Source organism: Eschrichtius robustus, chromosome 4, assembly GCF_028021215.1.
Source record: "Eschrichtius robustus isolate mEscRob2 chromosome 4, mEscRob2.pri, whole genome shotgun sequence".
Classification (NCBI taxonomy): domain Eukaryota; kingdom Metazoa; phylum Chordata; class Mammalia; order Artiodactyla; family Eschrichtiidae; genus Eschrichtius; species Eschrichtius robustus.
This window is the reverse complement of record NC_090827.1, coordinates 4,864,925-4,937,013: the sequence shown is the minus strand read 5'-3', so window position 1 is coordinate 4,937,013 and position 72,089 is coordinate 4,864,925. Positions and strand designations below refer to the sequence as shown.

Here is a 72,089-nt window from a genome sequence, read left to right as displayed (position 1 = left end):
CAGAAAAATGCCATCACTCCAGAAATGAACAGGAATCTCTTCTCTTGAGAGAAAGCCAGGTGAAAAGAATACTCAAGAAGATTGGGGATGTAGAACTACTTGCTGTTAATGGACAGTTGAATTCCAAAAGGATACAGTGAAAGATTTTATGTGGTAGGACATGGTGAGGAAAGAGAAGTAAGGTGTAGGTACACAAATCAGAAAAACAATGAAAATACCTTATAATACTCTTTCTGGTGATAATGTAGAGCAATACATTTTCTTAAACACTGCCATTAGGAGTATAAATAGGTATAGCTACTCTGTAAAAGAGCTAGATTCTGTCTGGGGATCTGCTAAGTTGGCATATATAAATAACTCATGCAATAGCAATTCCATTCCTAGGAATATGTCCTAGAGAAATGCATGCAGGCGTGTGCCAAGAGACATGGAAAAAATATTCATAGCGCCATTGTTTATATTTGCCCCGAATGAGAAAATTGCCATGTGCGCATCAAGTAGAAGGAATTAAACATCGTGATTCTTATCATAATAGAATTACATACAGCAAGTAGGAAGTATACATGGGAGCTGCGAGCAAAAACATGTATGAAACTGGCAAACATACATAATAGTGAGTGAAAGAAGATAAACACGAAATAATATACTGCATATATCTATTTATGTGCTATTAAATCCTAGAAAAAAAAAACGATCTATGCTATTTAGGGATACATTGATACTTGGTAAAACTATGATGGAAACAAGAAAGTAATTGCAAAGAATGGTAGAATATTGGTTACTTGTGGGGAGCTGGTATTGTATATGTGATAGAACACATGAGTGGCTTCTAAAGTGCTGACAATATTCCATTTCTGTACTTATTTGATAATTCCAAAGATGTTTCTTTCATCATTACTCATTATATTGAACATTTTATGTGCATTTTCTATACGTGTAATATTTTATAATAAAATTAAAGGAATAAAATAGTATTGACATTGGAAGACCAGTGTTTTAATTTGGTAGTTATTTTTGAGTGTGCCCCTGGCAATCTTAATTAAAAGCTCTGCTCTGCATTTTCTCTTCTGAAATGAGTAGATTGGAATTTGAAATCTCTTATCATCTCATTGTCTCAGTCTCATCAACTTATTGTTTATAATTTATAATGTTACTATATTGTTTTACCCTCTTATTTATTCATTTGTTTATTCTATTCATTCAAGAAATACATATTAGATTCGTTTTATTGCAAGACATTATGTTAAGCACTGGATGCAACGCAATGTAAAAAATAAGAAAAAATAATATAAAATAAGTATAATCTGGGAATAGTAACATTTAAAAAATTTTTGCAATACATTTATGGCCTATATCTAGTTTGTCTTCATATTAAGTTGTGCTATCACACTCAAAATTTTTCATGCTTTAAAGTGTTTTTGGTAAGCTAACACTTAGATGAATTTTTTAAAGATTTATCCCTTTATTTTTTTCTAATTCTCAGTGGATACGAGAAGAAATTTTGAAACAATTGCAGTGTCTCAATTCTCTTATGTATACTGAGGCAAAAAGTCCTAACACAGGTGTCTGAATTACTCTTCTGAGTACAGATAAAAAATCTAATTGTCATTGAGTACATCTAAATGCAAAGCACTTTTCTTTAACCTGTGCAAAATAAAAAAAACAAACAAACAAAACAGTAAAGTAGATTTTATTTTTCACCACTCCCAATCTTGCTTCATAGATGATGGCCCTGGTGTTCATCCATAAGGTCACACAACGTAAGACTTGAGAGCTGAGTTCCAGGTTGACTCATGTTTTGTCTTGAAACACAGTAGCTGCCTCCTTGGCCAGGTGGCTCAAATAAGCAGAGTCCAGCTGCTGAGTACATATGTACCGCATGAACAGAGAGCCATGCTATGGCAGGTGACTACATCACCCAGGTTGTTTATTATTTATTCTCCTTGGAGTGGGGGGGTCAGGGGGATGGGACAAAACAAGTAACCCAAGTATTTATTTTCAAGTAATTTGAAACGTCTTCTCAAAGTAATTTTAAATTTTAAAGAATACAATAGATCACAGAAAATAACTGGGTAGATGTGAAATGGAATTAGAAATCATCAAGCTTCAGCCCCTTTTGCAAATGAGTAAACTAAGCCCCAGAAAAGTTGTGTAACTTTTTCAAATTTTAACAGGTATTTCTCAACAGTACCAGAGGGAAAAAACAGAATATTGAACTTGTTTAATCATTTTTAAACATTTTAGCAGGATTCATTTGCATACAAACAATGTGATAATTGCATGATTCATATTTATTTATTAGAGTAAGCCCAGGAGGAATTATAATAGGCAACATTTTGCCAACATAATTTCCAGGCTGACTTTAAAAAGCTTCTCCTTCAATTATTTAAATTAATGAGGTTTTACTCTATGTTTACAACTAAGCTTCAAAAGAAATGTATGAATTGCCTTGCTTTAAATATGGCTTTAAGTTTTTAATGTCCTTTATATAAAATTACACCTTGAAATCATTCAAAGATGAAAAACTAAATTATCTCCTTTATTTCACAGCAGGATACTAATATTCACTGATCCAGAATGCTGATTTCTGGAAAAGTAAATGTACTCAAGATTTACTGAAATTAAACTAAACTCATGCCATCTCCTTAGATACTTACATATGTTTTTCTTCCTTTTCCTGTCTTCCACAGTGGCTGTACCAGTCTACATTTCCCCCAGCAGTGAATGTGAATTCCTGTTGCTCCACATCCGCACCAGCATTTGGTGGTGTCAGTGTTCTAGATTTTGGCCATTCTAATAGTGTGTAGTGGCATCTCATTGCTGTCTTAATTTGTATTTTTCTTATGACATATGATAGGGAACATCTTTTCACATGCTTATTCCCATCTATGTATCTTCTTTTGTGAGGTGTCCCTGAAGGTCTTTGGTCCATTTTTTTGTTTGCTTTCTTATTGTTGAGTTTTAAGAGTATTTGTATATTTTGAATAGCAATCCTTTATCAGATGTGCCTTTTGCAAATATTGTCTCTCAGTCTGTGGCTTGTCTTCTCATTCTCTTGACCCTTTCTTTTGCAGAGCAGCTTTTCATTTTAATGAAGTCCAGCAAGATCACACATTTTTTTCAATAAAAATAATAGCAGCATTGGCATAGGTGACATTGTTTATCTTTATATATTTGGGGTCTTCTAGGATACAAAAGATTTAATAACCTTTATGGACAGCACTTATTTACTTAAGAAATACTGGTATTTTACTTATAGTACACCTATTGTTCCGAGTGCTTTATATAAAAGGCTAACTCATCTTCTCCTCATAAAAACACAGTGGGTGGGGGGAGAGAAGATGGCGGAAGAGTAAGACGCGGAGATCACCTTCCTTCCCACAGATACATTAGAAATACATCTACACGTGGAACTGCTCCCACAGAACACCCACTGAACGCTGGCAGAATACGTCAGACCTCCCAAAAGGCAAGAAACTCCCCACGTACTTGGGTAGGGCGAAAGAAAAAAGAAATAACAGAGACAAAAGAATAGGGACGGGATCTGCACCAGTCGGAGGGAGCCGTGAAGGAGGAAAGGTTTCCACGCACTAGGAGCCCCTTCGTGGGCGGAGACTGCGGGTGGCGGGGGGGGAAGCTTCGGAGCCACGGAGGAGAGCGAAGCCACAGGGGTGCGGAGGGCAAAGCGGAGAGATTCCCGCACGGAGGCTCGGCGCCGAGCAGCACTCACCAGCCCGAGAGGCTTGTCTGCTCCCCCGCCGGGGCGGGCGGGGCTGGGAGCTGAGGCTCGGGCTTCGGTCAGATCGCAGGGAGAGGACTGGGGTTGGCGGCGTGAACACAGCCTGAAGGGGTTAGTGCGCCACGGCTAGCCGGGAGGGAGTCCGGGAAAAGTTCTGCAGCTGCCGAAGAGGCAAGAGACTTTTTCTTACCTCTTTGTTTCCTGGTGCGCGAGGAGAGGGGATTCAGAGCACCGCCTAAACGAGCTCCAGAGATGGGCGCGAGCCGCGGCCATCAGCGCGGACCCCAGAGACGGGCGTGAGACGCTAAGGCTGCTGCTGCCGCCACCAAGAAGCCTGTGTGCGAGCACAGGTCACTCTCCACACCGCCCCTCCCGGGAGCCTGTGCAGCCCGCCACCGACAGGCTCCCGTGATCCGGGGACAACTTCCCCGGGAGAACGCATGACGCGCCTCGGGCTGCTGTAACGTCACGACGCCTCTGACGCCTCAGGCTCGCCCCGCCTCCTCCGTAACCCTCCCTCCCCCCGGCCTGAGTGACCCAGAGCCCCCGAAGCAGCTGCTCCTTTAACCCCGTCCTGTCTGGGCGGGGAACAGACGCCCTCAGGCGACCTACACGCAGAGGCGGGTCCAAATCCAAAGCTGAACCCCGGGAGCTGTGCGAACAAAGAAGAGAAAGGGAAATTTCTCCCAGTAGCCTCAGAAGCAGCGGATTAAAGCTCCACAAACAACTCGATGTGCCTGCATCTGTTGAATACCTGAATAGACAATGAATCATCCCCAATTCAGGAGGCGGACTTTGGGAGCAGGATATATTAATTTTTCCCCTTTTCCTTTTTTTGTGAGTGTATATGTATATGCTTCTGGGTGAGATTTTGTCTGTATAGCTTTGCTTTATAATAGCTTTATTTTACTTCACTATATTATATCCTCTTTCTTTCTTTCCTTCTATTTTTTCTCCCTTTTACTCTGAGCCGTGTGGATGAAAAGCTCTTGGTGCTCCAGCCAGGCATCAGGGCCGTGGCTCTGAGGTGCGAGAGCCAACATCAGGACACTGGTCTGCAAGACACCTCCCAGCTCCACGTAATACCAAACGCCAAAAATCTCTCAGAGATCTCCATCTCAACATCAAGACCCAGCTTCACTCAATGACCAGCAAGCTACAGTGCTGGACACCCTACGCCAAACAACTAGCAAGTCAGGAACACAGCCCCATCCCTTAGCTGAGAGGCTGCCTAAAATCATAATAAGGCCACAGACACCCCAAAATACACCACCAGACCTGGACGTGCCCACCAGAAAGACAAGATCCAGCCCCATCCACCAGAACACAGGCAATAGTTCCCTCCACCAGGAAGCCTACACAACCCACTGAACCAACCTTAGCCACTGGGGACAGATACGAAAAACAATGGGAACTACGAACCTGCAGCCTGTGAAAAGGAGACCCCAAACACAGTAAGATAAACAAAACGAGACGACAGAAAAACACACAGCAGAAGAAGGAGCAGGGTCAAAACACACCAGACCTAACAAATGAAGAGGAAATAGGTAGTCTACCTGAAAAAGAATTCAGAATAATGATAGTAAGGATGATCCAAAATCTTGGAAATAGAATAGACAAAATGCAAGAAACATTTAACAAGGACGTAGAAGAACTAAAGAGGAACCAAGCAACAATGAAAAACACAATAAATGAAATTAAAAATACTCTAGATGGGATCAATAGCAGAATAACTGAGGCAGAAGAACGGATAAGTGACCTAGAAGATAAAATGGTGGAAATAACTACTGCAGAGCAGGATAAAGAAAAAAGAATGAAAAGAACTGAGGACATTCTCACAGACCTCTGGGACAACATTAAACACTCTAACATTTGAATTATAGGGGTCTCAGAAGAAGAAGAGAAAGAGAAAGGGACAGAGAAAATATTTGAAGAGATTGTAGTTGAAAACTTCCCTAATATGGGAAAGGAAATAGTTAATCAAGTCCTGGAAGCACAGAGAGTCCCATACAGGATAAACCCAAGGAGAAACACGCCAAGACACATATTAATCAAACTGTCAAAAATTAAATATAAAGAAAACATATTAAAAGCAGCAAGGGAAAAGCAACAAATAACACACAAGGGAATCCCCATAAGGTTAACATCTGATCTTTCAGCAGAAACTCTGCAAGCCAGAAGGGAGTGGCAAGATATACTTAAAGTGATGAAGGAGAAAAACCTACAGCCAAGATTACTCTACCCAGCAAAGATCTTATTTAGATGTGAAGGAGAAATTAAAACCTTTACAGACAAGCAAAAGCTGAGAGAGTTCAGCATCACCAAACCAGCTTTACAACAAATGCTAAAGGAACTTCTCTAGGCAACAAACACAAGAGAAGGAAAACACCTACAATAACAAACCCAAAACATTTAAGAAAATGGGAATAGGAACATACATATCGATAATTACCTTGAATGTATATGGATTAAATCCTCCCACCAAAAGACACAGACTGGCTGAATGGATACAAAAACAAGACCATATATATGCTGTCTACAAGAGACCCACTTCAGACCTAGAGACACATACAGACTGAAAGTGAGGGGATGGAAAAAGATATTCCATGCAAATGGAAATCAAAAGAAAGCTGGAGTAGCAATTCTCATATCAGACAAAATAGACTTTAAAATAAAGAGTATTACAAGAGACAAAGAAGGACACTATATAATGATCAAGGGATCAATCCAAGTGGAAGGTATAACAATTGTAAATATGTATGCAACCAACATAGGAGCACCTCAATACATAAGGCAAATACTAACAGCCATAAAAGGGGAAATCGACAGCAACACAATCAGAGTAGGGGACTTTAACACCCCACTTTCACCAATGGACAGATCATCCAAAATGAAAATAAATAAGGAAACACAAGCTTTAAATGATACATTAAACAAGATGGACTTAATGGATATTTATAGGACATTCCACCCAAAAACAACAGAATACACATTTTTCTCAAGTGTTCATGGAACATTCTCCAAGATAGATCATATATTGGGTCACAAATCAAGCCTTGGTAAATTTAAGAAAATTGAAATCGTATCAAGTATCTTTTCCGACCACAACGCTATGAGACTAGATATCAATTACAGGAAAAGATCTGTAAAAAATAGAAACACATGGAGGCTACACAATACACTATTTAATAAGGAAGTGGTCACTGAAGAAATCAAAGGGGAAATCAAAAAATACCTAGAAACAAATGAAAATGGAGACACGATGACCCAAAACCTATGGGACACAGCAAAAGCAGTGCTAAGAGGGAAGTTTATAGCAATACAGGCCTACCTCAAGAAACAGGAAACATCTCGAATAAACAACCTAAACTTGCACCTAAAGCAATTAGAGAAAGAAGAACAAAAAAACCCCAAAGCTAGCAGAAGGAAAGAAACCATAAATATCAGGTCAGAAACAAATGAAAAAGAAATGAAGGAGACAATAGCAAAGAGCAATGAAACTAAAAGCTGGTTCTTTGAGAAGATAAACAAAATTGATAAACCATTAGCCAGACTCATCAAGAGAAAAAGGGAGAAGACTCAAATCAAAAGAATTAGAAATGAAAAAGGAGAAGTAACCACTGACACTGCAGAAATACAAAAGATCATGAGAGATTACTACAAGCAACTCTATGCCAATAAAATGGACAACCTGGAAGAAATGGACAGATTCTTAGAAATGCACAACCTGCCGAGACTGAACCAGGAAGAAATAGAAAATATGAACATACCAATCACAGGCACTGAAATTGAAACTGTGATTAAAAACCTTCCAACAAACAAAAGCCCAGGACCAGATGGCTTCACAGGTGAATTCTATCAAACATTTAGAGAAGAGCTAACACCTATCCTTCTCAAACTCTTCCAAAATATTGCAGAGGGAGGAACACTCCCAAACTCATTCTACAAGGCCACCATCACCCCGATAAAAAAAACCAGACAAAGATGTCACAAAGAAAGAAAACTATAGACCAATATCACTGATGAACATAGAGGCATAAATCCTCAACAAAATACTAGCAAATCCAACAGCACGTTAAAAGGATCATACACAATGATCAAGTGGGGTTTATCCCAGGAATGCAAGGATTCTTCAATATACGCAAATCAATCAATGTGATACACCATATTAACAAATTGAAGGAGAAAAACCATATGATCATTTCAATAGATGCAGAGAAAGCTTTTGACAAAATTCAACACCCATTTATGATAAAAGCCCTGCAGAAAGTAGCCATAGAGGGAACTTTCCTCAACATAATAAAGGCCATATATGACAAACCCACAGCCAACATTGTCCTCAATGGTGAAAAACTGAAACCATTTCCACTAAGATCAGGAATAAGACAAGGTTGCCCACTCTCACCACTATTATTCAACATAGTTTTGGAAGTGCTAGCCACAGCAATCAGAGAAGACAAAGAAATAAAAGGAATCCAAATCGGAAAAGAAGAAGTAAAGCTGTCACTGTTTGCAGATGACATGATACTATACATAGAGAATCCTAAAGATGCTACCAGAAAACTCCTAGAGCTAATCAATGAATTTGGTAAAGTAGCAGGATACAAAATTAATGCACAGAAATCTCTTGCATTTCTATACACTAATGACGAAAAATCTGACAGTGAAATTAAGAAAACACTCCCGTTTACCATTGCAACAAAAATAATAAAATATCTAGGAATAAACCTACCTAAGGAGACAAAAGACCTGTATGCAGAAAATTATAAGACACTGATGAAAGAATTTAGAGATGATACAAATAGATGGAGAGATATACCATGTTCTTGGATTGGAAGAATCAACATTGTGAAAATGACTCTACTACCCAAAGCAATCTACAGATTCAATGCAATCCCTATCAAACTACCACTGGCATTTTTCACAGAACTAGAACAGAAAATTTCACAATTTGTATGGAAACACAAAAGACCCCGAATAGCCAAAGCAATCTTGAGAACGAAAAATGGAGCTGGAGGAATCAGGCTCCCTGACCTCAGACTATATTACAAATCTACAGTAATCAAGACAGTTTGGTACTGGCACAAAAACAGAAATATAGATCAATGGAACAGGATAGAAAGCCCAGAGATAAACCCACGCACATATGGTCACCTTATCTTTGATAAAGGAGGCAAGCATATACAGTGGAGAAAAGACAGCCTCTTCAATAAGTGGTGCTGGGAAAATTGGACAGATGCATATAAAAGTATGAAATTAGAACACTCCCTGACACCCTGCACAAAAATAAACTCAAAATGGATTAAAGACCTAAGTGTAAGGCCAGAGACTATAAAACTCTTAGAGGAAAACATAGGCAGAACACTCTATGACATACATCACAGCAAGATTCTTTTTGACCCAGCTCCTAGAGAAATGGAAATAAGAACACAAATAAACAAATGGGACCTAATGAAACTTAAAAGCTTTGGCTCAGCAAAGGAAACCATAAACAAGACCAAAAGACAACCATCAGAATGGGAGAAAATATTTGCAAATGAAGCAACTGACAAAGGATTAATCTCCAAGATTTACAAGCAGCTCATGCAGCTCAATAACAAAAAAAACGAACCACCCAATCCACAAATGGGCAGAAGACCTAAATAGACATTTCTCCAAAGAAGATATACAGATTGCCAACAGACACATGAAAGAATGCTCAACATCATTAATCATTAGAGAAATGCAAATCAAAACTACAATGAGATATCATCTCACACTGGTCAGAATGGCCATCATTAAAAAATCTAGAAACAATAAATGCTGGAGAGGGTGTGGAGGAAAGGGAACACTCTTGCACTGTTGGTGGGAATGTAAATTGATACAGCCACTATGGAGAACAGTATGGAGGTTCCTTAAAATACTAAAAATAGAACTACCATACGACCCAGCAATCCCACTACTGGGCATATACCCTGAGAAAACCATAGTTCAAAAAGAGTCATGTACCAAAATGTTCATTGCAGCTCTATTTACAATAGCCAGGACATGGAAGCAACCTAAATGTCCATCGACAGATGAATGGATAAAGAAGATGTGGCACATATATACAATGGAATATTACTCAGCCATAAAAAGAAATGAAATGGAGGTATTTGTAATGAGGTGGATGGAGTTAGAGTCTGTCATACAGAGTGAAGTAAGTCAGAAAGAGAAAAACAAATACAGTATGCTACCACATATATATGGAATCTAAGGGGAAAAAAAAAAAAAAGGCCATGAAGAACCTGGTGGCAAGACGGGAATAAAGACACAGACCTACTAGAGAATGGACTTGAGGATATGGGGAGGGGGAGGGGTGAGATGTGACAGGGTGAGAGAGTGTCATGGACATATATACACTACCAAATGTAAAATAGATAGCTAGTTGGAAGCAGCCTCATAGCACAGGGAGATCAGCTCGGTGCTTTGTGACCACCTAGAGGGGTGGGATGGGGAGGGTGGGAGGGAGGGAGATGCAAGAGGGAAGAGATATGGGAACATATGTATATGTATAACTGATGCACTTTGTTATAAAGCAGAAACTAACACACCATTGTAAAGCAATTATACTTCAATAAAGATGTTAAAAAAAAAAAAAAAACACAGTGGGTGGCTACTATCATGATCCCACTTCATGGATGAGAATGCTGCATCATAGAAGGTACCTAAGCGACCTGACCAAGTAGATGCGGGGTTGGGATTACTGCCTCGGAAGACTGGCTGCAGTCTCTGTGTCCTCAACCACCGTATTACACTGCCTCTTCTATGCTACACATGATTTTTGGAAGCATTGCTTTCCAGCCATTGCCTGATAAACAGCTGGTGCATGTCTTCTCTCCCCAAGATTGGATTTATACTGAATGCCAGCTTCATAAGTGTGATACTCCATGTATAATCCCAAGTGATTCTTTACATTTAATCTTTAGTCCACTATGACTTGCCCAGAGAATAAAATATGTGGGGCCTTAGGAAAGCAAGTTTTAGTAAAAGAACCGAAAATGGAGGGAGGAAGCATATACCTGGCATTTCTTTCTCTGAGCAGCAGAATTGGAAATGCAATGCCATCATGATCCAGCTGGTTTATTTGCCAATTTATAACAATATTTTGAAGAACTATTTGACGTGTATAATTTTGGATATTATTACATGAATGAGGGTTGCTGATTGCTGATGGAGAAAACCACACAGCTACGTAGTTTTGCACAGTTATATAAAAATTGTGGTTTTCATTCCCAACGGAGCCATCAAGGTTGCTGACAGTCCTATACTCAGTCAGCTTATTTAGTTTATGGAAAAATATTTTCCATGAAGCGATTCCAAACTTACTTCATTCTTGTAAATCCATAAGAATGTTTTTTGTTTCTTTGCCCCATCACTTACTCTATACCTGAGGGAATGAGGGAATGCTCTAATCTACTGTGTGGGACAGGTGCTATTGCTTAAAAATTTTATTGTTACCGTGCCCAAGCTTGTGCTGTGTGCCACATGACAGGCCAATGAATTGAGAGATGAGGTATTTGGGCAAGAAATAGTGACTTCATTTGGAAAGACGCAAAGACCAAAAAGTTGTTGGGCTAGTGTCCCAAAGAACCATCTTATCGGAGTTAGAATTCAGGCTTCTTTCATACTAAATGGGGAGGGAGTGTGGCTGGTTGTTGCAGACTTCTTGGTGCTGGAATCCTTTATTCTTGCAGCCGTCCACGTAGGTCAGGTCGCAATGTTCCTATAAACCTCCAACAAGACAACTGTCATTTTCTGTTCTGCAACTTTCTTATTTCTGTATGAATGGCAAAGTGTTATACCTTTAAAAGTCAGAGCCTTGACGAAGGGCTATCCTGTATAGTTCAGGCTACAGGCAACATTGTTTTACAAAGGTACTGAACCAGCATGACTAAGCACAGGCAACAGAGCACAAGGGTTAGAGCTAAAGGAATAGATCTGATATGGAGCTAGGTTTGTTCTTCTCTGTAACATTATGATCAGCGTCTTTTGAAATAATAATCTATTCTCACATAAATTAGCAACTTTGAAGAGCCTATATACTCACTTCCCTTCTCCATTTGGATTGCAGAAGATTCCAAAAGTTGGAATAGTTGGTATTCTATCAGAATACCAACTAAAACTGAATAGGCGTATAAACATTACTGAGAACTTCCATTCTAAAAAAATGTACCCAACCAAAGTGCATATGGCAGCACTTTTTGTAACAGTTCCAGACTAGAAATAACCCACCTATCCACTAAAAGTAGAAGGGTTATATAGTGTATGGCAAATGTACACAATGGAATTCTTTCAGCAGTGAGAATGAATACATTCCTGAAGTGTGGGTAACTCTCACAACAAAAGATTGAACACAAGAAGCCAGACACTAAAGATCACACACTGGGAGATTTCAATTACATAAAAGTCAAACACAGATAAAACTAATCAATAATGATAGAAGTCATTATAGTGGTTACTTTTTTGGTAACTAGGAATGGGTGTTGGTGGGGCTTCTTGATCCAGGAGGTTGTTACAGGAATGTCATCATTGTATGAAAATTAATAAAACTCTTCTTTATAATCTGAACTGCTTTCTCTATGTATGTTTTGCTTCAATGTCTTTTTCTTTAAGAACAATATAAGGGGATACCTCACACATGCGCACACACACCACCCCCCGGAGAGTTTTACTATTCCATAATTACAAAATTACCTGGGAAAGGACAACTTGCAAGAAACTTTGAATTATATCACAGAAATTTCTTATCACATGATTATAATTTCTTCCAATAATGTCTTTATCCACAATGTAATCTCTGCCAGCCACTTCCACAAACTCTTCATAAATAGCTCATCTGGGCATGATGACTTTCTAGTATTCTCCCATGTCACATGAAAATATACTAAGTATCACTAACACTATTGGGTATTACATACCTAAAGTAAAGCCACGGTGTTACACTTGTTTTATGATTTTTATTTTAGAAACACACTAGTAACTAACTTGCTTAAAATCTTTCACCAATGTTTCCTAGAAGCACAGCAGTCTTAGGAATAGAAATATCAATGTATTTTTTTTTAATTTTGTTCAATTCCCTTGTACTTTTTTATATCTTATTCTGCAGACCACTTATTCAAATGTGTTACTTTATATGTTTTACCCAGATCTATTCATCCTATTAAAGTAACTTGCAAGTTTGTGCAATAACAAACATATTGATTTTGGCTCTAGAGGGCTTTCATTATGGGTTTCATAATGTTCTCATACTCCTGTTGTCATTAATACCACTTTAAATGCAGGTCCACCATCTTTTTAACAACACGGATGCATGTATGAATCAAGTCATAACTGCCGGTGGGCATGACGACAGTATTATATTTGCAGGTCATTTTCATGATGAGCTCTTATTTATTGAGTCTGCTCTGGTCGTCTCTGAGATGATTTTATTAAACAAGTAATAAAGAGGTGTAGGTACAAAAGGATATATATGGAAGCATATAGGATGTCACATGCTGAATACAAATGTGCTGTTAAGAATGTATAATATCATGAAATAATGAGATGAGAAAATTTTGCTGGCAGTTATTCACAGACAAATATAACAGTCCAGGCCTGGCCTGAATCAATAATCTCCATGTGTGACCAGACAGCAAACAATCTTAACTAGCACAAAGACCTTTCTTTTTATTTGCCTTGTTTTTTAATTTGTTTTTTGTTTTTGTTTTTTGGTTTATTTAATAGGAATGAATTTGTGTTCTTTGTGTAAATTGGAACAGTTACACAGTAGTCAGAACAATGGGTAAGTAGAATGGGATTACCGTTGCTACTGGACTTTTCTTTGTGAATATGATCAACATTTGCATTCAGCACTAAAAATGGAAAATGAATAAGTTAATGTTTAATATTAATTGATAGAATATATTGGCAATGACATGCTATTAACATAAAAATGCTGTGCCATTTCTATTTATGTTGAAGGATAACAATAAATAATAATAAATACCTTCTTTCTATAGTTGTGCTACGTAATGTTGTAACATCCTAAAAATGTCTGGTCTACGGGACCTTGAAGGAGAAAAATCATATGTACTTACTTAGCCAACAAGAAGCTGGGACTTCTATGTACCCTTTAAATAAAACCACAAGATTCTGGTTAATATTTTACCGTGTTGAGTGCATGCATTTGTTCTGGTGTGAATACAGCCATGCTACAGCAGGAAAGCAGCAGTTCTCTCCAGGCTAGGTCTCCTCTGAATTCTCTTGTAAGCCTGATTGAAAGAAAGAACAAAGGAATGAAAAGGAGGTGTATTCTCCTCTCATATGTACCGTTAATGCATTTAGACGTTTCAGACAAAAAAGTCAAAATAGAGGCCACATTTTAATTGCATACCCACACAATATTTCTTCCAAAATACGTTTCTCCAAACCTAAGTCTGTGTCTAGTTTTCTTTCCCTCTAAACCCTTAAAAATGCTGAAATAAATAAATCACTACAGCATAAAGTGATTTCTGATTAGGAAAAAAAGAGGGGCTTATTTTGCTCGCATAACCTGAGAATAGTAAAAATGAAAGAGAATTCTCAGGAAGTAATCCCACATAATTTAACCATGGCATAAATGACACACAACAAAGATAAGGCAATACCATGAGCAAGCTAATTTTTTAAAAAAATTGTACGTTCACTGTTTAAGAATAACTGTGTCGAAGATCGTGACTTTAAAATCAAATGGTAGGTGCTTGCTGTCACTTGGAGTGCTATTTCTTGATTTCTGGCATTCTTTCATCTATAATATGAGGAACCGCTCTGCTCATTCTTCCCTCCAGCGTAGACATATATGGTGACCGATGCTCTATGGACATCCTCTAATGATAAACACGAACTTCTGCATTTGGAGCTAGAATTTATATACAACATTAGAATTAAAATGTCAATCAAGTGTAATCATATTGAAAACGAATATTCATAAAAACAATGCACTTGACCATGTAGTGAAAAAATAGTTTAAAATATGGATTCAATATTAGGAGAGAAATGTTCCCATAGTAATAATAGTTCAAAGTTTGGCAATGATCAAGGTTTTTGAGAGAAAAAAAAATCTATCCTAACTGTATTGGACTACATTATTTTCACACTAAAAGTTTCTAGTGTATAAAGATTTTGTAGTCAGTGTACTTATGTAATGTTGGATACATACCTGTTTAAATTTCTTTATAAATATTTATAGTTTATAAATATTTCTATTTATAGACATTACTTTTAAAATGTATACAGTAATCTCCCTACATACAAATGAGTTCCTTTCTGAGAGTGCATCTGTAAGTCCAGTTTGTTCGTAAGTCCAACAAAGTTAGCCTAGGTACCCAATTAATGCAATCAGCTATATAGTACTGTACTGTTATAGGTTTATAATACTTTTCACAAAAATAATATGTACATAAAAAAATCAAATACAAAACATAAGGAAAACATTTTTAATCTTACAGTACAGTACCTTGAAAAGTCAGTAGTGCAGTACAACAGTTGGCATACAGGGGCTGGCACGCACGTTCCCATCTTTGAAAGTTCGCAGCTTGAAGGTTTGTATGTAGGTCATGACTTACCGTATATTGTAAGATTGTGACAGACTAACCAGTGTCAGCATATGGATGGTCGTTCTTTCTTTTTTGCAGAGTCAGATCTAGTCCTAACTGTATTTTAAGGCATTAATTTCTATTGTGAAAATATGTTTTCTTGGATGATGAGAAGCATTTTTCAGAATGAAAAGGCCCTTTGCTTTTAAAGAATCGTGATGTGAATCTCAAGTTCTGGCTCTCATTCTGGGAATTTGAGTGTACGAAGTTGCCTGAAAAAATCATTCCTGCCCACCACCTGAAATAAGAGTGAGGTAGACAAAGATGATGAGAGTAAAATATTTTAATACCCAACTTATTTTATTATCAAAATGATAAATTGTCCCTTCTTCTTAATGCAAATAACTTAGACATTATAATTTTGAGTTCTGTAACAAAAAATGAGTCAGAACACACGTTTTGAATTAAAAATACGAAATCTTCTCTGAATGAAATAATTCACTCTACAGAAGGCCAAAACCACCTGTTGAAATAGAAAGACAATTTTTTTTTTCTAAGTGCTGTTTAGAGCTGAGTTTTCTACCAACGAGTGGATGTCACGTGACAGCTCAGGGACAGCTGTTTTCTGAAGCTGACTTACACCACCTGTGTCTGTGCATCGGACAGAGAATCAGAATCATTTAATGCTTCCTAAATGTGCATCTGCCCTAGATCACTCACTTTTTAAATGAAATCAATAGATTTTATTTTGAGAGTAGTTTTAGGTTCATAGAAATATTAATTGGAAAGTACTGAGAGTTCCCATGTACCCTCACCCCCAAACCCCCATTTTCCCTATTAGTAACATCCTGCACTACTGTGATCCATTTCTTGCAATTGATGGATCAATATTGATATGTTATTATTAACTAAAGTCCATAGTTTTCCTTAAGGTTCACTCCTTGTGTGGTACAGTTCTATGGGTTTTGAAAAATGTATATTTATCCATTATTACATTACCATGAAGTAGATTCCCTGCCCTAAAATTTCCCTGTACTCCCGTTCACCACTCCCTCTCTCCCTCCCTCAACCTTTGCAATTACTGATCTTTTTATCATCCCCATAGGTTTGCCTTTTCCAGAATGTCATATAGTTGGAGTCATACAAACATGTACTTTTAAAGAAAACCCCAGAGATCTGATGCACAGGCAAGAATGGTAACCAACGGAGTAACAATGCAAACAGAAGAGGTTTAAGTTTCAAAAGCCCACTGGTATAGTGTAGTAGTAGGGAAACCATTGCCATGGCAAAGGCAAAGCTGAGTTCTTAGTGTGCATAGATAAAAACGACTATTGATGTTAGACTGTGGAAGTTTAACAAATAGACGAAGTAGTTGTTATTGTATAATGTAAGCAATGGAAATTTGTTTTATCAAAGTCTTCTTCCCTACTCACCCCAGTGGACAATGCTAATTAAACTCAAAATATCACTTTGACCTTCCTTAGTCTCCATTGAAAACCAGAAAAGAGATGAAATAAAGAGATGTTCTACCCTGAAAGGAACAATGTGCTGAGCCATGCTGCAGAGAGGTTGTCCTTTGCATGATTCCTTCCTGAAGAGGCATTCTGGAAAAGCCTGGCTGCACACTTTTTATATTTGTCACAGCACAGCAAATGACTTTATTTTAATATATATCCAGGTGACTCTGCAAGAAAATAACAAAATCATTAAAAGAGTAGGTCGGGAATGACTATATATGTATGTGTTGTAACTTAACAAAGTTTTTCTACTGTCAGAGAAGTTTTGTGAGTGTGCAAAATGTCAATCAAGCAATATTAACTGCTACCGCAAAATGGATTGTCTGTCCTATTGGATGACATCGTTATAGAAAATAAATTTCTTTTAATAGAATTAAACTACATGAATGACCTTATTTCAAAAAGTCATGTTCAAGAATATTTACATATTTCTGCATTTAAATAAGTTGTTCATGTTCTGGCAACTCCAAGTAAATATGTAACATTGCTTCTTAATAATTCATCTAATTTTATAGTCAAATTCCTGTTTTTCAGGTTTTTACCATAAATTATTCAATTATATCATTGTATATGTTTTCATATAATTAATTATAAATTACCTAGAGTGGATTGTCCACATAGAATCATCTATTGACTCATTTATTCATAACATATTTTAGACCTGCTCTGTGCCAAGTACTGTCCTAGGAGTTATGGATACATGGTACATAAGACAGACTAAATACCTATCTTCACGGATGTTTATTTTATAAGTCCATGCCTTTGTCTTAGTGAGTTTGGGCTACTAATAACAAAATATCATAGTCTGGGTGGCTTAAACAGTAAACATTTATTTTGCATAGTTCTGGAGGCTGGGAAGTCCAAGATGAATGTGTTGGCAGATTTGGTGTTTGGTGAGAGCCCACTTCCTGGTTTACAGATGGCAACCTTCTTGCTATATTCTCACGTGCTGGAGAGGACAGTTTTGGTTTCTCTTCATCCTCTTATAAGGGCACTAATGTTATCCTGGGGCCTCCACCCTCATGACCTCATCTAAACCTAATTACCTCCCAAAGTCCTTCCTCCTAATACCATCTGTGATATTGTGATTTATAACAAGAAATATATATTTGACCTTTGTCTCCATTTACTGCACAGAGTTCTTAAAACCTTTGGAATTTCCTAAGTGATGAGAGGAATAATGATGTCTTTTGTTACGTTAATGATGTGATTTGGAAAGCACTTAAGAATGGACACTGGTCACCAGGAGAACCAACCACGAAGAGAGAGTTGGAACTTTCAGCCCAACCCCCCCAGAAACCCCACATCTGGGGAGGGGAGAGGCGCTGGAGGTTAAATCGATCACTAATGCCAATGATTTAATTAATCATGCCTACGTAATGAAGACCCCATAAAAACCCAAAAGGACAGGATTTGGGGAGCTTCTGGGTTGGAGCACACAGGCGGGTACTTGGGAGAGCAGAGCACGCAGAGAAGCATGGTCGCTCCATACCCTTTCCCACACATCTTGCCCTAGGAATCTCTTCTATCTAGATGTTCATCCGCGTCATTTATTACATCCTTTTATAATAAACCGGTAAATGTAAGTAAAATGTTTCTCTGAGTTCTGTGAGCCTCTCTCTAACAAATTCATCTAACCCAAGGAGGGGGTTATTGGAACCTCCAATCTATACCCATTTAGGCAGAAGCACACGTGACAACCTGGGCTTGCACCTGTCATATAAAGTAGAGGGGGACATTCTTGTAGGACTGAGCCCTTAACCTGTAGGATCTGACAATATCTCTGGGTAAATAGTGTCAGAACTGACTTGTAGGACACCCAGCTGTTGTCTGAGCATTGCTTGGTGGTGTGAGGAAAACTACTCCACCCCCAGCATTAGAAATTGGATGCATAATCGGATATCACATTAGAAATTAGGACTTCAATGTATGAATTTTGGTGGGACACACGTTCAATCCATAATAGCTCTCTTATGCTTCTATTGCTTCAAATAGGTATGTGTGGAGTTATTATTTTTCTTAGCAAAAATAATCTGGCTTTTGATGTGCTTTTCATTGCTATCAGATATCTCTCTCACTCTCTCTCTCTCTCTCTATATATATATATATATATATATATACACACACACATATATAATATATACTATATATACATATAATATAAATATGTCTTTTTATGTAATCTAAGTCAATCATAGAAAAGGATCTTTCAAATACTCTTTTCAACCAAGAGACCTCTGCATTAGGAGTTTTATGTAAGGCATATGTTTATATGCCTTAATTTTGTTTTGAGTTCTTATTTTTCATACCTTTTAGACCCCTGAATTTCCATATGTCCCATTTTTTTTTTTAAACATCTTTATTGAAGTATAATTGCCTTACAATGGTGTGTTAGCTTCTGCTTTATAACAAAGTGAATCAGTTATACATATACAGTATGTTCCCATTTCTCTTCCCTCTTGCATCTCCCTCCCTCCCACCCTCCCCATCCCACCCCTCTAGGTGGTCACAAAGCACCGAGCTGATCTCCCTGTGCTATGCGGCTGCTTCCCACTAGTTATCTATTTTACATTTGGTAGTGTATATATGTCCATGACACTCTCTTACCCTGTCATATCTCACCCCACCCCCTCCCCATATCCTCAAGTCCACTCTCCAGTAGGTCTGTGTCTTTATTCCCGTCTTGCCACTAGGTTCTTCATGGCCTTTTTTTTTTTTTTTTCCCTTAGATTCCGTATATATGTGTTAGCATACTGTATTTGTTTTTCTCTTTCTGACTTACTTCACTCTGTATGACAAACTCTAACTCCATCCACCTCATTACAAATACCTCCATTTCATTTCTTTTTATGGCTGAGTAATATTCCATTGTATATATGTGCCACATCTTCTTTATCCATTCATTTGTCGATGGACATTTAGGTTGCTTCCATGTCCTGGCTATTGTAAATAGAGCTGCAATGAACATTTTGGTACATGACTCTTTTTGACCTATGGTTTTCTCAGGGAATATGCCCAGTAGTGGGATTGCTGGGTCGTATGGTAGTTCTATTTTTAGTATTTTAAGGAACCTCCATACTGTTCTCCATAGTGGCTGTATCAATTTACATTCCCACCAACAGTGCAAGAGTGTTCCCTTTCCTCCACACCCTCTCCAGCATTTATTGTTTCTAGATTTTTTGATGATGGCCATTCTGACCAGTGTGAGATGATATCTCATTGTAGTTTTGATTTGCATTTCTCTAATGATTAATGATGTTGAGCATTCTTTCATGTGTCTGTAGGCCATCTGTATATCTTCTTTGGAGAAATGTCTATTTAGGTCTTCTGCCCATTTGTGGATTGGGTTGTTGGTTTTTTTGTTATTGAGCTGCATGAGCTGCTTGTAAATCTTGGAGATTAATCCTTTGTCAGTTGCTTCATTTGCAAATATTTTCTCCCATTCTGATGGTTGTCTTTTGGTCTTGTTTATGGTTTCCTTTGCTGTGCAAAAGCTTTTAAGTTTCATTAGGTCCCATTTGATTATTTGTGTTCTTATTTCCATTTCTCTGGGAGCTGGGTCAAAAAGAATCTTGCTGTGATGTATGTCATAGAGTGTTCTGCCTATGTTTTCCTCTAAGAGTTTTATAGTCTCTGGCCTTACACTTAGGTCTTTAATCCATTTTGAGTTTATTTTTGTGCATGGTGTCAGGGAGTGTTCTAATTTCATACTTTTACATGTACCTGTCCAATTTTCCCAGCACCACTTATTGAAGAGGCTGTCTTTTCTCCACTGTATATGCTTGCCTCCTTTATCAAAGATAAGGTGACCATATGTGTGTGGGTTTATCTCTGGGCTTTCTATCCTGTTCCATTGATCTATATTTCTGTTTTTGTGCCAGTACCAAACTGTCTTGATTACTGAAGCTTTGTAATATAGTCTGAAGTCAGGGAGCCTTATTCCCCCAGCTCCATTTTTCATTCTCAAGATTGCTTTGACTATTCGGGGTCTTTTGTGTTTCCATACACATTGTGAAATTTTTTGTTCTAGTTCTGTGAAAAATGCCAGTGGTAGTTTGATAGGGATTGCATTGAATCTGTAGATTGCTTTGGGTAGTAGAGTCATTTTCACAATGTTGATTCTTCCAATCCAGGAACATGGTATATCTCTCCATCTATTTGTATCATCTTTAATTTCTTTCATCAGTGTCTTATAATTTTCTGCATACAGGTCTTTTGTCTCCTTAGGTAGGTTTATTCCTAGATATTTTATTCTTTTTGTTGCAATGGTAAACGGGAGTGTTTTCTTAATTTCGCTTTCAGATTTTTCGTCATTAGTGTACAGAAATGCAAGAGATTTCTGTGCATTAATTTTGTATCCTGCTACTTTACCAAATTCATTGATTAGCTCTAGGAGTTTTCTGGTAGCATCTTTAGGATTCTCTATGTATAGTATCATGTCATCTGCAAATAGTGACAGCTTTACTTCTTCTTTTCCGATTTGGATTCCTTTTATTCCTTTGTCTTCTCTGATTGCTGTGGCTAACACTTCCAAAACTATGTTGAATAATAGTGGTGAGAGTGGGCAACCTTGTCTTGTTCCTAATCTTAGTGGAAATGGTTTCAGTTTTTCACCATTGAGGCATCTATGTTCATCAGTGATATTGGCCTGTAGTTTTCTTTCTTTGTGACATCTTTGTCTGGTTTTGGTATCAGGGTGATGGTGGCCTCGTAGAATGAGTTTGGGAGTGTTCCTCCCTCTGCAATATTTTGGAAGAGTTTGAGAAGGATAGGTGTTAGCTCGTCTCTAAATGTTTGATAGATTTCACCTGTGAAGCCATCTGGTCCTGGGCTTTTGTTTGTTGGAAGGTTTTTAATCACAGTTTCAATTTCAGTGCTTGTGATTGGTCTGTTCATATTTTCTATTTCTTCCTGGTTCAGTCTCGGCATGTTGTGCATTTCTAAGAATCTGTCCATTTCTTCCAGGTTGTCCATTTTATTGGCATAGAGTTGCTTGTAGTAATCTCTCATGAACTTTTGTATTTCTGCAGTGTCAGTGGTTACTTCTCCTTTTTCATTTCTAATTCTATTGATCTGAGTCTTCTCCCTTTTTCTCTTGATGAGTCTGGCTAATGGTTTATCAATTTTGTTTATCTTCTCAAAGAACCAGCTTTTAGTTTCATTGATTTTTGCTTTTGTTTCCTTCATTTCTTTTTCATTTATTTCTGACCTGATCTTTATGATTTCTTTCCTTCTGCTGGCTTTGGGGTTTTTTTGTTCTTTCTCTAATTGCTTCAGGTGCAAGGTTAGGTTGTTTATTCGAGATGTTTCCTGTTTCTTGAGGTAGGCTTGTATTGCTATAAACTTCCCTCTTAGCACTGCTTTTGCTGCGTCCCATAGGTTTTGGGTCGTCGTATCTCCATTGTCATTTGTTTCTAGGTAGTTTTTGATTTCCCCTTTGATTTCTTCAGTAATCACTTATTTATTAAGTAATGTATTGTGTAGCTTCCATGTGTTTGTATTTTTTACAGATCTTTTCCTGTAATTGATATCTAGTCTCATAGCGTTGTGGTCGGAAAAGATACTTGATACGATTTCAATTTTCTTAAATTTACCAAGGCTTGATTTGTGACCCAAGATATGATCTATCCTTGAGAATGTTCCATGAGCACTTGAGAAAAATGTGTATTCTGTTGTTTTTGGGTGGAATGTCCTATAAGTATCAATTAATTCCATCTTGTTTAATGTATCATTTAAAGCTTGTGTTTCCTTATTTATTTTCATTTTGGATGATCTGTCCATTGGTGAAAGTGGGGTGTTAAAGTCCCCTACTATGATTGTGTTGCTGTCGATTTCCCCTTTTATGGCTGTTAATATTTGCCTTATGTATTGAGGTGCTCCTATGTTGGCTGCATAAATATTTACAATTGTTATACCTTCCTCTTGGATCGATCCCTTGATCATTATATAGTGTCCTTCTTTGTCTCTTGTAATACTCTTTATTTTAAAGTCTATTTTGTCTGATATGAGAATTGCTACTCCAGCTTTCTTTTGATTTCCATTTGCATGGAATATCTTTTTCCATCCCCTCACTTTCAGTCTGTATGTGTCTCTAGGTCTGAAGTGGGTGTCTTTTAGACAGCATATATATGGGTCTTGTTTTTGTATCCATTCAGCCAGCCTGTGTCTTTTGGTGGGAGCATTTAAACCATTTACATTCAAGGTAATTATCGATATGTATGTTCCTATTCCCATTTTCTTAAATGTTTTGGGTTTGTTATTGTAGGTGTTTTCCTTCTCTTGTGTTTCTTGCCTAGAGGAGTTCCTTTAGCATTTGTTGTAAAGCTGGTTTGGTGGTGCTGAACTCTCTCAGCTTTTGCTTGTCTGTAAAGGTTTTAATTTCTCCATCGAATCTGAATCAGATCCTTGCTGGGTAGAGTAATCTTGGCTGTAGGTTTTTCTCCTTCATCACTTTAAGTATATCCTGCCACTCCCTTCTGGCTTGCAGAGTTTCTGCTGAAAGATCAGATGTTAACCTGATGGGGATTCCCTTGTGTGTTATTTGTTGTTTTTCCCTTGCTGCCTTTAATATGTTTTCCTTATATTTAATTTTTGACAGTTTGATTAATATGTGTCTTGGCGTGTTTCTCCTTGGGTTTATCCTGTATGGGACTCTCTGTGCTTCCAGGACTTGATTAACTCTTTCCTTTCCCATATTAGGGAAGTTTTCAACTATAATCTCTTCAAATATTTTCTCAGTCCCTTTCTTTTTCTCTTCTTCTTCTGGGACCCCTATAATTCGAATGTTGGTGCGTTTAATGTTGTCCCAGAGGTCTGTGAGAATGTCCTCAGTTCTTTTCATTCTTTTTTCTTTATCCTGCTCTGTAGTAGTTATTTCCACCACTTTATCTTCCAGGTCACTTATCCTTTCTTCTGCCTCAGTTATTCTGCTATTGATCCCATCTAGAGTATTTTTAATTTCATTTATTGTGTTTTTCATCATTGATTGGTTCCTCTTTAGTTCTTCTATGTCCTTGTTAAATGTTTCTTGCATTTTGTCTATTCTATTTCCAAGATTTTGGATCATCCTTACTATCATTATTCTGAATTCTTTTTCAGGTAGACTACCTATTTCCTCTTCATTTGTTAAGTCTGGTGTGCTTTGACCCTGCTCCTTCATCTGCTGTGTGTTTTTCTGTCGTCTCATTTTGCTTATCTTACTGTGTTTGGGGTCTCCTTTTCACAGACTGCAGGTTTGTAGTTCCCGTTGTTTTTGGTATCTGTCCCCAGTGGCTAAGGTTGGTTCAGTGGGTTGTGTAGGCTTCCTGGTGTAGGGAACTAGTGCCTGAGCTCTGGTGGATGAGGCTGGATCTTGTCTTTCTGGTGGGCACATCCACGTCTGGTGGTGTATTTTGGGGTGTCTGTGGCCTTATTATGATTTTAGGCAGCCTCTCTGCTAATGGATGGGGCTGTGTTCCTATCTTGCTAGTTGTTTGGCATAGGGTGTTCAGCACTGTAGCTTGCTGGTCATTGAGTGATGCTGGGTCTTGATGTTGAGATGGAGATCTCTGAGAGATTTTTGGCGTTTGGTATTACGTGGAGCTGGGAGGTCTCTTGTGGACCAGTGTCCTGAAGTTGGCCCTCCCACCTCAGAGGCACGGCCCTGATGCCTGGCTGGAGCACCAAGAGCCTTTCATCCACACGGCTCAGAGTAAAAGGGAGAAAAAATAGAAAGAAAGAAAGAGGCTATAATATAGTGAAGTAAAATAAAGCTATTGTAAAGCAAAGCTATACAGACAAAATCTCACCCAGAAGCATATACATATACACTCACAAAAAAAAAAGGAAAAGGGGAAAAATTAATATATCCTGCTCCCAAAGTCCACCTCCTGAATTTGGGATGATTCGTTGTCTATTCAGGTATTCAACAGGTGCAGGCACATCAAGTTGTTTGTGGAGCTTTAATCCGCTGCTTCTGAGGCTGCTGGGAGAGATTTCCCTTTCTCTTCTTTGTTCGCACAGCTCCTGGGGTTCAGCTTTGGATTTGGACCCGCCTCTGCGTGTAGGTCGCCTGAGGGCGTCTGTTCCCCGCCCAGACAGGACGGGGTTAAAGGAGCAGCTGCTTCGGGGGCTCTGGCTCACCCAGGCCGCGGGGAGGGAGGGGTACAGAGGAGGCGGGGCGAGCCTGTGGCGTCAGAGGCCGGCGTGACGTTGCACCAGCCTGAGGCGCGCAGTGCGTTCTCCCGGGGAATTTGTCCCTGGATCATGGGACCCTGGCAGTGGCGGGCTGCACTGGCTCCCGGGAGGGGCGGTGTGGAGAGTGACCTTTGCTCACACACAGGCTTTTTGGAGGCGGCAGCAGCAGCCCCAGCGTCTCACGCCCGTCTCTGGGGTCCGCGCTGATCGCCGCGGCTCGCGCCCTTCTCTGGAGTTCGTGTAGGCGGCGCTCTGAATCCCCTCTCCTTGAGCGCAGCGAAACAGAGGTTAAGAAAAAGTCTCTTGCCTCTTTGGCAGCTGCAGACTTTTTCCCGGTCTCCCTCCCAGCCAGCTGTGGTGCACTAGCCCCTTCAGGCTGTGTTTACACCAACAACCCCAGTCCTCTCCCTGCGATCTGACCGAAGCCCGAGCCTCAGCTCCCAGCCCCGCCCGCCCCGGCAGGGGAGCAGAGAAGCCTCTCGGGCTGGAGTGTGCTGGTCGGCACCGCTCCTCCGTGCGGGAACCTCTCCGCTGTGCCCTCCGCACCCCTGTGGCTGCGCTCTCCTCCGTGGCTCCGAAGCTTCCCCCCTCTGCCACCCGCAGTCTCTGCCCACGAAGGGGCTTCCTAGTGCGTGGAAATCTTTCCTCCTTCACAGCTCCCTCCCACTGGTGCAGGTGCCGTCCCTATTCTTTTGTCTCTGTTATTTCTGTTTTCTCTTTTGCCCTACCCAAGTACGGGGGGAGTTTCTTGCCTTTTTGGAGGTCGGACGTTTTCTGCCAGCGTTCAGTGGGTGTTCTGTAGGAGCAGTTCCACGTGTAGATGTATTTCTACTGTATCTGTGGGAAGGAAGGTGATCTCCGCGTCTTACTCTTCCGCCATCTTCTCTCCTCCCCATATGTCCCATTTTAACTATAAAATTACCAATGCTATTTTTTTATGCTGTGTTTTATTAATTTTCTCTTCCAACAAAGAAATGTAACAATATCAATAAATCTGTTACTATTACTACTATCACTACTACTAGTAATAATAATAATGATTATCATATTAATGATAAATTCACTAGTCTTTCTATTACCATCTGCTATTTTCTAACTTGTTTCCCAGGATGCTCTTACTCAAAAGTTCAATCATGTTTGAGAGTGGAAGCTAGTAAGACCACTAAAATAGAGCAAGCAAGTCCTTCCTCTCTCAAGTTAACTATCAATACATTACGGTGCTTCTGTATTTCTTTATATAATTTAGCTTGCTGATTTTTAAACTGGCTGTCTAGTTATTAACTGCATAAACCAGAGTGCTTTTTTTCTATTAATTAAAGAATATTAGCCTTGTTTATTCCCACTTTGTCACTTCCATGAGTTCCTTTGTTAAATGATTTTAGCTTGAAGCATCAATTGAAATCTGTTACGCTTTTCCCCCTTTTATATACTCATTGGCATCAAAGGGGAGATGAAGTCCTCACCTGTAAAACTACTGAAGTCATGAGATTTTTGTGCTCCTCTTTCCTGAACTCAAATGGTTGTGGACTAAGATATAAAATTGACGGTGCCAAGCCTGTAGTTAGCATAACGCATCTAGTTTCTCAGCTCTTCTACAGATCACAGAATCCATTGAAATTGTCAACATATGTGGCAAAACCTCAAGATAACACTCTTTGAGTTAATTTGGATGTGTTAGCATTTTCTGATCCACAGTCCTCTGTAGACTTAATCCTCAAAGAAAGTGGAGGAGGTACAAATGGAATCTGCTTTGTAAGGAGGGGCATATGGAGAAGAGGGTGAAGCTGAGCCAGTTTTGGCAGGCAAACCCCTCTTAGAATCACACGGTGGAGAGTGAATGTTTGCATCACTATTGTTTCTGCTGACCTCATCTCTCAAGATCCAAACACCCGGGGGAGTCCTGTGACTACTGACGCTAAGTAACAGGGGGGATTCTTGAAATGACAGTTGATATTCTGGAAAGTCTCAATCAGCCTTATGACCTGGAATCTTTTGCATGAAAATTTTTGCACTAGAGTTCACTTTATCCTGCAGCTTGGAAAGATTTGGATTAGACAGTGAGCTAGGAATCAAACAACCTACAGAGAGCCTCTTAAAAACACAGAGATCTCTGCAAAATTATAAAACCCAAAATCCTATTTTGGGTATCTGAGAACTCTGGAAAATGGAAGGAATAATCTTGGAGATCTGAGAACAGTGTACATATGGGTCCCCCTCATACATTCTGGAAAGCAGGGAAAAGACAGTCTTACAACCTATACCATACTAAAGTGGACTAAGTCCAGAAGAGTAAAAATAGAAGCAGGAGAAGCCCAGGTATCAATAGAAAACTATGAGAATAATTGGAATTAATAATTGGAATGAATTCACCGGTAAAGTCATCTGTCTGGTCCTGGGCTTAATTTGTTGAGAGAATTTTGATTACTGATTCAATCCCCTTGCTCCTAATTGTTTTGTTCAGATTTTCTATTACTTCATGATTCAGTCTTGGTAAGTTTGCATGCCTCTAGGAATTTATTCATTTCTTCTATGTTATCTAATTTGATGATGTATAATTCTTCATAGTAGTCTAGTGAAAGATAGATACTGTGTGGTATCACTTATCTGTGGAGTATAAACAAATAAAAAAAAATTCATAGAAACAGAGAATAGAATGGTGGTTTCCACAGGCTGTGGGGAAGGGAGAAATAGGACGATACAGGTCAAAAGGTTTAAACTTTCAGTTTTAAGAAGAAGTTCTGAGGATCTAATGTGTAGCATGGTGACTACAGTTAATAATACAGTATTGCATACCTGGAAGCTGCTGAGAGTACATGCTAAGTGTTCTCAACACACATACAGACAGTAAGTGGAAATATACAATACAATAAAATAAATATAGAGCAAGAGAAAATGTGAGATAAGCTCTTTAATCTGGCTCCTGTGGACTCAGAGAGAGCCTGATGGGAGATGACTCAAAGATTTCCAGGCTGCATGGTTACATTTCCCACTTCAAATTTTTAGCTGAAAATCGGCTGCACCTTTCTGCATGCACCATAGTTCAGTGAAGGGGTTGTCCAGCAACTGGAGGCCAAAATGTGATTAGCAGGTGCCCTAGTCTCAGTGAAAGGCAATAGGGGCCAGCGCCCCATAGATATCAGCCAGGCCAGGGAAGTCAAGGACAGATGAAATATAAGATTCTAGGAAATTAGGTAACCCCTAGAGTTAGGGTTAGGAGAAGAGGGAGAAAAACATCCTGAATAAACTAATTATTTGTGACAAACAAATAGATCTATAAACCTGATTTGATTATTATTTTTTTGTTTGTTTCAGAATCATGAGGAAACACAATGTGAGGAAACATAATGGCATTGCTAGATTAAATTATATGGGTAGGGAATTGAATAGGAGCTCATGAACTAAGTTAAATTCCTTTATAAGACTATGAATAAGGTAGATGATTTTTGCGGACATTTGAGATTTGATTGTGGATTACATATCTGCCTGTACTCTGTCTTTCACAATTTTCTCCAGGGCTAATTTTGTCCTTTAAATTCTCCTGATTCGCTTTCATTTGATCACAGGAAATTATTGCCCTCATGTCTCATGATGCATTGGCTATAACACTCTAATTCTGCCTATTTCTCTCAAAAAATACTATGTTCTGGACCTCTCTCACCCCTCGTCATAACTGCATTCACTCCATCAAAATGTACGTGGTCTATGTGCTACTATTTCTAGCTTATAATAAAATGCTAACATCAATCAACTTAAAACCTGTCATATAAAGAATTATAAAGGTACCAGGGTTACTTTGCCTGGAACATTGTGGCCTTTAGACAGTTAGATGGCAGTTATTTTGTACGGGAATTTGTTAAGGGTGACTTCAGCTGAAAATTGTGACATTATATCTGCATTTACTACGTAAATTATAAAGGAGTGTCATTAAACCTACTTGAGGACTAAGCAACACTGTGAAACTCTCAGCAAATACAGTTACCCCTGGCCACAGTTAGTAAAGAGCAGAGAAACCGTGGTTAATGCAATGTGGATCTGAATTTTTAATTTATTCAATATGGATTAATTTCCACTTCAATTTAAAACCTGAAGAAATACAAAATATCATTCTATAAACACAAATGAACTGTTTTGTTACCATTATATTTCACCCTAACTGTTGCATCATGTATATTATAATTGTGTAGTAGTGTGAGTATCTGGCACGTGTATCTTTCTGGAGGTATGCATAAATATATCTAGTCAGTATCAATGGATTCAGTCCAAGTGTTTTTGTCTAAACACTAATGTCTATAACATTACAAATAACATTGTAGCTTGTTTATTGTGATATTTTATGCAGAAAGTTAAGTGGTACTACGTACATCATAATTTTAAATTAAATTATAATACTTATGACTTTATAATATAATTAAATTATTTTCTAGTTAAAAATAAGAAGGTACACATTGAATTCACAATAAAGAAATATTGATACAGAATGAATTAAAGATTCAGAAGATGGAAAAAGTAATTTATAAAAGACTTCAAAAGATGTAAGTTATTAATTTTATAATGAATGCCAATTGCAATTTGCTAGGCTGAATAAAATGAAAAATACTATATGTTTGATGCTTAAAATAAATTTACAGATAATAATGTTGACAAAAATGACATATTCATAATATTCACTTAATCTGAAAGGAAATTTCTTCCCAAAATAAAAATTAAAATAGATAAAAGTATTTACCTGAAACTGGAATTAAAAATTCAACAAAATTTTAAAAATCATATCTGAGTGTGTAACTTTGGCAAGCTATCAGATGACTTGGTTCTTAAGCAAAATGCAAAGTATTTTTGAATGGTGAGAAAATAAAATGAATTACTAATTATTATTTATGGAAATTTATTACACAATTATATGTTCAAACTAAAAAATTAATGAAGTGAAAAGTGAACTAAAATTTTAATGAAGTGAAAGATCTTCCCTTACACCACCAATTGCCTGTGCAATATAAAAACTTTCCAACAATATTTATGATCAGTTGATTCAAAATATTAAATTTGCAAGTACTTTTCTTTAGTTTCACTCAGTTACCTGGTGCAAGAGACATTGCTCGGTTAAAACATCGAGTATATATTTTCTCAAAGTATTTAGAAATTAAGAAAAAATGTTTCCAATTTGCAGCCTAAAAATTGAGGTCATGGCATAGATATTTTAAATTAAGTTGCATTTGTCAAAAAAGAATCTCAACTAGATATGGAATAATTAATTCTTATGATGGATGATACTCCAGTAATTTTTGGTTTGAAAATCTGAATTTATTGGAATTTTAAAACAAGCAAATGATAGTTATTTAATTCCTTTACTGTATGAAAAAATATATATAACCGAGTTTGTTTGTAGAATTTTTTGAAAAAAGGGAATGCTTCCTAAATATTCAGTAATCAGGGACAAACATTAGTTATTATATCTGTTTCTTCATATCACACTACTGATGTACAAGTTATGTTTAAATTTCCCAGGAAAAGTACATCTTTTATGTTACTTATCTTGATAACAAGACAGGGTGCATAATTTATGATGCTCTGTGCAGAATGAAAATGTGGGACCACTTGCTAAAAAATTATTAAGAAGTTTAAGACATCAACAGCAGAACATTAAACCAAGCAGGGCTCTTCCAGGTGTACATCCTATGCAAACGCACAAGTCCCACACTTATGAAGTCAAACTTGCTGAATGAGTACAATTGATGTTGAAATTGAGCTTTCAAAATACATATCAATAATAATTATTTTGCCCATTTTTCTAACATGAATCAATCTGTAGATGATATTAACTGCAACCTATGGCATTATATGCAATAGCTTTAAAAACTACTAGAAAATTTAAATAACACTTTGTTGATATTGATAAATTTATAGTTTCTTTTCCATTTATTCAATATACTTTACATTTTATGCTAGTAATACTGAGTGGACATAATAGTTCATGAATTTCCTGAATTTGCGTAGACATTTTGGAACTGATATGCTTCTGCTTCAAAGTCAAATCAATTCTTGTAAAAATTATAAACCAGCTTTTTGAACATGGATCGTTAAAGGAAAATGATGTTTTGGTACCTGATTCAATTATTAGAAAATGTCTCTGTATGTCCAAAATATCTTTGGAACTACATGGGGATAGTATCTACTGTTTCAATTGAAATTTTGTAAAAGCCAAATTCAAATCTAGTGTCTCTGATGAAAATTTGTGTTCTTATTGAAATGTAATATAAACATAAAATGTACACTAAATTTTAAAGTCTTGTATAAAAATTGAACGTAAAATATCAGTAATCTTACAATGATTATGTGTTGAGATAATATTTGGAACTTTAGAGTTAAGTAAACTCTATTGTAAAAATTAGTTTTAACTGTTTTTTCTTACTTTTTTGTATGAGTCTTGATGAAAAGTCAAACCCATGTATGTGGCCTACATTATTTTTTTCTTGACAATACTTACTTTTTCAACTGTCAGTAATTACTTATGCTATCCTATATTTCATCTTTTTTATTAAACAAAGGCTTAGAAACTATAGTCTGTGAGACAAATTTTTTCTACAGACTCTTTTTGAGAATAAAATTTTATCTGAAAAGTCATCCTTTTTAAAATGTATTGTCAATGGATGTTTTTACATCATAATGGTATATTTGAGTTATTGAGTCAATGGTATATTGGGTCACAAAGTCCACAAAGCCTAAAATATTTACTCCCTGCTATAGAAGATATATAGCATTTGTCTTCTAGGTATTTGGCCATTTGGTGCTGAAATTGGAGAAGGGATGCAAGTACCAAAATGCTGAACTGAACATTACAAGATCCTGAAAGCTCAGAGACGGCTGGGGGAGATTCCTTAGCATATGTTGGTCATTTTTAATATAGCAGTGACAAGAGGATAATGTAACTTTCACTAAATTTCCACAGAATCAAAGAATGCTAAAACTGGGAGAAAATCTGACTTTTGCAAGGAGAGGGCAATACATTTTTTCCCCTCTCTATTGTACATGCTTTGTTCAGAATGTCAATTTTAGAACTAGATTCTTGCTGGTAGTAGCTTTAGTTAACCTCATAATTTACAATTGAGTTCCATGATAACAATAAAGGTAAATTTCCTACATTCTAAAAAGTAACATCTAAAATTAGGTTGCCCTCTGACCCCAGAAGCCATGGCTACTGGAAAGGGGGCCTTGACATTATTTACATAATTTACTTTCTGTGTGGTCCAAAAGTCAGATAGAAGACCAATAGTTGAAAACTATATCCATTTATGGAAAAAATATTATTAGCCATTAAGGAAATCCACATCAGAACCAGAATGAGATACCACTTCACTCATGAGGATGGCCATAATCATTTTAAAAAATGGAAAATAACAATGTTGGCAAGGATGTGGTGAAATTAGAAAATTGGAACCCTCCTACTTTCCTGGCAAGAATGTAGAATGGGGCACAGCTGCTGTGAAAAACATTTTGGAGCTTTCTCAAAATGTTAAACGTAGAATTACCATATAATAGCAATCCCACTCCTAAGTATGTATCCAATATATATATAGTTGAAAACAGATATTCAAATAAAAACTTGTATATGAATGTTTACACCAAAACTATTTACAAAAGCCAAAAGATGTAAACAACTCAAATACCTATCAACTGATGAATGGATAAGTAAAATGTGGTGTCTCTGTAAAACAGAATACTACTGTCATAAAAGAATGAAGTACTGATACATGCTACAACATTTATGAACCTTAACAGGATTATTTTAGTGAAAAAAGCCAGACACAAAAGACCACTTATTGTATGATCCCATTTATATGAAATATCCAGCACAGGCAAACAGAGAAAGAGAGAGGAAGCAGATTAATGATTGTCAGGGCATGAGAGCTGGGGATAATGGAAAATAACTGCTTAATGGCTACAGGGTTCCTTGGGGAGGTGAAAATGTTCTGGAACTAGGAATCACATCCAAGGTTGGTTGAATCCTACATGGAAGGCCAATAGTACTAGGCATTTTATATAAGGGACTTTAGTATCTGTGGACTTCAGCATCCATGGGGGTCCTGGAACAAATCCCCTGTGGATAGCAGAGATAACTGCAGTGGTGATAGTTGCACCACACTGTGAATGAACAAAATGTCACTGTATTGTACACATTATATGGCTAAAATGATACATTTTATGTTTATATGTATCTTATCACAATAAAAATTATAGCAATTTAGAATATGAACCAACATACCGCTATGAAATGATGAGAAATGTCCATAATTATCTTAAACAAATGGGTTTTCTGAAGGATTAGTGAAGTCCTGGGAAGACTATTGTCAGTAAGCTGTCAATGGCATCAAGTATTTGATAGAAGTTGGATTTGATGACTTCTAATGATCCCGGAACTATTCAATTTTTTAAAATAAAAATATGACCTAATGTTCCAAATAACACTTAAAAAAATTTGTACGTTTAATTTGCTTAACCAGATGGCTATATAATTTTGAAAATTTTAAATGATAAATGCAGGGGTGTATCTTTGTTAAAATGGTCATTTTTGCACAGCACAAAGCATACTTTAGTATTACAGGGTGGCTCTTGCCAAGTTCTATTACTTAGAAATAACACCATTTATTTCAGGGAATCTGCTGGCTTTGGATTAAATAAATTATGAGTTTACTCCCCCAGGGGGAATCTCATGGTACTATTTATTAGATAGCTCATGTTGGATATAGAATTTGTCTTTTATTGTATAGCTTGTGATATATATGGAATTGCTTTAAAACAACAATGGCAATTACTTTCCTGGGTTACAATGGAGAAAGTGGAAATGGAATGAGGAGGAATACATATGGATTTCATAGAGAAATTATTCTGTTATCTGTCTATCAGGTATTAAGGATTGAGAACTATTACAGTTGTTTCCAGCGTGGATTGCAAATCTGGAATGAACTCTCAAAAAGTACCCTAGTTAAGACTAGAATAGAATGTTTCTAGTTCTTAAAAAATATGACTTGAGAATTCTCAGAAATTCCTGTTGTTGTTGCTATTACTATTACTTAACATTCTAGAAAGTTATTTAAATGAGTTTTATAGATAGTGTTGTCTCAAAGTAGCTATTTTGGATGAAACCTATTTAAATACCATGATTAAGATTATGTGTCTGTTGAGACACATAATTCTGCATGAGCATCTTTTTCTTTTTTTAGTAGATCTTTATTGGAGTATAATTGCTTCACAGTACTGTGTTAATTTCTTTTTCACAACAAAGCGAATCAGCCATATGCATACACATGTTCCCATATCCCCTCCCTCTTGAGCCTCCCTCCCATCCTCACTATCCCAACCCTCTAGGTCACTGCAAAGGGCCGAGCTGATCTCCCTGTACTATGCTGCTGCTTCCCACCAGCCAATCGACAGATGAATGGATAAAGAAGATGTGGCACATATATACAATGGAATATTAGCCATAAAAAGAAAAGAAATTGAGTTATTTGTAGTGAGGTGGATGGACCTAGAGTCTGCCATACAGAGTGAAGTAAGTCAGAAAGAGAAAAACAAATTCCGAATGCTAACGCATATATTCGGAATCCATGAGCATCTTATATTCACACAGGCTGGATCTTCTGAGCAAAGGACACTGACAGTCTTTGCAAGGATATCTGCATATTTGCAAAGATATACTCCCTTTGCTAGACTATGCTGTCCTGAGTAAACACAACCCATTTATCTTTGACACTCAAACTTTGCTGTGGATAGCAAATGCGTAGAAAATATTCTTTGAAAATATAGGCAGTATCACCCTTCAAGCCAGAGAGGGAAGCTTTTTTAATAGCACAGATAGGGAAGGTCTCTCTCCTCAGAAACATTCCAAGAGAATAAAATATCATTCCCCTCTCTGGAAAGGAATTTACTTTCTCTTTTTTTTTTAACTTTTAATTTTATATTGGAGTATAGTTGATTAACAATGTTGTGATCATTTCAGGTGTATAGCAAAGTGATTCAGTTATACATATACATGTATCTATTCTTTTTCAAATTCTTTTCCCATTTAGGTTGTTACATAATACTGAGCAGAGTTCCCTGTGCTATACAGTAGGTCTTTGTTGTTTATCCGTTTTAAATATAGCAGTGTGTACATGTCGATACCAAACTCCCTAAATAACTTACTCTCTTATATTACTAAGTAAAGATACATCTCTTTCTCTTTCTCCCTCTCTCTCTCTCTCTCTCTCTCTCTCTCTCTCATAAACAGATAACCAGCAGCCCTATATAAGATCACTGTTTCCCACTGTGGGGTTCCTCACCCATACTGCATCCGACGGAATGTGGTGTGCCATTAATCCCTCACCAAGTCACCCTTGTGGGAACTGACACTCAAGAAACTGACACATACTATTGCTATGGTTGATGCTATTTCTTTTCTTTTTTTTTTTTAACATCTTTATTGGAGTATAATTGCTTTACAATGGTGTGTTAGTTTCTACTTCATAACAAAGTGAATCAGCTATACATATACATGTATCATAACCCCATATATCCTCCCTCTTGTGTCTCCCTCCCACCTGCCCTATCCCACCCCTCTAGGTGGTAACAAGGCACTGAGCTGATCTCCCTCTGCTATGTGCCTGCTTCCCAATAGCTGTCTATTTTACATTTGGTAGTGTATATATGTCCATGCCACTCTCTCACTTCGTCCCAGCTTACCCTTCCCACTCCCTGAGTCCTCAAGTCCATTCTCTATGTCTGCGTCTTTATTCTGGTCCTGTCCCTAGGTTCTTCAGAACCAGGTTTTTTTATTTTATTTTATTTTATTTTTTTTAGATTCCATGTACATGTGTTAGCATACAGTATTTGTTTTTCTCTTTCTGACTTACTTTGCTCTGTATGACAGACTCTAGGTCCATCCACCTCACTACAATTAATTCAATTTTGTTTCTTTCTATGGCTGAGTAATATTCCATTGTATATATGTGCCACATCTTCTTTATCCATTCATCTGTCAATGGACAATTAGTTTGCTTCCATGTCCTGGCTATTGTGAATAGAGCTGCAATGAACATTGTGGTACATGACTATTTTTGAATTATGGTTTTCTCAGAGTATACACCCAGTAGTGGGATTGCTGGGTTATATGATAGTTCTCTTTTTAGTTTTTTTAAGGAATCTCCATACTGTTCTCCATAGTGGCTGTAACAATTTACATTCCCACCAACAGGGCAAGAGGGTTCCCTTTTCTCCACACCCTCTCCAGCATTTATTGTTTGTAGATTTTTTTGATGATGGCCATTCTGACTGGCGTGAGGTGATACCTCATCGTAGTTTTGATTTGCATTTTTCTAATGATTAGTAATGTTGAGCATTCTTTCATGTGTATGCTGGCAATCTGTATATCTTCTTTGGAGAAATGTCTATTTAGGTCTTCTGCCAATTTTTGGATTGGGCTGCTTTTTGATACTGAGCTGCATGAGCTGCTTGTAAATTTTGAGATTAATCCTTTGTCAGTTGATTCATTTGCAAATATTTTCTCCCATTCTGATGGTTGTCTTTTCATCTTGTTTATGGTTTCCTTTGCTGTGCAAAAGTTTTTAAGTTTCATTAGGTCCCATTTCTTTATTTTTGTTTTTATTTCCATTACTCTAGGAGATGGGTCAAAAAGGATCTTGCTGTGATTTATGTCATTGAGTGTTCTGCCTATGTTTTCCTCTAAGAGTTTTATAGTCTCTGGCCTTACATTTAGGTGTTTAATCCATTTTGAGTTTATTTTTGTGTATTGTGTTAGGGAGTGTTCTAATTTCATTCTTTTACATGTAGCTGTCCAGTTTTCCCAGCACCACTTATTGAAGAGGCTTTTCTCCATTGTATATTCTTGCCTCCTTTATCAAAAATAAGGTGACCATATGTGTGTGGGTTTAATCTCTGGGTTTTCTATCCTGTTCCATTGATCTATATTTCTGTTTTTGTGCCAGTACCATACTGTCTTGATTACTGTCGTTTTGTAGTACAGTCTGAAGTCAGGGAGCCTGATTCCTCCAGCTCCATTTTTCTTCCTCAAGTTTGCTTTGGCTATTCGGGGTCTTTTGTGTTTCCATACAAATTGTGAAATTTTTTGTTCTAGTTCTGTGAAAAATGCCATTGGTAATTTGATTGGGATTGCATTGAATCTGTAGATTACTTTGGGTAGTATAGTCATTTTCACAATGTTGATTCTTCCAATCCAAGAACATGGTATATCTCTCCATCTGTTTGTATCATCTTTAATTTCTTTCATCAGTGTCTTATAGTTTTCTGCATATGGGTCTTTTATCCCCTTAGGTATATTTCTGTGAGTAGTAAGTGTCCTTGTCTCTGACTCAAAGTGTCTTCAGTACACATGTATGAACATACATATATGTCCATAAATACTCACAAAACATATATGTACCAAAAATGTGTGCATATGTATATACATAATGCATATGTACAAACACATGCACAGATTTTTTTTTTTTTTTTTTGGCTGCACCACGTGGCAGGGATCAAACCCATGCCCCCTGCAACAGAAGCACAGAGTTCTAACAATTGGGCTACCAGGGAATTCCCCATGCACAGATATTTATAACTATGACAGGCTAACTTATTGGTTTAGAAGGAAGGTAGAATCTAAGACCCTTCAAAGTTCTTGACTAACATTTTTCACCACAGTCAGGCAAAATCAACTAAGCAGAAGAATTAATACAAAGTTAGGTGTGTTAAAATTTCCTCCTGTCCAGGTGTGTTATGCAATTATTCATATATTACTTCTTTACTAGACTATACTGAAGGAAATAAATACATCTAATTTGCTTTTATGACACATAATAGTATTATATTAAGAGGTAAATAAACTCACATATGCTTTATTGTATATTGAATCCAAGTTTTACAAATTTAAAACAATATTTTAAAGCTTGGTTGAATGTGCTAGTATTTGAAAGACTAGGTGACTTAGAGACTTTAGCAGAGGACTTCCTTGGTGGTGCAGTGGTTAAGAATCTGCCTGCCAATTCAGGGGACACGGGTTTGATGCCTGGTCCGGGAAGATCCCACATGCCTCAGAGCAACTAAGCCCGTGCACCACAACTACTGAAGCCTGCACGCCTAAAGCCGACGCTCCCCAACAAGAGAAGCCACCGCAATGAGAAACCCGCGTACCACAATGAAGAGTAGCCCCCGCTCGCCGCAACTAGAGAAAGCCCGTGTACAGCAACAAAGACCGAGCGCAGCTAAAAATAAATATGTAAATAAATAAATTTATATTAAAAAAATGACTTTAGCAGAACTTAGACAATCTTAACTTACAGAATCTAATATATATATATATCTCAAATATAAAAATATAAATACATCTACAATGGATTTACCTATTGCTGTCAAAATGTAAAAGAATTTTGTTAATAACTTACTTTTGAAATAATTCTGTAAAGACGAACTCATTAAATTTGCAATTGGCTATGATTTATACTGTGGCCAGGGAACACTGCCTGCCATTCCAGTAAACAACAAATGTTGTCCACCACCAAGCTGTCGGAATCAAGGATGGAGAAAAAAACAGGAAACATTATGTGCTTTGAATAGTAGCCCTATATAATTACGATGCATATCTCAGGAATAATCTTCAATGAGCCCAAACTTGCACCTTCCTATACATAGAAAGGCACTAAAATCATTAACTTGAGATGTCCGTTTTTTGTGACTAGCACTAATCTTGATGTTGAACTACATGTTTTTGTTTTGTCTTGTTTTGCTTTCCCTGCAAAAACTCCTATATATTCTGGCTCCTCTGTTACTTCTTCAGATCAATTCCTCAGAGCTCTCTGCTACCTGAGAGGCTGCCTCTGGGGCTATAATCCTCAGTAAGGTCCCCAAATAAAAAAAACTTGCAACTTTTGGGTTGTGCATTTTTCTTCAATCAACAATAATTATCACGGAATATCAGAACTTGGGAAGTTTTGCAAAGTGGGAAAACAGGAACAAAGTTATTTTTAAATGTAATACATTTTATAACTATAATATTTTCTTAATGGGAGAGTTAATTCGATACAGTGTTACATTTTGTATCATTTCAGTGAATATGCATTACTTACTAACTTCTAGGCCATTATTAATATATTTGTGTAGTGTAAGCCCTGACAGCTGTTTTTGCTTTTGTCTTTTTCTTTTTTGTAAAGCAAGTGCCTGACTTTAGTTTCAAATGCCCTGTCATCCACTTCAAAGACTGCTGTCTCAAATAAACACATTGCCAGCTACAGAACAGATTAAAAAGCCAGACCACCTCCTCCCACTGAGGTTACTTTTTTTTAGAGATCTTTGTTGATTTAAAAAAAAAAACACTAACCATTAGACTACTTGTTTTCTTTTTCTTCTCTTCCCACGTTTTAAATTCCTGCTCTTATGTTTTAAATTCACCAATAAAAAAAGCTCACTAAATCCTGGGGTCCCATCCTCCATCCCAATAAAAGCAGAACCCCTGTGTGCACTCTTGCTCTCTTTCTCCCCTTACCTCATTGTGTAGCCCCAGGTGTGCTGTGTAATTTCTAGGTCTTGTAAGCAATAAACATATTTATTTTTTCAAAGTTTCCCAATGGTTATTGCTGAAAGGGGTCTTGCAATCATTATACTCCAAGGGTTGATATAACCACAACACTGGTTATTAATAGGATAAGACCATCACAAAACAATTTGGGATATATATATATATATTTGGGGGGGGGGAGGGTGATATTTTTTAGGTATGGTACATGTTGTAGGTCCTTGTAAGCACTAGGTTCATTTCACGTAATGAATTTAAAAAAGAAAGAAAGAAAGAAAAGAAAAAGAAAAAATCCCTGCCTTACAGCCACACTTAGAATCTTGCATTACTCAAAAGATTTTAAGGATAATTCTGCATTCATAAGAGAGACCTAGATTACTCTATTAATTATTATTCTCTGATGGCATGTGGATTTTTATACCTAAACCCTTGAGGGTACCATAATTATCATTCCTTTCTAGATATTATTTCAATTGACAAAGCTTGGGGTTCTGATTTTTCACTTCTAACGTTCCAAGAGAATTTCAGTTCCGTATTTTTTATTCCATTTTTATTTCATCTAAATATTAGAACATGATTCATGCACAAAGGGAATCTTTTAATTGGGGTCAAACTGAGGAATCCAGAACAAATTTATCACAGCTCTTAAGAGGAAAGGCAGGGGACCTGAAGGCTTATGAGATAAGCTCAAATTGTGTAAATATCCAACACCATAATGTGGGAAACTATGGAAAATGTACAATCTCCTCAGTAAATATGATACTACTTTAGGAATGGAGTTACCTGAATACTGTCGACTTAAAAAAAAAGCACACCAGGAGAGCTGTGAGTTAAGTTTTATTTGGAATGCAGCCCTGGAGACAGCAACCCAGATAGCTCTGAGAAGCTGCTCTAAAGAGGCAGCGGGGAAGGTCAGTATATACGTGATTTTGGTGAAGGAGGAATACATGCAAACAAGCACATATTTTTTGCAGAAGGTTTCTGCTAGTCTCGTGAAGGTTACTACTCACGAGGAGCAGTTGTCACCATGAAGGATTTTAGTGCTTTTCTAGATATGAGGAGATACAAGAATTGAGCTCATAAAATCGTCTCCTGAAAATATCTAACTATCTGAAGACCTGTCTGCCAGTTTTTCCCAGAGCACAGAGGGCCTCATTTCTTCCCTCCACCTGAACTCCTTTCAGGGGGTGTTGAAAATCAGCAGCTACAGCAGCGCATGATTGAATCCTTGTAGAGGTAGATGGCAAGTGACGATGGAAAATGCCAATTTGTAGTTGACAGGGCCCCCTCGTGGTCATAAATTCAACCATGCTTTTGGAGGCATTTCATGACCATTTCATCCCACCGTGCTAGGAAGGCTCATTCCTAGGTCTGGCAAAGATTTCGCTGATAGGCCACTCCATGTGTTATTACTGGGCTAGGTCTTATCAACAAAGGTCTCTGGACCACGTGTATTCCTAGTCTGTTATGGTCCAGGAAAAAATTCCCTCTTGTTGTATCTTCCCATATGTAGAGTTACACTATTGCCATCATCGATCACGCACAAAACTGTATATTTGATCAACTGCTGCCAAGTTGCTTAGTCATCGTTATTTTTGTTGGCGACTCAGTCACACATTTGGTAATACAAGAAACTATAATCTTGTTAAATAGGCAAAATATAAATAATATAGGTAATAACATTAATAGAGTTATAAGTAAATATTTAACCCAAGGACTTCCATCAGGTGCAGCGCAGTATATCCTCAAGTCTTCTGACTTAGTCTGTTCTGTACCAATCCTTATCTTTCAGGGAAATGATATATTGGCACTGTCCCTAAGGCTCCCAGCCCAATTCCCTAGTTACTAGGCTTGTCATCCTTACTATAATTTAATTGTTCCCAAGATATATGGGTGCCTTAAAACTTAAATGACCATAGCCTTGTGTTAACCAAATAAATCCATCCCATAATTGTGGGAGGTTTTATTCCTTGGCTAAAATTTTGCTTGCTGCTCTGATTGAGCTTGAGTAACTTTAGAGGAAAATTCATTTTTTATGGCCAGGGTCAGAGCAGGTGTTATTAATTGTCTAGGTGAGGGGATCCCCTGAACAGGACTATAATTTCTTTCTTCTAAAATAAATTTCCTAAGGGCCATCCAATTAGAGCCTTGGAGTGGAGAAATCCACCAAGGTAATCCAGACGTATTAGACAGAGGTAATTGGCCACAAGCCCAACAACTGGACTGATTTTTAAAACTAGTGTAGGATCGTGTCCAGGATAGAAAAGCATTTGATTTATATGCAAAGGTCCAAGAAGTCAAGAAAACATTATAAATGGTCATACGAGTCAGGTCCAGCATCTTGGGTAAGCTGTCTACTTCTAATGCCGTCTTCTTCTCATCCTGGTGTGAGTTTTTCCCCTGTTTGAGTGTCGTTTTAAGGTGAATTTGAGGTCAGCAGTCCTGTCTATAGACCAGTCCAGTGCAGTGGCTCTTTTTAAGTGGGACATATGAATCCAAGAGTGAATTCCCTTTAGTTTTGCTACACATGAGTTAGTTAAGTGTACCTGGTGAGGGCCTTTCTATCTGGGTTGTAGTGAATTCTTTAAATGATGTCTTTTCTAATATACATAGTCCCCTGGTTGCAGGTCATGGGGCATCTGAACTTCATCCAAAGATAGATTACTGAGATAAGCTCTAGGAACAAACTTAGAGTGTCCTTTTAATAATTCCATTTAACTTTACATTAATATAATGTAACAGCAAGCAACTGTCTGGGAAGTTAGTAAATACAGACCTCCATTAACAAAACTGGGATTTAACATTCATTGAAACACCTTCTTCTCTCTAAAATTACCCTCATTTCTACCAAATATAACCAAATTAAGACTAATTTGTTTGCAAAATAAATCTGGTCTCAATAAACTTGGCCTGATGATTTATATAACTATAATTGATCATATAGGCTATTCACTTGCTGAAACTTTTATAAGGAGTCTCAGATTGGACTTTTAAAAGACCTCTCAGGGCTAGGAAAGTCACATCAAGGGCTTATCACAGATTTTGCCTAACAGATCTAGGTGAATTCCTCCCTTTTCAAAGTCCCCAAAATACCTTGAGTTTTCTATACCTGTTAGTGAGGCAGCCTTCCTAATTTACCTGATAAAGCTGCTGGAAACCTAAGAGTTTCCAATGTCTGGAGAGAACAGATAGAAAGAAAAGATAAATGTTTCAATCCGGCTTACTAAGGTATAATTTACCAGATTACTGTAAGTCATAATTAGTTTGAGGGGAAGGTTTTCTTTACACCTGGAAAACACAGATTTAAACCAGTAATTTTTCAGAGAGAAACCATAATAACCATATTCAGTTCACTCAGTTCCATGTAACTAATTCTTTTTGTTAACAGCTTTATGAAACTATCAGGTTTTTCATTAGAATTCTTCGGCTTCTTACCCAGTTCAGCATTATGGTCTGAAAGTCAGAAACTTGTATTTATCCAAAAGTCCTTTCTATAAATCTTCTTGAAGAGGAAGCATTTTTGCAAAGGCATTAGAGTGAAACCGTAAGTGTCTATAATGACAAAAGACTTAAGGCACGTTTAAAATCTGCTTACAATGCAATGAAACTGACAGAGTAGCTTGGTTAATACTGTGACATACAACACTTTAAGATAATAACTAGAATTATGGCTGATAACATTTTACCAGGACATGTTATAATTTTAGGAACTCCATATAATTTCTAAGATATCTATATTAGTAACATTTACCGTACAATATAACCTAAGAAGATTTATTACTCATTTGACAATTCTTTCCATGTAACAACGTACCAAATGAACCTAATTTGTATCTCTCTTTGGGACAGCTTCAGGGGCCCCTTGAAGCATTCCAAAGTTAGCTAGAGGTCAAAAGGCCTTCATTAGAATTTGATTTAGGAAGTTTTGTCAAAAAATATCAAAAAGGGTTTAGAACACTCAGTCAGATAGGATCACAGGTCACTAGGAAACAATAGTTATTCACTTAGCCAAAGTAACAATAAAAGATTTCAAGGGCAAACACAGAACAGATCACTTAAGAGGTAAGGAAACTTAAAATCTGTTCTCAAAGGCAGTTCAACATTTTAAGACATCTTGTCCTCTTAAGAGGGAGAAAAGCCAAATTCAAGTTCTGAACCCACTTACTTTTAAAATTCATTTACTCAATCAATTTATTTTAAACTTAGTTCTGACCATGCACGAAACTCTTTTCTTGGGGTCCACTTTCCACAAACCTTTTTATCACTTTCTGTAACCATCACTTTTTTTTCTGTTCAGAAACAGCCAGCTATAAGTCAGACCTACCTCCTTTTCCCTTAATAAAATGTAATTCCATTCTTCATCTCTTCTTTACTGACAACACACATCCTAATTTCCTACTGTAGGCTGAAATGTTTCCTTTATTACTTCTATTAGCTTGAATCACATGTTTAAATTAGAATCTTCAGCTCTCAAAACCTTAATTTCTTGTGAAAACTAAGTAAGCAATTATGAACTGTCCATTACATTAGCATTCTGTAGATTGGTGAACATAAATACCAGTGATATTTTCTAAAAACATTTGCTTTCTTTAGAGAACGTGGCACCAAACATATTCATTAATAGTCCTAAATATCTTTTGTTTCTCTGTAAAAGGAAGCCTATGTTCAGTAATTAATGTTTCAGTATCTTATTTTATTTGGGAATGAGCTAGCTATTCAATTAGTGGTGGAATTCAATTCCACCACTTAATTTAGCACAACTCTAGAATTTCAAGTTACCAGAATCTGGAGAGACTATTTTAGATGGACATTCCTAAAGCATAATTATTCTCAATAGACTTTATCTAAAAGCTCTTATCTCATTTACATTTTCTTTCCTTAAAAGTTTCTTCACATCAAGTTACTTTCCTTGCTGACAAATTTGTAACACATATAACAAGATTTTATGTAGCTTATATTAAACCTAGGCACAATAAAGTTATTACACTTAATGATGACTTTAAAGACATCTATATTAATTAGATCAACAAACTTAAACATTAATACCAGATATTAATTTAATACTGAATATTTCCCACTTCACATGAACCTGAAATTTATTTAGCTTAATTTCTCTTGTATTTAGAATTGTTTAATTTGTAAGCACTTACTTTTCTTTAAGCCAATTAAATAGAGCTCGTTTACAAATTAACCACAGCAATATTATCCGAAGACAAAGACACATACTGAGACACACATATATCCAGACAGAGACAACAAGAGATCTCATAGCTTCATTTTCTAAACTTAGTCATGAATCAGATATCATAATATAAAACTCACTAGTTTATAAATAACAGTTGGAATAAGAAAACTCTTAAAGCCTTCTTCCAGTTTTTTTTTTTTTTTCCCAAATCTCAGGAATTAGAGATGGTCTAGATAAGTGTTCCTGAGAGCTCTGGTCTCAAGGCACAGGGAGAGAAAATCAGGTTCTCTTAGTAGGACTTATTCCTTTAGGGTCAGAATTCCGAAGAGAATTTTTTTTTTTTCCTTCAATCTATGTTTCTCTACTGGTTGGGAATTAAATGGGGGTCGGTTAACCTTCAGCTGGCCTTGTGTACTTAATTGGCGCAATTGAAGGGTCATAATTTTCGTAGATACCCCCTTTTCTTTCTTTTTAATGGTTTTGAAAAGTTGGTCTGATATAGTTTCAAGTAATTAATTGTTGGTATCCTGCAAAGAAGTTACTCTATCATTTCCTCTTTTAGAAGCTTCTAGATACCAATCAAAGTAAGCATCCCTTTCAGTCTGTTTGATCTTATGGCTAGCTTTTTTTTTTCTAACTGTGAGTGCAAAAATATTAATTTGGAATATCAAAAGAACCCCAGTTTGGTCATTTTAGGTTGCTAATTTCCCCAATTAAGTAGGTACTTGCAAGTATGAGTTTTTGTATGTACATAAACCTGGCCTGGAGTGTTAGTCAGAGGCTGGCTTTCTGATGCCCCTTCTTTCTGTGTTTGAGAGGCTCTATTTCTCATTTTAAAGTTGAATTTGTCAGGGATAAAATTTACTAGTGAAATTGTGTGGTGGGCCAGGGTGCTGCTTGAAGCTAAACTCCTCTAGGAATCCCCCCAGAGTCGTTTCAGCCCTCTTACTGTCTCAGTTTCTCCCTTCGGTGGTCTAAGACCACCGCAAGTGCTCGGATGGCCGAGTGGCCGATTCTCATCTGCGACCCCTGGAAGAGCAAGTGTTTTAATGAACGCGTGGGTTTCCCTATGGGACCACTGCACGGTATGAGGCCTCTGCCTCCGCCACTCTGGTAAATTTCTCAGTCGCCTGAGAAAGCCGTGACCGGCCAGGAGAAGTCTTGTCCCTTTTCTTTGGAGCAAAGCTCTCATGTAATAGGTTCACTTTTATCCCAACAAATTCTATTAAGACAGCCGACTTTAAGAAAAGCATCAGATTAGCCTCTTACCTAACCACTCGGCGCAGACCACTCAGTCTCCTACAACTGAGCAAACCAGCACCCCCAGTATCTTTCCACTGGGTGGGGATTTCCCTGGTATCTTTCAACCAGGCCCCCACCCCCCACCCCCAGTCTCTTTCAACTGGGAGGAGGCAGGTACCTGCTACACCGCCAGGTAAAGCTCCGGACCATCCACCAATACGGGAGACCCGAGAGCCAGGAGAGACTCACCCAAATTCGTCTGGACCTTCCAAGGAGTCGGATGGGCGTAAGGGGCCTCTGCTGGTACCAAGGCTTCCGTTCCTCTAGAGTTCAGGCGAAGGAGAGAAGTCCACTCCGGGTCCCGTATTCATGGTCGCCATAACCGTCGACTGGAAAAAAATGCACAACGTGAGTTGTGAGTTAAGTTTTATTTGGGGCAAAATAAGGACTGCAGCTGTCTGGGATGAGACAGCATCCCAGACAGCTCTGAGAAACCGCTGCAAAGAGGCAGGGGGCGAGGTCAGTATATACGTGATTTTGGTGAAGGAGGAATACATGCAAACAAGCACATATTTTTTGCAGAAGGTTTCTGCTAGTCTCGTGAAGGTTACTACTCACGAGGAGCAGTTGTCACCATGAAGGATTTTAGTGCTTTTCTAGATATGAGGAGACACAAGAGCTGGGCTCATAAAATCGTCTCCTGAAAACACCGAACTCTCTGAACACCTGTTCTGCCAGTTTTTCCCAGAGCGCAGAGGGCCTCATTTCTTCTCTCCGCCCTGAACTCCTTTCAGGGGGTGTTGAAGGTCAGCAGCTGCAGCAGCGCATGATTTAATGCTTGTAGAGGTAGATGGCAAGTGACGATGGAAAATGCCAATTTGTAGTTGACAAAATTTTCCGACTTTCAGGGATGCTTTATTATGAAACACAAATTTAAAAATTGATGAACATTGCAAAAAATATTCTTTAAAAACTTTTTTTATAATTTGTTTCCATAATTAATTGAGAGTATTTTTGTTTCTAATTCTCCATATATGTAGTTTAAAGGGTCTATATAAAATATAAATTGGGAAAATAAAATTTTTATCTACTTTTTTTGTAGAATATTACAATTTTAAATCAATTTTCTTTTTTTTCTAATTCATAAATGAAAGTAGTACTACAATATCTTTAATTTACAAAAGCCCTTGCACTTTGAATAGGAAATGAAAAAATTAGTTGCCTTGAAAACTGAAGAACTTCATAGCATTCTGAATATATTATTAACCCATTATCATGCAGCTGTGATATCACATATATAAAAATGCAATTGATTTTATGATTGTATTCTTTTTCCTATGTAGGTTTATATAAAATATTTTAATTTAAAATTATTGTAGTCTTTGAAATACACTTGAAAATCCTTTGTTTCTCCTACTAGATGTTATTTGCTTGGGATGTTATATATTCTTATTCATATTATTTATTATGTTTGTCTGATTGAACTATAATTCTTTTGTGTGAAATTATTTTGTACCTCTCTCCTAAAGTTATTTTTTAAATTTTTCTGAAATATTTTTAAAAATTCTGATTATATTAGATGATACACAGTTTTTACCAGTACCTCTTATCCTGCTTCAATAGACATGGGTGTAGTGATTTCAAACACTAAGAAAACAAGTTGTAAACTGACTTCTTACTGGTCATCTGAAGTAATATTCACCTGGAATGAATTATAGAAGTTAGTAACACAATACCTTAAATTATAGTTGCTTAAAAAAAGAAAGATGTCATTTTTCTCTCAAGTACATGAAGTCTTCCAATAGTCAGTCTAGAACTAGTATGACATTTCCTATTGTTAGAGAGCAAGGTACATTCATTCTTTCCTCTGCTATTCTACTTCTGTTCCCAAAGTAATCTTATTCACTAACATGGTATCTGGGGCTGCAGGCACTGAGTCTACATTTTAGTCAACAGGAAAGAAAATGGGATGAGGAAGGATATCACAGCACTTTTTAAAAAACTCATTGTAAAAGTTTTTGTACATTACACTGTACTTACAAACTACTAGCTAAAAATTATAAACACAGCCACATTTGTCTCCATAGATGATTGGAAAGTGTACAATTTAATCCAGGTGATTGTATGTCCTGATGAAGATCAGGGGTTTCAATACTGCATGCAGCAAGAGAAAGAGATAGAATGAGAGAGACAGAGACAGAAAAAGGGAAAGAGTGAGAGAACAGATAGACCAACAGACAGAAAAGTGATAGGAAGACAGAGAGATAAAAACAAATATTGTGGGAAAATAAGCAGTTTCTACAACAATCTACCTCTTTGGCCACCCATATGTCCGCCTACAACTTTCTTTTCTACACAAACGGCACAGATATCTCTCACCAGAAAATGCACCCCCAAAGAATTAAATAGTTGCTTTATCCACTTGAAATTCTGCTCCTTATGGATGACATTCAGTCCTCCTCATCAAATCCAGGTGTGATTGCTCATGGTTCAGTTGTATTACATATAATATTTGTTCAAATTATAGTAATTAAGACAATAATATTGGGGTTAGACAAGCAGAACAACAGAAACACAGAGACCTTAAGAAAGACCCTCATGTATATATGGACACATGTTTGATATAAGTAGAAAGATTAATTGGGAAAACCTGTGTTTTTTAATAAATGATTCTGTGTCATTTCTGTATTCATGCAGAAGAAAAATATGGCATTGCAGCTTTATCTCATTCATTACACAAAACTGAACCATGAATTATAGATATATGTGTAAAAGGTGTAACTCCATCTTCACACAGTGACAAGTTTGGTTAACTAAGTTTGGTTGATCAAAGAAAAGTTTCAGGACTGGAGAGGATCAAAGTTTTGCCATAGCTGGCATTTAATATACGGTATTATACATATCTAGAAGACCGTGTTTTTAGACATATCATAAATTAAAAGCAAATGGTCAAAAAATCTTTGTCTTTAAATTCAAGTATTAATTCTGATTCAGTTTCTTTGGGAAAGATGGGTCACTCTCATATTTTTTTTTTTTTAACAGAAAAATGTTTCTTTCTGCTGTTTCATTTATACTGCTATAAATGGAATGTTTCGGAGGTAGAATATCCATGACCCTATGGTAATTCAAAACTATAATATAACGAGTAATATTTAGAAGAGAAAATTCCTTGTTTCTAAATAATTTTAGAATTATCTGAAGGTAAGTGTTGACTACAGATTCTCTGGCATTGTCTTTATTCCTTTTTTTTTTTTAAGGTAGTTTGATATTGGATTAGAGTCCTTACTTAAATTGTTGCTACATTGAAATTATTTAATAATCTGCAAATAGATTTCAGCACACCTCCTTTTATTGTGCTTTGCTTTATTGAGCTTTGCAGATACTGCAGTTTTTACTAACTGAAGATTTGTGGCAATTCTGCATCAAGCAAGTCTATCAGTGACAATTTTCCAATGGCATTGGCTCACTTCATATTTCTGTGTCACATTTTGGTAATTCTTATAATATTTCAAACTTTATTATTATTATTATATTTTTATGGTGAGCTGTGATCAATGATCTTTGATGTCATTACTACAACTTTCTGAAGGCTCAGGTGATAGTTAGCATTTTTTAGCAGTAAAATATTTTTAAATTAAGGGATGCACTTTTTTTAGACATAATGCTATTGAACATTATAAAAATTACTAAACTGAAGCCTGGCAAAATAGAATTGGGAGACCAGAATGGGGAGCTCACAAGCCCTGTGAGGATAGAGGAGCCCAACAGGAAGAAGAGATTCCTCTTCTTTCTTGACCAGGACTCAGTCAATGGAAAGCCGTGGACTCCTTGTCCTCTAGAGCCCTCCCGACTTCTTTTTCCTCCTTATTAAAAGCATTCTCCTTCCCTTGCTGTGTGGGGACTTGCCTGTGGCTCACTATGGTGGTAGACCCACCGGTCTATTTGTTTTAGGTCAGCAATTTAGTGGCCTTCACAGGGACCAGAGAAGACACTCAATGGTTTTGGGGCTGGTGAGCAAACAGATGTGGTACCCACAACTGATCTTGTCGTCGCTCACTGCCTTCTCGCTGAGCCTAGAGTTCAAATACACATCTTTTTCCTAGATCTGAGTGCTCACATTCTCACGTTTGAAGTTCTCCAGGCTTTATTCAGGATCTATTCAAAGGTTTTGTCTTTCTGGTTAAGTCCTTGTTCTGTATGTTGAGTACTTTTTTGGATCTTTTGCCTCATCTTGAGATTAGACTGTTTCAACCAAAGCTGGGTGAAATTTCCCTTGCTCCAATTCCCTTGGGGAGGGGCTGCTTCAAATGAAACTGTGCCAGGGGTTCAGCCTTTGGACTATTCCTTTGGAAGGAATAGTCTCCTCTGGAGACTGACTTTAAAAAGCCCTTGATCTTCTGGGATCAAGCTGTCTTCTTAAGACTGGCTGCAGTTGTCTTACAAGCTGTTTGAATAGAGCTGTTGGTGCTCTAAGCTCTTTGAGCTGTTTGAAAATTGTTCTTTATTCTAGAGGAAAAACCTCTAGGTGATGAGATCACCTAGTATTTTGAGGGTATCCCCCTCATATAGAGACTTCAACAGTTTTATGTTTAAAACCATGGTCCTTCCTCATACTGATTTCTAACTAGATGGACCAACCTGACCAAAGGCAATTTAGAATTTCAGTGGCCATTATGGGGACCTTTTGAAATCCTCAAATGTAATTTCCTTAATATTGAACTAGACTAGAATAGCTCAAAGTTTTCCAGAACTTAGTGGAATGGTTACTTTTTGGTTTCCCAATGTTATCAGGAATCTAAAGTTGCCTCCCTGCAAAACAAGATTTTAAGAGTAACTGAGGGAAACAGGCAATTAAAAAAGATAAAAATGGCTTCCGAAGGCTCAGGCTCTTCTTCTTTCTTGGCATCTTTGTCTTAGACTTTGCCTCTGGTGTCATCTTCCTGCTTCCCTTCTATGTCTCATATGTCTCCACTATATCCTCACTTCCCATCTACTAATTCTCTTGCCAAGCTCCTCCTTTTCTCTGAAACTCCCACTTCCTTTTCCCCTGAACTTGCCAGAATCTGTCCCTTTAGAATGAAGCCTTCTGAGGATCCAGAGCTAAACCCTTAATTTCTTATACTCCCCGGACTAAAGTTGAACTATGAGCCACAGTCAAAGATTTTCCCAAAGTAACTGAAGATCCTCACAGATTTGCTGAGGAATTGAATATAGTCACTCAAACGTATTGACCTTCTTTTTCTAACTTATATCAGTTAGCTCATATGTTGTTGGTAAAGGTCATGCCCAGCATTGGATGAAAACCAGTAACTGGGAAAGTCCTGACAGGTCTCTAGAATTACACCTGGGAGACCAGCAACCAACTTATATAATCAAGCTCAGGCAATTGCTAGGTGACTTCACTGAGGAAATTCCTAGGGCTTTTCCAAAGCTTGTTAACAGATTGTAACAAAATTCAGCCTTGCACACAAAAATCTGACAAATGTGTTCATGAATATTACAATCAATTTCAGAAAGTTTTTAAAGAAGATTCTGGTCTTTCTTCAGGTGTTGATTCCACCCAAGTAGCTTTTAATTCTACGTTTATTACTGGGCTGAACTGGGACCTTTCTCTTCTAGTATAAAGGACCGGGAAGGAATGGAAACTATGTCCACTCCAGATTTAGTTAATTTGACAAACCAGCTCCCTGGTGTCCTGATGAGTCACCTTAAAGGAAGAACACCAAAATTATTAATCTTCCAACCCAGCAAATGAAGGCTCCTGAATGAAACCAAAATCCTCCTGGTTTTTGCTGTCATTTCAAAGAGCTAGGGTATTGGAAAAAGAGATTGTTACAAATCTAAGCACCTTAAGAACCTTCAGCCCTCTAACCAGCCTTCCCAATGCCCTCCTAATTCTCAGTGATGAGATTCCAAGTAACCACAGGGGCTCTTAACCCTCCCTCTTAATCAGCGTGGAGAAACATTTCCCCAGACTGGGGATGAATCTGTTCCAGTCCTGGTTGACATAGGAGCATACACTCTCAGTGCCCAGCTCCATTACTATAAAGCAGCCCCTGCCTCAGCGTGCTAAAATAGTTCAAGTAGTGGGATCTCTAATGAACCTCTAGAAGCTCCTGTCTCTAAACCCATTCCCTTTTGTTTAGGCCCTTTGAGAAATACCTACCCCTTTCTCCTTGGTTCCTCTGCTTCTATCCCATTACCAAGCCAAGATTTCTTAGAGAAGCATCATGCCAGAACTTCTTTCTCTCAAAAGGAGAAAATAATTCTAGAAATTGCCACTAGTTATCACGAGGTGAATTAAGTGGCCCTTTGATGTCTTTAATTTTTCCATCTCTGACGGAACCAGAGCCGATTCTGGAAACACTGATCATCTGTCCCTATGGAATCAGCTACCATTTTCATTATGGGCAAAATCTCCAACTGATGTTGGCAACATTCGCACCTCCCATCAAAATTATAATACACCCCTCATAACCTCTTCCCAGAATTAATCAGTTCCTTCTAAGCACAGAAGCCCTTAGAGGCATAAAGTCAGTAATGGAAGATCGCAGGGCTCAAGGCTTCATTATCCCTTTACTAACCCCTGTAACACTCCCATTTCACTAGTGAGAAAACCTAAGGGCTGAGAGTGGAGGTTTGAACTCTGAGCAACGAATGACATTGTTATCCTTCTACAGCCTGTTGTTCCTAACCCTCATACATTACTAACACTCGTTCCTACTGGAAGTAAATTCTTTACCGTAATTTATTTATACAGTGCATTATTTAGTATTCCCGTTGATGAAGCTCACCAATACACCTTTCCTTCACTTGAGAAGAAAAACAATTCATTTGGACAGTAATACCTCAGGATTACTGAGAGTCCTAATTTACTGCAAACCTTAAAGGCTGATCTGGGTGATATAAAATTCCCTAGAGGCCCTATTTGTTGCAATATGTGGATGATTTGCCTCTCTGCTTTCCCTCTGAAGCTTCTTCGTAGGAAAACAGCACTTGCTAAAGCTTTCAGCCTGAAAGGGACATAAGGTAGCCAAAAAAAAATGAAAGTTCAGGCTCAATGTTTAGGACATCTGATATCAGAAAAAGGGCTACACCTAGATCAAGATAGATTGCATGGTGTCCTAAGTTCCGCAAAATACAAAACTAAGTGCCAACTGAAAGTGTTTCTCTGGCTAGTTGTGTATTCCTAAAATTGGATTCCAAATGTATCTCTTATAGCCAAACCTCTGTAGGTTTCACTCAATAATAACAACCCTAGTGTAATTTATGGGATGAAACCAACAACATAGCCTTCAAGGTCTTAAAGAGAATTTGACTAACCCACCTGCCCTTGGGCATCCCAATGATCAGATTTCCTTCTTCCTTTTGTATATGAAAATGAAAGGAATGTCCTTGGTGTACTCACCCAAAAACGTGGGGACCACCATTGAACAATAGGTATTATAGCCAATCACTGGACCCTGTGACATGGGGATACCCCCCCACCTCTTACCTTAGAGGAATTACTGCCATTACCCTCTTGGTTAAGGCCGTGGAGAAAATCACTGTGGAACCTACTCTAACCATTTTTGTACCTCATGCAGTAGAAGCTCTTCCGAGTTCTCATCATGCTCAACATTTCTCAACCAGCCACCGCACCTCTTATGGGGTCCTTTGTTAACTGCCCTTCACATAACTCTTTTACATTTTAATAACTTTAATCCAGCTACTCTACTTTCCTCTGACACTGACAAAGTCCCTTAGGACTGATTAACACTGACAGACTCTCTCCTGACTCCTTGTAATGATTTACAGGAAATTTCATTGAGTAATGTTGACTTTTCATGGTTTACTGATGATTCTTACTTACTTAATAGGTAACAATGGCAAATATTGCGCTGGGTATGTTATTCAACTCCTTTGGATGTTGTTGAGGCAGCATCTTTACCTATGGCTACTTCAACCAACAGGCTGAAGTATATGCTCTTATATGGGCTTGTACTTTAGCCAAGGACAGAACTGCCAATATTTATACTGAGAGTAGATATGCGTTCAGAGTAGCTCATGATTTTAAAATGTTGTGGAAGCAACATGGCTTCCTTACTTCTGGTGGAAATAAAATTAAAAATGGCACCTATGTTCAGGAATTATTGAGGGCAACCTCTTTTCTCTGCAGCTTTAGCTATTATTATGATTTCAGGGCATTCTAAACTTGACTCCCTGGAAGGTAAGGGAAATCACCTTGCTTATATTTCTGTAAGAAATGCTTCCCTTAAAGAACCAACAGCTACCAAACCTCCGTCATGGTCCAAGGGATATTTCCACAAATGATAACTTAAAAAACTGGCTAGAGAAGGCAAATAATTGGCCTAGGAAAAGGAAGAGCAAGATGGAAATTCAATAATTGTTGATTTAATAAAAAGAGAAAGCTCTGGTGTGGACCAAATAAGAAGACAATCCTATCAGAGACTCTAAAGTTCCCACTCCTCATCACTATAACTGTTTTAAACTGTTGGTCTGCTGATAAAATTGTAGCCCTCATAAACCAGTATTGGTGGGGATACATTAACAAGGCCACAAACAGTGCCTACCTCCTTGTCTCACTGTTCAAAGTACAACCCAGGGAAGCATGTTCATACTGCTCTGGGGCATTTTAAACTGCCTAATGGACCATTCAAGGTCTGGAAGGTGGATTTCGTACCTCTTCCTGCATTTTATGGATATAAATATGTTTTAGTCATGGTGTGTGTATTTTCACACCGCCCTGAAGCCTTCCCTTGAAGACAGGCTACTGCCTCTTCTGTCTCTAAAGTCCTTTTGGAAAAGATTATCCCTACCTGAGGAACCCCTCTCTAACTTCATAGTAATCAAGGAACCCATTTTACTGGCCAGGTGCTTTGACAAGTCTGTGTTGTTTGGCCCTTTATGCAGCACTTTAACTGTGCTTGCCACCCTCAATCCTCTGGTTAAGTCAAACGCATAAACAGCATTAATCTCAGTTGGCAAAATTTGTAGAGGCTCTCCAAATACCTTGGCCAAAACCATTGTCATTAGTCCTTCTAAATCTCAGATCCTTTTGGAACTCATAAATTCTCACCTTTTGGGATAGTCACAGGATGCTCAAGGCACATGACTTCTGCTTCTTTTGACCCACAACTGATAGAAGGAGTGCTGCTCCAATATTGCAAAGGCCTAATTGTTTCTATTAAAAATAACCATGTTTTGGTGGAGCAATCTTTTCACAGTGCGCTCTCAGGAGATGAAGACCCTAAGCATCACACCTTGCAACCTGGAGATTTCATCTATTGAAAAAGACACATTCAGAAGAACTCTCTTCAACCTCACTGGGAAGGCCCCTATCATGTACTGCTAGCCAATCATAGTACTGCAAACTCCAAGAAAAAGACGCTTGGATTCACTAAAAAAGCACTGAGCCCTGACATGACCCACACATTGTCTGATGACCTGAAAGTAAAGATTTCCCAGAGTTGAAGCAGACAACATCTGATAACTTTCCCAAGATGTCCAGACCAGGTCAGTTGGAAGTTTGTCATCAAACTTTTGAGGATGACTTAATACTTCACATGATCTCCAATGTCTATGCTCTTGATAACATATGGACTTTAGATAAAAAGTGCCTGAGAGTTCTCCCTCCTACTCCTCCTTGTTACTCAGATGTGACCATAATAGGTTTCCAATCTGTGCAGATTTTCTCTGACGTGTGATACTACAGCCAGGAAAGGTCCATTCTGACACTGAGGGGCAAAATGCTGCTGAAACTAGAAAACCTGCCTTTTGAACAGTGATGATTTCAGAAAAAGATCTTGATCAAAAGGAGAAAATGTAAAATATTAATAAAGAGAAAAATCAATTAAATAGAGTTGGGAGACCAGAAGGGAGAGCTGTCATGCCCTGTAAAGATAGCGGAGCCCAACAGGAAGAAGAAAGACTCGTCTTCTTTCTTGGCAAGTATTCAGCCAATGAAAAGCCATGGACTCTTTGTTTACTACAGCCCTCCCAGCTTCCTTTTCCTCTCTATAAAACACTTCTTCCCTTGCCATTCAGGGACTTGCATGTGGCTCTCCATGGTTAGAACCTGAATTATAATTCTCTGATGATCCTGAATGAATCCATCTTTGCTGGAGAAATATCTACTAGTCTATTTCTTTAAGATCAACAGCACTGTAGTCTTTAGACTACAGCATAACGTAAATTACATAACTTTTATATTTATATAGCGGAAAACCAAAATATTATGTAACTTGCTTTATTGCAATATTCACTTTATTGCAGTAGTCTGGAACTGAACCCACAGTATCTCCAAGGTATGCCTATATTATACATAACATTTATATTTTACTTAGTGATTTCAGGGGATTGTCCATCATTGATATTATTTAATACTAATAACCAAATGAAAGGAATTAGGTGGCTATTTTTTTCTTTTCTTTTTTCTGGGGGGAAATTGGTAAAAACTTTTTTAAGTCACAACAAATGTTTTTACCATGTAATTTATACTTCTTTACTGAGTTGTAATTTACATAAAATAAAATTAAACTATTCTAAGTATACTTTTGAATAAATTTACATAATTGCTCATATTTACAATCAAGTGTGAAATAGTTTCATCACCCCCAAAATTATTTTTGTGGTGTAGACTGAGCTATCTATTAGTGTGTATCTTACAGAGGTGTTCATAATGATTTGCTTCCAAGCAGAACATCTAGGGTCTTACAGCATTCTGTTTGTTTGTTTATTTGTTTCAGACGTTTGTTTCAGACAATTACTTAAAGACTGAAGATCTTAGGACATTCCATAAGGTTCTATACTTCCTCTTCAATTTTTCTTTGTGGAACATTTTGAGTGTGTAGAAATATTTTTGTGTTCCTATAGAATAGAGAATTCTTGCATTAATTTTGCTAAAAACTGGAGATTCTGGGCTAAGAATAACCTGGGGAGTTTCGTTTACATCTGTATAGGTTGTGAAAGATCTCCAGTGAGATTTATCTAACTCAAAAAGTATGTGTAAACATTACCAGGGAAAATGAAGACCAGTACCAGGAAGACATCAGTAGGTTTTAAATCTGAGACACCAAGACTTCTCTGGTCCTTGGAGCATTTATTTACATGCCAAAATGTTAGTGTGTGAACTCAGAATCCTTTCTGGTTTTGTCTCCAAATAGCAAAGTTTTTCAGCCTCTAAGGAGGAAAAGGGTTGGCAGCTGTGTTGTTCTAATGTATATAAGCAGACAAAATCAATTTCTTTCTATTCTTCATTTCTGATACAGACTTAGAATTTTGTATGTGTGAGACATTTAGGGTTTCATTGCAATGTCCCGGTTGTAAGAATTGGTCTGTGGGGGACCCCAAGCTTATAATTTGATTTTTAAATAAACAATAAAAATCTTTTCATGATTCCAAAATCTTATGTATACTTGAAGATTATTTAAATAAATATTTAAATATTATTTAGATTATTTAAATAAATGGTTTATGGATTATTTAAATCATGTAAGATGATTATTAAAAACCCCTAATATCAAAATTCAAAAGTCCATTTGAAGGAAAAGACACATATAACTCTCTATTATCATATGTGATGAATCATTTCCTATTTTTGTGTAATTTTATAGGAAATCATACAAATAAAAATATGTTTTTATTTTTTTTAAAGGAATTCCTTATTTTTATTATTTATTTATTTATCCATTTATTTTTGGCTGTGTTGGGTCTTCGTTTCTGTGCGAGGGCTTTCTCTAGTTGCGGCAAGTGGGGGCCACTCTTCATCGCGGTGCGGGGGCCTCTCACTGTCACGGCCTCTCTTGTCGCGGAGCACAGGCTCCAGACGCGCAGGCTCAGTAGTTGTGGCTCACGGGCCTAGTTGCTCTGTGGCATGTGGGATCTTCCCAGACCAGGGCTCAAACCCGTGTCCCCTGCATTGGCAGGCAGATTCTCAACCACTGTGCCACCAGGGAAGCCCTAAAAATATGTTTGAATGGACTTATGATCCAGTGATGAAAAGTAACAAACAATCAGACTGCTCTTAATTCTCTAAAAATCATAAGTACGGACAAAATATATGAGACAAAAATCTAAGATAAATGTTTTTCAGCATTAGGTGGTGAAAACTGCAGTTACAGAAAGAAAGAAAACTCACGATGCACGCCACTCTACAGATCACTCTGGCCCTCTGTCCATGTTCTGTGTCTGAGCTGGCAGAGCAAGCTGTAGTCCAAATAGACTGTGGTGGTCCCTCTGAGCTGAGGAGGTGGAGATCAGAGTTCCCAGGCAGATGAAGTGGCTGAATGTAGCAAAATAGAGCACTTGAGAAGAGGATATTTCCCAGACAGAAACCCCAGAACCCTGTGTGGAGATTCCTTGGCTAAGAGGTGGGCAGTACATGCTCAGAGAAACATCACATGAGACTTACAAGAGGGAAGTTGCATGGGATTGAAAATTTAACAGAGACAATAGATGTCAAGCAATGCTATGGAAATGCTGGATTTCTGGAGAAGCTATAATATGCATATTATCACTCCTAGCATTCAACTGTGACAACAGAAAGACTATACCTAGCAACAAAGACTGTGTCTGTGGTCTTGAATGGATTATTATCTCAAGAACACCTAAAAGCAAGCCCTGAAAAATCCACAGGGAAGACAAAATTTAATATTGAGTCCTACTGTAACCCAGGAGGACTCTATGGGAAGGGGGGGGGTGGTTCCTGGAACAGAGACCCTCATCTTATGTTCTCTGCCTGCTCCTTTTCTGTAGAAAATCCTCCTAGGACTTCCCCAAGTTCCAAAGAGTAAATTTAATCAGAGAACTGAAAAAATGTAGAAAGCAAGGAAAATAGTCAAGCAAGACAAAATAGTAGTAACTTAGCCATTAAACAAAGTCAAGGACCTTTAGTCCCGCTTCAATGGCTATAGATAATATTCTGAGCCCTGTCAGAATATTTGAGCTGTTTTTCAGATACTGAAACCCCACCACGTGGAAGAAGTTAACTGTTTGCTGCCCACAAGCACATAGACCCTAGACTGTTGGAAACCAGAAGGTTGATGATGTTGACTCCCAGTTACCTCACCACTGACCAATCAGAAGAAAGTTCATGAGCTGATCACATGCCCCAGAACCCTCTCCCTCACCATGTCTTTAAATCCTTTCCCTAAAAGCTATCAATGAGAAGAGTTTTGGCCTTTTGACCACTAGCTACCTGGACTTCCTGCAATTAACGCTGCACTTTCCTTCACCACAACTGGGTGTCAGTAGATTTGCTTTACTGGCTGCAGGCAAGCAGACATAAGTTCGGTTGCACAAGTTCAAGTGCTCAGCCAATAATTAAACATGTTTTTGAAAAATCAACACTCTTCAGAGAAATATAACAAGCTTCATCATCTTCAGTCTATCATCAACAATGTCTTTTCCAAAATAAAAATTATGCAACATACGAAAAAGCAGGAAAATGTGACGCATAACCAAAACACCTATCCCAGATGACTATGATATTGGATATAGGAGACAGACATAAAAGAAGTAATTTCAAATTACTAATGAAAACTTGGACTAAAGAAAAAGATAAAGATAAAAAAGATAAAGGAAACCATGACCACACTGGTACATAGACCACACTGGTAGATCTCAAAAATATTATACTGAGGAAAAAAACAAACATAAAATAGTACACACTATATTATTTCATTATATAAAGTTGTAGAATTGGTAACTTTAATTTATTGTTAAAAAGCACATCAGTTGCCTGGTACCAAGGTGGGAAGGATTGATGGCAAAGGGGAACCAGGAAGCTGACCAAGGTGGTTGAAGGAAATAGTCTGCATCTCTATTAAGGCAGTGGTTACATCAGTGTATGTATTTGTCAAAAGTCACTGAATTGTGAACTTAAAATTTGATCATTTTAATTTATGCAATATATCCCTCAATCAAGTTGAGAAATTATATTTGACCAACAATCTTCTCAAAATATATTTTGTAGGATATCCTTCCTGGTGAAATGCTTTATACCTTTAACCATTAATGTCTGAAATCTTATAATAAGACACATCTTATATTTTCAGTCCAGAAAGTGCAAACACAAAATTAAAAAAAAAACAAAACAAAACCACAAAAAATCAATACTGGGTCCCAAGAAGAAATTTTCTATCACAGCAGGTATCTGAAAGCAGTCATCTTCTTTTGCGGTGATCTGTTGTTTAAAATTCTCTCGGGTGTATTCAGAGTTACAGCAGATGCTAGTTTAACTGTAACAAAATATGATTATGCAAACACTTAGAAAAATGTTCTTAATCAGTAATAATTAAACATCTCATAGACTTTTAGCTGTTTGCCTTAAAATTAAGGCAAAAGATCTCATCTATATATAGTCATCATTCAAAATAGGTCTATGTTTCCATATGAACTTAATGTTTTCTGGAAATAATTAAAAAATAAGCTTCTTATCTTTATTTTAACAATACTTGCATTTTTTTTCATTTTAATGATGAAGTAACAAAAAGAAATAAAATATTAGTGAAAAAATCCATGTGAAATATCTACTACATACACTACTTGAAGGAGGTTTTTTTTCAAGTCTCCTGCTCACTCTGCAAGTCCATATTTCTTTGCTCTCTCAGCTTATTTTTCTACTATATTGAATAATTTGGTTGTTTATTCAGACGTTCTCTTCAATTTTTTTTTTCATCAAACTCAAGAGTTCAAAAATAGAACACTTTCCTATTGATTCCTTCCTAAGAACTTAATGGCACTAACCTCATGACAAAAAGGAATTAAAGTTTGGTAATAATAACAATAATAATAAGAATTTTGTATTATGATGGTTATGGTGGTTATTATGTTTTCTCTGAACTCAAGTATGGTAATTTAAACTTTAAAAAATTCATGTTAAAAATGTACATTTCCAGGTAATATAATCTGGTTAATATGTCTGTTTATATAAAGGAAAATAACATACTTCTGGAAAGTAGGATAAAAATTTTTTCTTAGGGCTCAGAGTAAATAATAATAAGAAGAAGAATAGTGTTTCCTTGTTAACCATATAAAGTTTAGTTCAGTCTTTCTTGGACATCTTTTTCAGCAATGTCTCTTTCTCCAAGAGTGTCACTGTTCCCTGCTGTCAGTGACAAGCACTAAAGCCTTTAAAATTCCTTTCCTGCCCCTGCTTTCAGCAGTTATACCAGACAAGTGCCAGGCTACAGGACTCTGGAGTCTCGAGTGAAACAAGTCAGCATCCCTCCTTCCAATCTATAAAGGGACCTAACACGGAAGTGATTGACAATCTTTATAGTTTCTAGCTTGAGAGTTCTAAAAATGCTGTCACATTCTTAAAATCTACATATCATTCAGGCTATTATTATGCTTGAAGAAGTTGAATTCTCTTCCACTGAGCCATACAAAATATCAAAAGTTCAATATGCATTATTTGTATATAAACTAACTAAAATATACAAAAGATTAATAGTATATTGGCCCCAGGGAGAGTCCCTTGATCCAGACATATATAACCACAGCACCACTTCATCTGAGCACCGTGACAGGTGAATCCAACATATGTCTTTCCTGCTATTGTCTCTGCTCTCTCTTCTGGATGAGACTTGGTCTATTCATTGGCCCTGTTGCCTCATTAAGTACATAGCACAGTCAAGTAAAATTAAGAGAAAGAAGAAACAAAATTCATGGAACCTCCTCTGAATGTTTGAATTTAGTCATTCCTGACAGGCTGCATCTTGTCCTCCATACCTACATATGGCAATTAATATTTCCTTTCCTTTTCCCCCTCTCCATCCTTCTTCTCCTTCTCCTCCTCCCTTATTTTGTGTTCTTCTTCAGTTTTTAATAGCCTTTCTGGCATTTTCAGTGGAAATTCTATTGTTAAAATGTCTTAAGTACTATACATACCACAACAAGAAAATATAGTATTAGATATAGCTTAAATAGTATTTTCACGACACTGGATGTTCCATTAATTTTCTTTGTAATAGCAAAGACTTTGCATTAATTATTTCATCCATTTAATCCATATTTATTGAATACTGTAATATGCATGACACATGTTAGGTCCTGTAATCACAGCAATAAAGAGAAGAAAACAACAACTTAAAACTCCAAACAAAACATAAAAATATCAGCCGTACATAGTGTAATGTAGACCAAAATGAAGATAAATTGAAGTAAACTTTTTTTAGATTTTGGAAATAAATACAAAGTTCTCTAGAGTAAGCTGTCACTCAACAGCTCACTCTAAAATTCTCTCCTTTAAGTTGTAAGATCCTGGTGTGTGGGTAGCCGTAGAAGAAATAAAGATCGTTTAACCAGTGGTCCAATTCTAAAGTTCAAAGAGACAGAAATGGACAGAAGAAATGTGAGAAGCAGATTAACATGTGGCTCTTATTTTCTGCAAACCATTCTCTTGATGAGAATGAGATTGTCAAAATGGAGGAGTGATCACCAAATCGGGCACCAAGAAATTGTGCTTAAATGTGCTTCATTTTGAATCAAACTCTTCCCTGAATGAGGACGCCTAATTAAAAAGTGCCTCTGCCAAAAAAATATAGTCAGATTGTTTTAGAAGGTATTTCAGATAAGTAATCCAATTTGAAGCCCCATTTCCTCTGTAGTACTGAGATTACCCATTAATGTTGAGCTGCTTGGCCCCAGTGGACTTTAAAAGAACAAAGAGAAAACTGTGGTAGCTATTAGAAGAGAGAGAGAAAATGCAGATAAAGGATGGAGGAAAAACATATGACCAAAGACGCACACAGGAAAAGACAGCAGAGGAAGAGATGAGAGTTCTCCATGACCTCAAAGGAAAAACAAAACAAAACAAAACCAGATCTAGCAGCATTCACACACACACACACACGCACGCACACACACACACACATACACACATACTCTCACTGTCACACACACACATGCCATAATTAAAACAAGTAAATACAATATATTTGATACAAACATGACCAGGGTAAGATCAAACAAGCTCTTCTGTTAAGTAATGCTCTTTACAAAAATAATAAATGACACACATATGTAATTCATCTTCTTTCAGGATGTCCTCTTTTCTCTCTAGGGCAGCTAACTAAAAGCCCACATGCAAAGCATTCTCATATTTCTCATCTTCAGTTTCCTTTTTTACGAAGTCTCATTGGCTTTCTGCCAACGTCATCAGATGCCTTACTTACAGTTGAATTCTGACACACTTAAAGTACCTTCAGTTCTACGTGACAGTGATCTTGACTCAAAATCTGTGTGTCTCCTGTGGTCCGAGGAGTGCCTAAAACTCTTACAGGAGGTGCTCGAAAATAGTAACTGCATTGCAAACATATATATCCCCTTAATCAAATGCTTATAGCACAGTTTTCCAAGGACGGTATGTATCTCTCTCTCTTATTTCCTGGAGAGATTACAGAAGTATTTTCATTATTTTTAGCAAGAAGTGTAGAAAATCTCAGGACTGATCATAGTGTTATATCGAATAGGTGAAAATTAATTAAGGAAAAAAATCTCTCATTAAACCTTAAACCTAGCAAAACTACTTTTATCCCTAATTTTATACCTAAAGATTTGTAAAATTGTCATTTATGTATCTCCATTATTTGATGTGACCATAGCATGATTTAATTATTTAATTATTTATTTATTATTTATCAATAATTTATTTTTGACTAGGAAAGACATATAATAAATATATATAAAATAAAACTATTTATAGAGTACATCACTGCATTTTGAGCTTATTTTTGTGTACGGTGTTAGGGAGTGTTCTAATTTCATTCTGTTACATGTAGCTGTCCAGTTTTCCCAGCACCACTTATTGAAGAGGCTGTCTTTTCTCCATTGTACATTCTTGCCTCCTTTATCAAAGATAAGGTGATCATATGTGTGTGGGTTTACCTCTGGGATGTCTATCCTGTTCCGTTGATCTATGTTTCTGTTTTTGTGCCAGTATCATACTATCTTGATTACTGTAGCTTTGTAGTATAGTCTGAAGTCAGGGACCCTGATTCCTCCAGCTCCATTTTTCTTTCTCAAGATTGCTTTGGCTATTCAGAGTCTTCTGTGTTTCCATACAAATTGTGAAATTTTTTGTTCTAGTTCAATGGAAAATGCCAGTGGTAGTTTGATAGGGGTTGCATTAAATCTGTAGATTGCTTTAGGTAGTATAGTCATTTTCACAATGTTGATTCTTCCAATACAAGAACATGGTATATCTCTCTGTTTGTATCATCTTTAATTTCATCAGTGTCTTATAGTTTTCTGCATACAGTTCTTTGTCTCCTTAGGTAGGTTTATTCTTAGGTATTTTATTCTTTGTGATGCAATGGTAAATGGGAGTGTTTCCTTAATTTCTCTTTCAGATGTTTAATCATTAGTGTATAGGAATGCAAGAGATTTCTGTGCATTAATATTGTATCCTGCTACTTTACCAAATTCATTGATTAGCTCTAGTAGTTTTCTGGTAGCGTCTTTAGGATTCTCTAGGTATAGTACCATGTCATCTGCAAACAGTGACAGCTTTACTTCTTCTTTTCTGATTTGGATTCCTTTTATTTCTTTTTCTTCTCTGATTGCTGTGGCTAAAACTTCCAAAACTATGTTGAATAATAATGGTGAGAGTGGGCAAGCTTGTCTTGTTCCTGACCTTAGAGGAAATGGTTTCAGTTTTTCACCATTGAGAACGATGTTGGCTGTGGGTTTGTCATATATGGCCTTTATTACGTTGAATTACAAAAATTACAATGTAAACTTGCCAAATTTCTTAAACTAATGCTATGGCATTAGTAGGGTAAGCTGGAGTGCCTCAGACTTAGTGTGAGGATGTTGTACAGATGTAAATGTATTGAAGATCCTTGAAAAAGACAAATAACTTATCTCTTGTGGCCCAGAGCCTATAAAGTAAGTCTGAGCCCAGGAAGAGAACTGAAAATCTTCAGCAGAAAGACATAGGCTATATGCCAATGGAATCACAGATTTTACCAGTTTTAATGGCAAAAACCTTATGAGCACGTGTCGGAACGTACTTTATGGGCATCACACTTATTGTGGTGGCTGTTTCATAATACATATGGATATCAAATCACTAGGATGTACACTGAACACTAATATGATACGGTATGTCAATTATACTACAATTTTTAATAAAAGAGTATTTGGCTGTAGGACAAGATTGAATTAGCCTGAAATTATCTATATACAGAAAGTTTATCATATTTATGGATTTAATGTAGTCACTTAGGAAGCTAGAAATAGCCACAACACTTTGCTTGATTCAGTGCATAAAGCCTGGATTTAACAGTGGCATATCTACATTAAATGATATTAAGATGCCTCATCACTTGGTCTAATGTAGAGAAGGAAATGTGGAGGTGCAAATGATGTTTTGGGTTTATTATGTACAATTCACTTACATTACATCCATAGGTATTCACAGAAAGGACCCTGAGGATACTTCTTTCTCCCAGGCATTGATAAATGTATTAGTGATATGAACACCAGCATTCTTGGAAAGCCTTTTAGATTTGGAATTAAAAAGACTGTGGTACCAATTCTAATATGTGTGTGTGTGTTGGGGGGTTTCCCAATAACAACAAGCAATTCTCAAGACACAAACTGGATGTCCTACAATTCCACTCAATTCTGACACTATCTCCTGGAGAAAGCATCAGATTCCACACATTAAGTGCTCAGTCCTACAAGCCTACCCTGGACCCCTTCAGACGTCATTTGGAAGTCCAGGTTGTTATGTTACTTGCACTTCTGACCAACTAGCTCCAAACTGGCAGTTCTTGAGACCTCCTCCTTGGACTTCATACACCATTCGCAAAGTCCATTTTGGTACCTCTACTTCTGATTGACTGGTAATAAATCAGAAGTTCCCAAGAACCCCTCCTTGGGTTTAGTTAATTTGCAAGTGTGGCTCACAGAACTCAGAAAAACATTTTACTTACTAGATCACCAGTTACTATAAAAGAGATAACTCAGGAACAGTCAGATGGAAGAGATGCATAGGGCAAGACATGTGGGAAAGGCATGCCCTCTCAGAGAGTGCCATTGCCTCTCAAATCTACACATGTTCACCAACCTGGCAGGTCTCCAAACCCCAGCCTTTCTGAGTTTTTATGGAAACTTCATTACATAGGCATGATTGATTAATTTATTGGCCACTGGTGATGAATTTAACCTCCAGCCTCCCCCTCTCCCCTCCCCAGAGGGTGTGGTGGTGGGACTAAAGGTTTCAATTCTTTAATCACATGACTGACTTCACTGGCAACCAATCCCCATCCTTAGGTGCTTTCCAAAAGTTACATCATCAGCATAATAAAAGACACCCTTATTGTTCTCCTCACTTAGGAAATTCAAAAGGTTTTAGGAGCACTGTGCCAGAAATGAGGACAAAGACCAAATATATGTTTCTTATTATAAATTATATTATCACAGGAATAATGATAAAACATGGCACCAGTGAAATAAAGTCCCTCTTCAATAGAAATAACTGCATACTGGAGTGGCAGAGGTCAGGTGACTATGCTTAAATATCAGAGATAACGTAGGTGAAATTGGTATTAACTGGAAGCATGGATGGAATGGTAACCATTGATTTTACATCCAATGATCTGTAGTTGTTAATTGATCACATCACCTGTAGAAATGGAATGGGTGGTAGTCTAATAAATATTATTTTAAAATAATACTTTATTAAAAATAAAACTGGGACTTGTGAATACATGCTTGATTTAAATTGCTCTAATAGGAAGTCATGGCTGCTAAACTCATTCTTACATTAAACCAGAAAACTAACCCACATCTACTTAAGGGAAAACCTCCACACCTCCACCCACAGACCCTGCAAATTTTCTTCAAGCCTTTCACAAAGGCACCTGGAGATATACACCAGAGCAACCACTCTGGTGACCTAGAAGTAGAGATAAGTAGACATTAACACTGAATAGATTCTAATCCTTGAGTATCCAAAATATTATGAGGTTCCCATTGGTTTGAGTGAACGTTTATGGAGGCTAAGTGGTAAAGAAAGCTTTGACCAAGTTCTGTAGTACAGTGATTGTCAAAATGGGATTAAATGGCTTGAATAGACCTAGTTAGCAAATTGCAGAATAACTGCATTTGGTACCCTGGCAACTAAAGTGTCATGGTGGAAAGAAAAGAGTTAAATAGAAGACCCCCCCCCCCCAGAACTTACCTTATTGATAAAATGGCAAAATAGAAGTAACACCTCATTTCTGGAGGAATTGGAAACATTGGTTGTGAAATCCAAAATTTGAAAGATAAAGGAGTGGTCATTTCTCTCAGATCTCCATTTCATTGGTGGGTTTGGCTGCTGCAAAAACAACACGGATTGTTTGCTATTTAAAAATAAAGCAGATGACAACCCTAAATCCTACTGCTGTTTTCTATGTTGTCCTTTGACATATATCAACATAAATCAACTCACTCCCTGGAAAGCTGTGAAAATTCTGTTTTTCTCCAAAGCAACTAGCAGGAAAGAGGAGAAGTGATTTGCTTTCAGCAGGTGGAAGCAACAGTTCACCCTCCCTGTCTTACCTCAGGGCTACAGCAGCTCTCATGTTTTCTGTCTTAAAGCAGTTGAAAGGGAAATCAATCATCTGAATATTCTACAGAATATCATGCTGTCCCACTATTGGTTACTCCAAATGATAGAATCTGGTAATCAAAAAGTAGCTACTTACATTTACTCCAGTAAAATATAGGCATGCTCGTGGTCAGAAATAAACCCAGTGAAAATTCTGGGTCCTGTCAGATTATACTAAAGTCTCTAGAGGTCCAACAATTTTAAACATGTTGGGAAAAGCCCTCTGAACTGAGAGGCACTTAGCAACGCCTGACACTGAGAAAGTGGAAGCATTCATCTTGGGTCTCTTCAGATTTTAGAGGCAACATGAACGACATTGGACTTCGTGCTCCAACTCATGGCAATTAACTCGCCAAGCTGGACGTTTTTGAGTGGAGTTAAGAGAAAAAATATGGCTCTACCGCAAGTTCAGACTGAAGAGGAAGCCTCCTGAAAATTAGGCTTCATGAACCTGTAGGTACAATGGTGTTCACACTGCCAATTGTAAATAAAATGTGCTTTATGGATCCTCTGGGTGACCCTACTACAGTAATGATAGCACAGACTCTGAGGACTTTACAGCAAAATAATGGCCTCCTCCAATGATAACTCTTCTCTATTTGAAAGGGAGCTCTTGTCTTTATACTGGGCCTTGATAGAGAGTGAACATATGGCTGTGATATATCCCATGACTCTGAGACATGAGCTGACGTAGTACATTGAGTAAAACTTAATCCTCTGGACCATAAAAATTGATTTCAGCATTAGTTTTCTGCTACAATATTAGAACAAGAAGAAATATATTTGGAAGCTGTGTTATTCACTAGGATACCTCCTAGTACTTTCATGACCAAGTTTAATGAGGTATACAGCAGCCCACTGAACCACTGAAGAACCACTGAGGACTGAGATTCTTCAAAATGAACGTTTGAATCATCTCACCATGTAAAGAAACCTGACCAGCGTAGGTGCTCGGTGTGTGCAAAAGGGAAGATGAAAACAATAAATGCCAACTACAACCTCATTGCCAGCACAGGTATGAGAACCACAGCAGCTAGGTATACTTAGATTACTTGTATATTGACAAACATTACTTGTGTCCTTCCCCTGAGGCATGGTGCTTAACTACACATTTAGAATTTGGAGGAGAGTTTACACATCACACTGGTTTGGGTATAATGCCTATTAAGACTTCGAGTACTTTTCTTAAAGAAAAGATGAGATCATCTTCTTACGCTAAGTATTCACCGAAGATTAATTGTAAGCATAAAGGATTAAATAAAGATAAATAATTTATGTAACACAGTCATACAATTCCTGAGTTTCATCTCATTTTTTGAGTGTCATACTAGGTTAAGAGGTTATCTGAGGATCAGAGTAATATTTGTTGATTATTAATATTAAGTTTCCTGGGAATATAAACTCTATCCTGCTCACTAGTTTAGGTATCTTCATGTACTCCCAAATGATTTTAGATTTTAAATCTCATTTCTCTTGTTGATATAGCATTGCTATATTGAGCCTCATGACATGTTATAGTCTATTCACTGTGAATATATCTTAGAGTTTTCTGAATCATACATATTCTGAACTTTTCATAAAGATAATGAATATATGAAATTGTCAAAACCTATATAATATAGTAAAACCTAGCTATCAAGCGTATTTTATTTGGGGCTTAAATAATTTTTAATTGCTGATTCCATGGAAAAATATTTTCAGCATACTAGATTATAGAAACTGACTCTATTGTTAGAATTTGAACATTAGTTAATATTAAGGTTTTTTGCTTTGAAACGCTTTCCATTAAACTAAAGTTAAAAGATTATGTTGATAAAACTGCAAGGAGATTTCTATAAGATTTAAGTGACAATCTTTACCTTCTTTTAAAGTTCATTAAAATCAATGAAGAGACTTATTCACAAATGGATAGAACTGAGTTCTCATCATGCACAAGAAAGCCAAGAATATGATATAAAATTATCGGTGGCATATTCAAAAGATGTTTCTCTCCTGTCTCCATGACATTTTGATTCAAAATACCATGGTACTCATGAATACTTACTATTTGCAAACCACAGATTATGTTCAGAAATAAATGATGGCTATGGTTCCCAATTCTATAAATGATGGTTAATCTCTGGTCTTACTTAGACTGCAAAAAATGATCCAACAAATAGAGTGAGCATGACATTTAAATCATCTGAAGATAATTCTGAGAATGGTTGAAAGATTGAAATTTTCCAACGTAGGCTAGTGCAGTTCTCAAATTCTTCTTTTCTTAATTTTTAAGAAATGAAATGTTTCAGAGATCAAAGCTGCTGCAGCATCCACGGAAGCCAATCTATTATCAACAAGAATGTCCTTGCACAGAATCACTTTATGCCCTGTCACTTCTCCTGACATTCTTGCTGAAGCTAACGGTAGCAACAAGCTGCAGAACTGACATTTTATGTTTTTGTCACGATGAGCAGTCCTACTAAAGTCAGATGCCAAAAATACCAAAAAATGGATCAAAACGTCTTCAGGCTAACTATTAAGAAAATCTAATAAATAAAATCTAATTACTGGAATCCATTGGAATAAAGTACCTATAACCATAAGAAAAATAGTTATTGGAGATATTTCCTTCCTTTAAAATAAAAGTGTATGTATATATATATATATATATATATATATATATATATATATGTGTGTGTGTGTGTGTGTGTGTGTGTGTGTATCTCTGACAGCACTGAATATCTACCTTGCAAATTAGTGCCAAAGTATGTGTTTAATGTATGAATAAATGATAAAATGATGTATGAAACAATGTAAGAACATCTGTGGTTTATTTATTGAATTCCTCTAAATCTTTGATTTGCTATGTCCTCTTTCTTATGTCTTATTCTACACTCTTTTAAATCACTATACTTACCTATTAGAAATATCATTTTGGCAAATCCTTCCCAGAAAGAAAAGAACTATATTAGATAATCAACTATGAGATCGTTTATGTAAAGTGAAAAAATAATTACCACAATCTCATTAAAAAATATTCCATATAAAATATATCTTCATGATTCAGAAGTATAATTGCAGAGTGAAATAAAACTGCATATTATAATCTTGGTATAAATTATGGGGAAAAAATGTTTTTCCCATGTATATGGGTCCTTCCTTTTTATCCATATATTAAGCAAATTTTAACTTACTAGAGTACTCTTGTTGAAATACTTATACTTTACAATGTAGGTAACTATTTTTTAACCTAAAATTGTACATCTCTACAGGAGGAAATCTGGGGGGACATCATGTTACCTGGTGTAATTGGGGCCTTTGGTTCTGGGTTTTTTCCAAATCACTATCTAGTGTTCATCTCACATAAACAAGATTCAACTTTTGGGACAGGCCTACCAAGATTTCTATTTTCTGAAAAATTACATGGGCCTTTTCAGGAGACTCATGCTATAAAATTACTATTTTGGTTAAAAGCAGAGTTTCTGTCAGAAAGAAAGAGTAGTAATTCTTTCTTCTTCATGAGTAGTCCAGACAAGAGGTACTTAAGAAGATTTCTTTTGTACCATTATACCCTGTTTGGAATAATTCTTTGTCACCATGGTTATCAAGTGCTTTGATACAAAAACATCAGAATAAAAAAAAAAAAAATCTGTCACTAAACCTTATTAACAAAATCATCCTCAGTATTTTTTTAAAGTGACACATTACCCTAAAATTCATATGTAAGCATTCTATATTATGACTGCAATCAAACTGGGTAATCTAACACACTGAAAATGTCTACCATGCCATTTGGTAGAATAACATGGTCAAGTGTTATCCTCCAATGCAGTGCCTGGAATTGGGCTACATAATAGAGAAAAATGATCAGCATATGGTCATAATAAACCATCCACTGTGTTGGCATTATACGTACATTATATCACTGTTCATAAAGATCCCATTTGAACTGTGACATTTTTTGACTGTACAGTTAGGGAAAAGAGCTTAGAGAAATTTAATAAACTAGTAATGCTTACAAAGGTAGAAGCAATAACACTGATATTTAAGCCTGTATCCATCTGACTCCATTTTACATTTGCCAGTTTTGCTAGTGTGATAATTATTTGTACACACTAACTTGAGACACCTTAGCATGCCCTTTCGTCTCTATTCACTTTCTGCTGTAGAAGATTTTGATGCACAGTTGTCTGTCAGAATTATATGCCTCAGTTGAACAAATAATAAACCTATCTTCATCCTGTGTGCTGTTGATTATAAGGGTCATAAGACATCATGTTAGACAAAGATGAAGGGGGACAGTTTTATCATTTTCAAATTTACATACATTCTTTCTTTATCTTTGTTGTTTGGATTTGACTTGTTCTTGACTGAGCTACTTGGGTGCATCACGAAGTATCCAAAGTGCATCTATGGAATGAGTTACCTGCAGAAACTTGGTCTCCTTGCATGATAGCTTTGAGTATTGTGGGCTCTTGAGGTTGGTATTGAAGGACTTATCATGATCACTATGCA

General features: G+C 37.1%; 2 long non-coding RNA genes across 2 annotated transcripts; both read right to left on the bottom strand.

The window, feature by feature from the left end:
• Positions 1–10,920: 10,920 nt before the first annotated feature.
• On the bottom strand, positions 10,921–14,075 carry LOC137763573 (uncharacterized). The gene is made up of 3 exons (XR_011073816.1): positions 13,908–14,075; positions 13,746–13,807; positions 10,921–11,537 (listed from the first exon to the last, which is right to left on the bottom strand). It is a non-coding gene; the product is annotated as an uncharacterized lncRNA (long non-coding RNA).
• A 32,162-nt stretch (positions 14,076–46,237) lies between these two features.
• Positions 46,238–53,607, bottom strand: LOC137763572 (uncharacterized). The gene is made up of 3 exons (XR_011073815.1): positions 53,484–53,607; positions 47,592–47,690; positions 46,238–46,377 (listed from the first exon to the last, which is right to left on the bottom strand). It is a non-coding gene; the product is annotated as an uncharacterized lncRNA (long non-coding RNA).
• Positions 53,608–72,089: the final 18,482 nt, after the last annotated feature.